The sequence below is a fragment of the Calypte anna genome, chromosome 1, assembly GCF_003957555.1.
Source record: "Calypte anna isolate BGI_N300 chromosome 1, bCalAnn1_v1.p, whole genome shotgun sequence".
Taxonomy (NCBI): Eukaryota; Metazoa; Chordata; class Aves; order Apodiformes; family Trochilidae; genus Calypte; species Calypte anna.
The window spans coordinates 75,207,698-75,268,645 of NC_044244.1; the positions used below are offsets into that span (position 1 = coordinate 75,207,698).

The following is a 60,948-nucleotide window of genomic DNA, read 5'->3' on the forward strand; positions in this document are numbered from 1 at the left end:
GCTTCAGACACACTACAGAGTAAGTCCCTTGAGGGACGGATTGTTCTCAGGCTTTGACCTTAAAGGGCTACTTGCCAAAAACCACACCTGACTTTGAAATGCTGTTGTAGTGTACATAGTAAATGATTTTGTGACTTCCTTTCTGACAACATATGAAACCTTGTTTCAGGTTCTGAGACACTTTTTAATAGGAATCAAAGCTTTTTCCCAGGGGACCTGAATTTGTGTGCCCAGGCCACAGTGCCACTGAAACACACGTTTTCCCCTTTGTCATTTGACAGCAAGAAAAGAGAAGAGAAGAGAAGAGAAGAGAAGAGAAGAGAAGAGAAGAGAAGAGAAGAGAAGAGAAGAGAAGAGAAGAGAAGAGAAGAGAAGAAAAGAAAAGAAAAGAAAAGAAAAGAAAAGAAAAGAAAAGAAAAGAAAAGAAAAGAAAAGAAAAGAAAAGAAAAGAAAAGAAAAGAAAAGAAAAGAAAAGAAAAGAAAAGAAAAGAAAAGAAGAAAATCTGGAAATCTCACATTAAAAAACCCAAAAAAACAACCCAACACCTGGCAGATTTCTTTTGATTACTAGGTATTTTTTTCACTTAATGTCATCTGTTTTCGTGATAGAGCCATAGACTACTATGACCATAATAAACAATTCCATAGATCTCCCTTCCCTCCTGTTTTTGTTTTTGTCACTGACATTCAAATCGTTCTGCTTGTTGAAGAGGAATTAAAAGGTCCAGTGTCCTTTGTATCTTGAAGATTCCCCCTTTATTACAAATTTGGCTGATATTACAAATTTGGCTGATTCTCTCTGACTTCTTCCAGTTTAGAAAGGATCCACTGTGTAAAGGAAAAGGAAAAAATAAAAATGTTTCCTTGGTAAAAATCACACTAATCAGCTGAAAATTAGGTTGAGCTGGCCAGACACTGAACTACCCATTCTCTTCCTAGCCAGAGTTCTAACACAGTGCTCAAAATTCTACTGTAGGTTATAAAACCCTGTTATTCTCACATGAAAACAGAGGCATGTAAGTGGAAATAACTAACATTGAATATCACACCCCATTAAACTGCTTAGGTTGATATAGAAGAGGGGACATGGGAAAAAATCTATTCTGTTAAATACCACACAGGGAAGACTCAAAAAAATTCATAAAACTAACAGGACCCTAAGGTTCAATGAAGTTACAGAAACTTGTGTACACCCTAAGTGACATTTGCTTGTAAAGGAAGAATTATCACATTTAATGTTAAGGTTGGTTAGGTTTTAAAGCATAAATGATAGTACTGCTCAACATTACAATGGGTACTAACCCATACAAAAATCTCCAAGTCTGCCAGCAATAAGTACAGACTCCTACGGTTGTTACATACCTTTTTTCATGTACTTCTCCATTTGTTTAACTCACATTTATTACACACCAAAACATATGTATGGGCAGCCCTTGATGGTGATTTTATCATGGCTGTGATTTAAGGGCCCTTTAAATTTTTTCCCTCAAGTATACAGAAGTTGCTCTGTCTATTAAAAAGTTGCTCTTAAAAGGCCTTCATCCTGCATGGGTTTTTTAGAATTGTATATATTCTGATTAAGTGTTACTGAATCTCATTTCTAACTGAAAGTTTCCTGGTAATTATAGATACTGATCAGAGGTTTTAATATCTTCAATTTTAAACCATTGTAGCAATTCAGAGCAAGGTGATGATATTCTTAGTGCCTTTGAGGTGAGCTGTGTGAAATACCATGTTGAGAAGCATGGGTTTGGTATATACAGTACATTTCGCAAGGTCTGGAAAACAGTATTGGTGTCCTTAACCCCAAATATTCCCTCTCATCTGTTAGCTGATGAATGATGACAAAGCTCATCTTCTATGTTGGCAATATTATTACGGTGATTGAATCAATTCAGAAATAATGGTTCTTGGATTTGGCAATAGCCTCTTACACCATGAAATTGCAGGTCAGGCTTTTGACAAGAGGACTAATTACCTTGCTCCTATGAAGGTTTGTTTACGGTTTTTTCATTAGAATAATTCCCAAGCTATTTTTCAGCTCCCAGTACCTTACTACAATATTTTATTCAGAACAAGGAGTGATTTTTCTTGAATTAGATTTTCTCACATTGCTTTAAGCATCAAAAAGACAGATCCTCTTTTACTTCAGATATCTGAAAATTCCATCCCCCTGTATGTCTTCAAAGATTAAAGGGGAGGAGGGAAAAGTCAACTAAATAAATAGTTTTATCTTGGATAGAGGCCAGGCCTCTAGCACCACAGATTTCATTCCCGAAAGGGATCAGAATGTTAATGTATATACAATTGGGAAAATAATATTATGGTGTTATAGCTGCCATAATTCAACTTGCCCAAAATTTCTGTGTTGTGCTAGAAAAAAATAGAATGTCAGAGAGCAGTAAACAAAGTTGTATCTTAATACAGGTCTAAATTATAAGGCTCAGCATGAGTAATGTTTGTAGATAAACTAGCTGGGATAAAAACTTATCACTGCTGTCAGTCCTCATACTTCAGGATGTACATTGATCACTCAAAAAATATTCACAGCACATTCCTCCTCCTTTCACTACAAATCTGTTGAGTATGAGAGTTCTGATTGTTTGCGTCCTGGTTTATTTGCTTGTCCCTGTGGTTGACTCCTGCTGATGATCACATGAAATATTAGTTTAAAATGATAAAATAATTCCTGTTCACATTTGCAGGAAGCAGTGGTGAGCATCTGTATGACCATATGTGAATGATTACCATTTTATTTGTTTTCTGATTTCCTGGAAAAGAGGTGTGTCACATCTCAGTCTTCAGAAGATTAACTTGTCATTAAACTAAGTGATGAAGATAAAGTGTGTATCAGTCAATAAGCTGTTAATTGAAAACTTTTTTTTTATATGCCAACCAGAGAAAGGTAAAAGCAGCCAGTTTTACCTACATTTTTTCTACAAAAACTGTAAGCAATTGCACAAGAAAATAGTGCTTTAAAGATAGAGGTCACTTTCTTAAAAATTTGGCCCTAAAATCAGAATTGTCAACAAGAATGTTTTACCATGGAGGTATGTTCCCCAGAAAGGCTGTTTAACCTTGTGTCTTGGGTTCCAGTAACTTATTCTATGATAGCAGTGGGTTTCTGTGGTAGTTTTATGATATCTTTCTAGACAGATGAATCTTTGTGCTGCTAAACAGGCATGAGGCAGCTCTCTCTCCCTGTGGTCCTGCTCAGCTACAGGCAGTGGTACAGTACACAGTCCAGAAAGGTCCATGCAACATCTACTCTATGTACTCCAGGCAAAGAGATGTAAGTCACATCTGCAGCAAACCATAATGGAACTCAACAGCTTTTAAAAAAGAAACACATTGTGCAGCATGACACAGGAGACATCCCAGGGAATGACTTCAGACTGTGAAGGCATTCCACATACGTGCTGCTAAGCTACAAATACCTCCAGCTTAGCTGTTCCCTTTATAATTTTGCAGGCACCCCTTCCCAATCTAGAGGAAAGCATCTGTTTGGTGAACCATGGATGCTGTTGCAACCAATGGGAAGGACAGGACAGTGATACAGAAATACAGGTATCTGTGTGAGGAATTTTTTTTAAAGCACCAAAGCTGTTGCATGAAAACAAATCGTACAAAAAATTGACACAGAAATGATCCTAAAATTCCTGCTGCTTTAAAAAAAAAAAAAAAAAAGTAAAGAAAAAAATCTAAAACTGGTTTCTTACAATATTGTATTATCATTGAGGATTGAAAGCCACTGTGTATCAAATATGAATTTAAGAAGTTGTTTGTAAAAGACTATGCTGTGACAAAAAATGTACCATGGAAGAAGAGCTCTAGCATGAATGGGTTTTCAATGTCTTAAAACCAGTAATACTCTTAACACGCTGACTGAGCCCTCCAAATCTGGCTTGGGATATCATTTGCCTTAATTACTTGTGGATCATCTGTCTTAAAGTGCTGACTTGTTCTTGACAACATAATGTTGGTAATGCAGTGAAAGTCAACCTGCAGACCTGCTAGATATGTTAAATTAATACTCCTTTACAACTAGTTACACAAATATAAACAACCTAGAATATCAAACCTTCTAAACAGTAGGTTTGTCCTTCCCTTTCTCTCTCCCTCTTCCCCTCTGAAAGTAAAAAAAATTGAGGAGAGGGGAGGAGAGGAGAGGAGAGGAGAGAGGAGAGGAGAGGAGAGGAGAGGAGGAGAGGAGAGGAGAGGAGAGGAGAGGAGAGGAGAGGAGAGGAGAGGAGAGGAGAGGAGAGGAGAGGAGAGGAGAGGAGAGGAGAGGAGAGGAGAGGAGAGGAGAGGAGAGGAGAGGAGAGGAGAGGAGAGGAGAGGAGGAGGAGAGAGGAGAGGAGAGGAGAGGAGAGGAGAGGAGAGGAGAGGATGCACTGATACCTTACAGTATCATGACATTTATGGTGTGTTAACTTTCAGAAATGGAAATTTGATAGCCATAGGCTAATGTACAAAACTATAAAGGAACAGATAAAAGTAATTTCCTGAAAATACTGTGAATTGAAAGCCACAGAATCAAGAGGGTAAAGAATAAGCATAACTCAATCAAACAAATCTTAGTAGATTTTAGTAGGTTATTTTCATTAATTTGTTGTCATGTTTCACTGCAGCACAAAATGGGCCTTCTTGAGTACAAAGAGTATTAAAATAATTCCTAATGTTATTTTTAATTGAACAAAAGAAATCTTCAACAATTTATGGCCACTTTGGTGGAGAAAATGAAGGACTTTGTATGAATGAAGGCTGTTTCTACAATAGCAGTATGGATACATAGCAGGCTTACATTAAGGATTTTCAGTCAATTAAAGAGCGGAATACTCCAAAGCTGACTGAAAGCAAAATTATGTCCTTCCACTAAACTAAATGTTCATAAAGTTTTGAGTGCTTATAGCATATATCCATTTAGGAGTGATATTACAGGAAGCTGTTTAGGTTGCAGTCCTTTTGGTCAAGATGAACCATAGGTGTGTTGCTTTAACTTACATTTTGTTCTTTCTTTTTCCTGCAAATAAGTGTCTATATGCAAAGAAAGTCATTGTTAAGAGGCAGAACATGTGATGGAGCTGGAATATGTCATTATACCTGGCCTGAGACTACAGGTCTTACCACCTCCTGTTCCAAATGAAATTGCCTGCAAGCTGTTTCCTCTCTGTAATAGGTCAATGCAAGCAATGTGCAAGCTAAAGTTGAATCCACACACAGTATTTAGTGCTGCCAAGCCAATTACCTCATGTGAGTGTAGAGAAATAAGATAAATCAGGTGCCTCGAATTGCCAGTGAGTGGGTGTGAGTCCACCTGTGCCTGATTAGGACAGGCCCCTATTGGGCATGAGCAAGACCAGGGGGCCAATAAAGGTGGGACACACACCCACAGAGAAAAGCTCAGCTCACTGTGGTGCGAGGCATGGAGAGGCCAGCAGCTCGTCGAGTCCCTGGAGCAGGAAAGGCTCTTCCCACCACACTTCTACCCTGGAAGCGCTGTGTGGTGGCTGGAGTCCTGGAAGAGACCAGCAGCTCGTCGAGCACCAGGAGCAAGAATGGCTCCTCCCGCTACATCTGGTGGAGAATGCGGGCAACATAAAGAAGCAGCAGTGTGAGGAGCTGGCAACAGGAACATTATCCCCGATTTGAAAAAATGCCTGGGCTAACACTCTCCCTGAAAGGTATGACCAGCAAGCTCTTTGGTTTGGAAACCCCTGAACAGAGGGAAGCCAAGATAAGGATTCTCTCTTTGGAAGCCCCTGAGCAGAAGGAAGCCAGGAGGATGGAATCCCATGCTATGGAATCCCACAGAGGAACCAGAAGAAAAAAAAATAAATTAATTAAAGTAAAGTATAAAGTATGGAATCCCACGGAGGAACCAGAAACCCATGAGGAACCAGAAATCTCTTTGGAAACCCCTGAGCAAAGGGAAGCCAAGATAAGGATTCTCTCTTTGGAAGCCCCTGAGCAGAGGAAGCCAAGAGAAGAGCAGATACAGGAGGGAGAAAGAACAGAGACTTTGTGAAAAAGTGCCTGGGCTGACATTGAACGGTTGCCTAAGCTAGGGTTAAATCCCGTAAGTCGTAAGTGTATTTTTGTGTAAAAAAAAAAAAAAAATTTTTGTAAAGGTTAGTAAAAATCGTGTTAAATTGTGTTAAAATGTTTGTAAAATGTTTGTGTAAAAAATCCTGTGTGTCAGTAGAAAAAAAAATATGTATGTTTAAAAATCCTGTGCAAAAATCCTGTATGTTTGTTAAAATGTCTGTAAGCTAGGGCAAACCGGGAAAGCTTTAAAAAAAAAAAAAAAAAAAAAAAAAAAGGGGGAAATGTAGAGAAATAAGATAAATCAGGTGCCTCGAATTGCCAGTGAGTGGGTGTGAGTCCACCTGTGCCTGATTAGGACAGGCCCCTACTGGGCATGAGCAAGACCAGGGGGCCAATAAAGGTGGGACACACACCCACAGGGCAGAGCTCAGCTCAGTCTGGTGTGAGGCATGGAGAGGCCAGCAGCTCGTCGAGTCCCTGGAGCAGGAAAGGCTCTTCCCACCACACTTCTACCCTGGAAGCGCTGTGTGGTGGCTGGAGTCCTGGAAGAGACCAGCAGCTCGTCGAGCACCAGGAGCAAGAATGGCTCCTCCCGCTACATGTGAGGCCACTTTTTTTGTTACATTGAAATTTCTATTTTATTGACCAGGAATCCACCACGATAATTCTACCTACTCTGTCATTTGATCCTACCCTGCCTTTAATTATTGCTTAGATACTATTCTGGTCACCTTATAAAAGATGAATAGCTATTATGCCCATGCAAATGAAATATTAACTTTTTAAAATTACTGCATAATTCTCTCCAGGTATGCCACCCACTACAATCCTTATCTTTTCTGATTCTTTGTGGTTTTCTTTTAGCCCGTATGCCATTGTCTCAATCTGTTTATAAGACATACACATGTATGATCCAGTTGTTTGTTTTGTTGATTATTTTATGCTTTTCTGTGATAGAAAAGATTTAACCGTCTCGTGTTCCCTCAGTAGCTTTTGTTCATCTTAACCCTACTTTCTTTGTTTAGCACAATCTTTCTCCCATTTTTGCTTCAAGCCATGTAAACTCTGGCATTTTCGCAGAATAAAATATAGTAATTTTTTTTACTACTAGGCTCGGGCTCTTTGTTTGTAAAATCTGGCCTGGTTCTTCTTAAGTTGCTGAGTATCTGCCAATTTTACCTGCACTGAAGATCAGCCATTTAATCTGCCAGATGGTATAGTGCAGGATAGGTTTGATGGATAGTTTGCAGAACACTTATTATCCCTCTTTCTGGGGTAGTTGAAATCTCTGATAATCATGCATTATACTATGCTCTGCCTCATTTTTATGTGTTCAGATAAGTAGTTCATTATTTTTAGCACTTCTCATCATGCCTGGATGGTGACAATAATAGCTTCAGTATTGCTTTCTATTTGTGGGAATATGATGCTTAGAACCAGAGTAAGTTACATCTGTCTTGATCTTTTCTTTCCTTAGAAAGCATCATGTTGCTTTCTTTCCTCATCTCTTTAATCAACTGTCTTGTCATTAACTGTGTCAACACACTTCAGGGAAATGGCATAGATGAGGCTTATCTAAGCAGACTTGAGAATTTACTGTGGCCAAAGAGATGAACAAGAGCACTTAATGCTCTTGCTGTTCCTTTTGCTGTCCCCTTCTTGATTCATTAACAACGCCCTGCACGTCAGGTGCAATTTGTTTTCTTATGTCTTTATTAATTCTGTGGGGCTGGTTTTTTTTAGTTGTTTGCTTTGGGTTTCCCCTCCCCCATAAGCTAGGAGCTTGCCAGTGTCCCTTTGTGAACTAAGAATTATTGACTTTCCCTGCCTTCTATGAGGGGCATCTAGACCTGTGATTAACTTTTGTGGCTAGTCTGACTTGATTATGGGTAATAATCAGCTTGCTTTTACCACAAAGAATGATATAGGCACTTCTAAAAACATTTTTCCAGGGCATTTATAATGATAAGTGACAGTACACATGGATGGAAAATAATCAATGCCAATGACTTTGTGAAAAAGCCTCTACTATTCTCAGACAGTAACTCCTATCACCTCTATAATGAAGGCCTGCTACTAGATCTGTTTCAAATCCCTGTTCTTCTGAAATTTATAACAGTTCTCAAAGTATTCTCCAAGACAAAGATTAGTATAAAAAACATAATATCCAGTAACAAATATGAAATTACCCACTCACTTTTCAGTAGGCAATAAAACAGGGCAGCTGAAGTGGTTACATGCTATACAGGAGTGACAGAAAATTGTAGGTTAGTGCAAATCTGGTCAAAGTAGAGATTCAGTTTCTTCCCCCATAAAAGAGCTTGTATCCAGCTGAGTGCTTTCCCTGCAAAACTAGTCTTGCTTCTTCTTCTTTTTGGACTTTGCACATAGACTGGCAAAACAAGGGAAGAGGCTTGCCTGACATTGCTTTGGGTTGCTGGGTGGGAGGTTTGGGCTGTTTCATTCAGCTTTTGACAGCAGCTGTTAACAAGGTTCTTCCAGTAGCATCAGCTCAACCACTTCTCTTAAGGGTCTGCATTGCTGTTTATGATGTTATGAGGTCAGGACATAAATATATTTAAGATAATTACGTCAGTCAAAGAGCTTGCAAAAAAATGAAATCTTTTTCACCAGCTCTAGTAAAATGCTTTCTGGGTGCACACGTAATTCTTTGTTCTATATTGTGGAGAGCAACTGGGTGCCCACCAGCCACTTGCTCACACAACCACCCACCTCCATCCCCCAGGAGCTGGGGGAGAGAATGGGAAGAGTAAAAGTGAGAAAAAAATATGGTTCACGATTAAGACAGTTTCATAAGCTGTTTCATAATAATAATGAGCTTGTGCTGAAAATGGATTGAAGTGGAAAAGAACTAGCAAGGAAATATGTATAGCTCAGCTCTGCCATTTTAAACCCATTGACATCAGTGGACTTTTTTCTGATGAAAATAAAAGCAGAGGTAAAGTAGGATGCAATTATACCTGATGAACCAACAGGATCTGCCTCTTGTTAGCTACGTCCATGTTTTTATCAAAAGTTTGGTAGATTAACACATAGGAAACTTGACTTTATTATAAGTGACATTTTAAAAACTTATTCAAGATGAGACTGAAGACTTACTTCAGCGTGAGCAAAGTTAAGAAAAGGGAAAAACATTCTACTCTGAGCTTTAATTTGCATTCATAAGATTTTTTTTATTGCTTTTGAGTGTTTATATAACAGGACTATAAACTTTATTTGCTTGTATGTCACACAAAATAGCAACTAAGTAATCTGAATGCCATCTGCCTGTTACAGATTACTTACTTGAAGGAAAAGTCACCCTAAAGAGCCTTTTGTTCTGCTTTCACTAAACTAAGAGGAATATGACTCTTCCATGTAAGCTTTTAAAGAAATTATATTTTTAAAATAACAAGTATGTACATCCTTACTAGAGGCAGGCATGCTTAAGAGTTTTATAAAAGTACCATTTTCAAATAATTCAGCTGGTGTCTTGGCCAAGTCTGTAGGTATTTCAGAGAAACAGAAGTGTTATGCTGTACAAAAAAAGTATTTATTTTATGGAGAAGAAAAAGTGAGTAGCTTATTTCTTCTAAACCAGACAGGTAAGAAAAGTAACCATAATATTTGGAAAGCTGCAGCTAATGATACAACCCATAACATAGTCTGTTCTTCATTAAGGAGTGGGTTAGAAACCGAGGGTAATGATCCCCTCAGATTTCAGAGATGGGATTTTCTAGAGAATTATGTCTGATGTCTTGTATTGGGGTTGTTTGGGTTGGGTTTTTTTGTCAAACCACCAAAAAAGTCAAGGTTTGAGGTTAAAAGTCCATTTGAACAGCTCTGTGATTCTGTAACTTACTGTAATTTAACAGCTTTCATTAGTAAAGACGTGGTGGCAGGTTGCGCAGGGAAGTTGTGGCTGCCCCTTCCCTGGCAGTGTTCTAAGGCCAGGTTGGATGGGGATCTGAGCAACCTGGTCTGGTGGGAGGTGTCCCTGCCCATGGCAGGGGAGTTGGAAGCAGATGATCTTTAAGGTCCTTTCCAATCCAAACCATTCTATGATTCTATGATTTAAAAAAACGTTTCAGACTGGAGGTTTGTTTTCATTTGACAGGTACACTGGTAAATTGGGATGCTATCTCATTTACAAAATATAAGTATTATCTGAGAATTACATGACCAGGAATATCCTCCTGAGACAGTTTCCTACTTCCTCATCCCAGAGCCAACTCATACACCAATTAAGATCCATCTTTTAGTGCTGCAAATGATCAGCATCCTCTCCTTTTACCAAAAGTAACACAAACAGTTTATGATAGCAACATTTTCCTAGATTGGAATATGACCATATTTGAGTCTTATGTATGGAATTTTTACTTCTATATCCATTGAAATTGGTATTTTATTTTTAAGAGATTTAAATCATAATGACAGTCAATTTTGAGAAACTTACAATAATTTTACCTGCATCATTTTCCTGCAGAGAAATGCCTCTTCATGTAAAATGTATCTATAGAATTCTTGTTTATTCTAATTCTTCTTCATTTCCTGGTATTTTATTTGATAAATACAGGGTTAATACAATAAACCTGACTATCTAGGTGAAAACACAGCCTTAATTCTTTCCAGAACGAAGACTTCAGGAACAGCAAATAAACTATTATTCCCTAAACTGCCAAAAAATATAAAGAATTATTCTAAGACTCTGTTGTTCAGCAAGTATATTAAAGTCAAGGATTTGTCCAAGGTTTCAGATCTGTTAATCACCCTTAGCTTCAGTTTATTCTAATGAACGTTTCATGGAGTTAGACCAATGTAATTACTACTTTATGCAGCTGTGAGAAAATACATGTACCACTGTAGATGCTTAACTCCAGCCTGCCAAATGCAACATGTAGTCTTGTAAGGCTTGGAGCAACATCTGCTCTCATAAATTTGCTATCATAACACTCCCTAGGCTGGAGCTGTTGGATGTCTGACCCTAGTCCTTTCAGGAGGGTTAAATGCAATTCAGCATTAAATGCAAAACAGCATTCAGCCGGCTGTCTTGACATTGTTGGATGAATGAGTTTAAAGACATGTAGAGTGCTGCCCAGCAGGGGCAATATAAATGGAAAACAGCCTTCAGTAACACTAACACAGTGTTGCAATAATCAGAATAAGGTAGAATCTAAACAAATATTTTTTTCTCAATCATTTATCTTTATGTGTTATATTGGATGTTGCTGCATGCAGTCTCAATTTCTGCACTTTACAATATGTTTCGAAACGGAGAATTATTGCTCTGAATTTTCTCATGCGCTTCTCTTAAAACTCAGTGAAAGGAAGCCCACTGAATAAAGCTTTATTTTTTGCAGATTTCTCAATCTAATTTATTTTTTGTGGAGAGGGCAACAGTCAGAATATTGGCTCATCAGTACTGAAATGATAGCAACTTTAGTGCAAAATATCCAATATTTTAAAATATACAAAATACGTAACTCAGCTCTTTCTTAAAAGATTTAGTCTGTTTCCCATTTTCCTTATTTCTTTACAAACATACCTACTCACACATTACTTGTCTGATTTTATATCTTTAAGCTAATCAAGGTACAAGGTTTCACACCAACAAGCTCTTTAGTAAAGTTTACCACTCTAATTCACTTGTCTTCCTACTATAAAAGTACCTGTCTACTGCTGGATGGAAGAATATGTTGAAGGATACTTCAACATCCAGCCTTGTCTTCATCCTTGTCTGGTATTATGGAACTCCAGCTGACAAAATAGTTGATTGAATCAGTATTTTCCTGGTTTAACTGCACGTATCACTCTCTACCCTGCACAGCCAGGCTGTCAAGAAGACCATACTTTTCCAAGCAAGCCATACTCTTGTTCACAAAGCAAAAGCAGATGTTTAATGCTTCAGCTGCTTTTACTCCAGTTCTTCCCACTTCTTTTTGAGGACGCGCAACTCCTCTTACTGTGAAACATCAGTGCTGTCATACTTTGGAAGGGCTCAGACCTACCTGATCCCATTTGGAAGCCCCTTCTGTCAGCCCTTTTGCTTTCACTTTGCTCTTGAAACTCTAAAGACACTTATTCTGTGCCCTGGACGAAGAGGCTGGGTATCCATCCCATACTCCTTGTGTTCATGACCAAGTGGACATTAGAACCATGTTGCAGGGTTGGAGAACAACTGGAATTCTCCAGTTCAGCCCCTTGTGACTGGGGCCTTTGGCCCAGGGGAGGTTTCACCTGCTTCCACAGACTTTTACTCAAACGTAAAGATGGAGTGGTCTCACTGATTTCAGGTTTTAGTTTGGCACTTACTGTGGCAGCTTCAACATGTTAACTGACAAGAAAGTGATAGAAAGGCTATCTCTGACTTTCTTCAAGTTTATTCTATCCTCCACTTATTTAGTGTACTGAAGAAGTCTGCGCTATTAGGTGGGAAAATGATTTTTTCATCCGATCTTGCCTCTGTGTGTGGAGTGGGGCATGGGAATTGCCAGCCTCTCATTTACAGTAAGATTTTCTAGGGCAAATACCTGCACAGTCCTACTGTGCTCATCTTGCAGGCAGGCAGGTTTGAATCCTGTTTCAGTCTGTCCTTCACAGCCACATGCAGGAATATAAACAAAGTCTGAGCACTGTACAAAATACCCCAAACATAATAAACATCTGCTTAGCCTTAACCTGTCCAGGACAGTGCTCTGCAGTTTTACTCTAAGCAGAAATTCTCAGGTACGCACAGATGAGCTGGAAGTGTGTTCTTGTAAGGCTGTGTGTGGGTGAGAGTTACAGTTTTGAGGACTTGTCTTCTCTGTGTTGTTTGTTCATGTTGGAGCAATGCAATCCAGCTGCATGGGCAGTGATTTTAATAATGAAGGGAACTGTGAGATGTTTTCCCTTTGCAAGCTGAATTCCCATTTTATAACATTATATAACTCTAATCCTGGTTTCAGCACTTCAGCAGGATAAAAGTGGCAGGTATTTGGCTGTTCTCCTGTCACATCACCATAGTGTAATGGTGGATTTAGCAGGGTGAAATGAGGATTTTCATCTCTTACTACCTCTTATGTCTCCCTCTGAAGCCAGTAATAGCCATGCTCCCTGTGGGTGGCCAGGACTGGTTTTGGGGAATAAAAGGCTGCTCCCTCTTCTGGACAGTGAATGGAATTAAGGGTGAAGCTGAAATTAGTTCATCCTTGGAAGAGGGAGGAAAACTTTGGTTTAGTGCTAAACTTGGTGGTCAGGAAATTGCTTAAAACGAGTAAGTAAGGTTTTGGCAGATGTTGTGTGTCTATCAGGTTTGCTGGAAGAATGAGGGTTTGGAAATAGATCCTTGAAACACCAAGCTCAGAATTTGAACTAGATACGTTGTGTCAGCAGTGCTACTCATACCCACTTTACAAGTCTTTCCTGCTTATTACTACCTTCTTAATCTGGTTCATCATATACTATATGTTTCACATAAAGAGTAAAATACAAAACTGATTCACTTGCAGATTTGGATCCTGAGACTGTCTCCTCTGTAGCAAAAATTTAAAAATCGAAAAGAAAAAAGAAGAAAAACAAAGAATAATAAAGAAATGTGTTACATCAGGTTCTGAAGACAGAATCAAAAAGTTTTAGATATTTTCAGACCACTTACCTTCTGAAAAAAAAAAAAAAAGAAAAAAGATATTCTAAGCCAACAATAGAATTAGGGACAAATTCCATAGTCCTGTGTTATTGATCATTAAAACTAAGAAGCTCTAGCTCAGGTATAAAGAATTCCTGACCCCACAGAAGCCTTCTGCTCCAACAGAGCATTTTAAACTGAACAGCCTTCAGATAACCATACCTTAGTAGATTCTTCTTAAATTAAAGGATATGATGTAGTCAGGAACTAAGATTAAATTGACAAAACTTAACCAGACTTCCTATTTAAGGATTATCAACTTGTGAAGCAAAAAACAGATAAAGAAGGTTTCAAGACATTTGTTAGCAAAATGATGACACTTCTGTTTGAGTGAGTATAGTTGATGTGGCCAGATATGTCACTAAGACTCAATATATCTGAGAGGAGAAAAACAATTTGTAAGTTAGAAGAAATGTTAAAATCCCTCAAAATACATAATAATTTTGACAGAAGAAAATCTGCTGCGTTGTCTTTTGTTATTCTTTGACTTACTGTATTTTGCAAAAGATCATAAACACGCTGCAGTTGAACAGTCAGTTTTTAGTTACTGCATTAAACACTCATCACGTGTGTTATAAGCATGATATAGCAGCCTTATCATTATTATGTGCCTGAAACTGAGCAGATGTCCATTAAAATTGCCAAAGTACCAGCGTTCCCTAAGGAGACTTGCCTGCCAATAGGGAAAAATTATTATTACTTTCAACTCTGTTATGTGGGAAAGCACAGCTGCCTTAATGCCAGAACAGGCATCTGAAATGCCAGCACTGTCAGACTTTTTGCAGGTAAAAGAAGCCAACTTCCTGCACTCTGTAAGTACAGTGGCACAGTAATTGAATGTGCAAGGTAAGGTCTCACACAAGCTTGCAGTACAGTTTCTGGGAGTGCTAAGCCCCTGTTTGGGATTGGGGCTGCATTTCATGTATTGAAATAGCAGCTGCAATTGATTTGCATCCATGTAAGTCACTCAGTAATTCAAGCAGGGTTAGCAGGCAATGCAGACTAGGCAACATGACTTTCTGTCTGAAAAAAAAGATCCTCCTTCCATCCCCTTTATTCTGTTGCTACTCTTACCTTAGCAAACTCACAGCCACTGAGCACACACCTGGAGATATGAGTAAATACACTGTACATTGCTCAACACAAGCTGTCACATCTCCACAGCAGAAAGCAGCTCTTCTGCACCTCTTCCAAGGACTGAGTGAGTGTGTGGGAGGGAGCTTCATCCCTGAGATGCCAAGTGACCAAGTCAGGTGTTAGATCTGCATGCACTATTTCTGACCCCAGCGCAGTTTCACTGCAGCTCTGAGACAAAACTTCTTGTGCTGCAGCTTCTCATCTGAAATACTCATGTTATGAGTAAAGTACTTGTAATGTACTCATACTATACTTTGATTTTGTAAAACAATATGTACAAGGAAAATGCTTGTGAAAGTATTTTGAAAAACATGCACTTTTCTCTTTGTTGTTGTAAAATTAAAACAGCTTTCTGTTCTTCTGCTGGCACTTTGTGGAAGACATATTGATGGCATCAAATAACGCAGACACATAGTGAAGACACATTGGATAACAAAAAACATTGCCCTTTAATTTTAAACACAGTAAGTCACATACTGTGGCTGCCAGATGGTTTAGAATCATCTTATATATCTGGTTGAAAAAACATAATTAATATTCATAAAATCAAAACTATTTCTGGTACTTAAAAGTGTACTAAATTGGAAACTGCCCATCAAGTAAGTTTTCTGATAGCTTTTCTAGTGGGATGGTGTGCACGGAAGCATCCTTTGCCTGTATGATTCTAACCTTTCTCCATAAACCACTTTCTTGATGTTTCCTTATTCTAAATAGGGGGAATATCCTGCTCTCTTAAGTGCTACTGATGTGATGCTGGAGGCACATTTCCTGTTTCAGCAGAAACCACAGTGACTGACATGTAGCCACGTGACAATGCTACAGCATTGGTCTCAAGATGTGTGCTGGCATGCTTTTTCCAATGATTTTTGCAAAGGAAATGATTTGCCTCTCCTGATTTACAGTACACCAGTGTCTGCTTCTGTCCCCATCCTTAGCTGCACTGAAATGTTGTTTGAAGCAATATACAGGGTGCAGGTGGCATCCCAGATCTGCAGGGACCTCTGTGAGGAGAGGCAGAAAGGAGTTGTCACAGACTGACCATAGCCCCCACCCAGTGCTCCACCTGGGGGGAAGAGGGCAAAGGGTCAGGAATGAGAGAATGAAGTTGAGCACGGAAAAAAAGGACGGGTGTGGGGAAGGTGGTGTTCTTCTTTGTCTTTCTTTCTCGGCATGGTATTCTCTTTTAATTGGTAATTAATCAAATTAATTTTCTCCAAGTCAGCTCTGTTTTGCTCATACAGAGCAAACTGGTAAGTGATCTCCTTGTCTTTATCTTAATCTGTGAACTTTTTAATCTTATTTTCTCCCTCATTCACCTGAGGAGATGGAACTAGAGTGTGGGCATTTGGCAGCCAGCCATAGTCAACACCACAATCATTTCCAAGAGAAATTGGTACATTTTAGGTGTCCCTCTTGGTAAGTACAGCTGCTCAGCTCCACTATTTTTACCAGTCTGTGCTACGTGTGTTTAGTTGCTATATTTTGTCTTTGTGGACAAATTGTTACCTGCTTGTTTCTGAAACTTCACAGATGTAGAGTGAACTCAGAGGACAGAACTACAGTACTGTTCAGAGAAGCTGCAGTTCACCCCACCGTGTTAATAAGCTGTTTTCCTCTGGCTTTCCCATTCTGTTAATCCAATTTAAAAAGGAAACAGCTTCCAGACATCTCTAAGGTAAAAGTCACAGATATTTTCCTCCAAAGTTTGATTTGTGTCCCCATTAAGGACCAAAAACACCACACAGATTTCTTTTCAAGGATCTTTTTATATTTTGCCCTATGCTGTCCCACAGCATAAGCAAAGTTTACTACCTATGCATGTTTAGTAGGGGCTTGTGTTATTGCAAGATTCCAGTAGCTGGAAAGCATCAGAGGGATTATTTATTAGCTGTCCTGGCCCTCTTTTTCTCCAGTACTGCACACTTACTGTTTGTAAATATTCTAATATCATCTTTAAGGTATAGGAAGATAACTCAGCTGGGAAAATGTCATTATTCACCAGCTGATGGTAAAGAGCTTGTTTGCTCATCTATGGAGGCTTCCATACCCACCTGAGCTTAATTGGGGCTCTCTCCTTTTTCTGTCTGCTGTTGGTTAAGCTGTTGTTCCTTTACAAACTTCTCCTGGCTTCTTCTATATGGGCACATAATACTCACCTCTTGAATGTAAATACAAATTATTTCTCCTTCTAAACATGAACAACCAGAGATTCTGCCTGAATAATTAGAGAAGTCTGAATCATGCTGCATCCAGGTAAAAAATATCTAAAATTCATTTGTATTCTGTGGCTGTGTGCCATTAGATAGGAGTAATTATTTTTGTGGATGCTACTTTCCAAGGAAAAGGGCATTCTTTGATTCATATGCTTGACTTTATTGACAGAAGTATGTTTAATACTCTAGAGAGTCCTATTATGACATGTGAAGTAGACAGAAAGGTTAAGCCTAATTCAGAAAACCTGAGCTTGGCTTTAGCTTTCAGTTATTGTTGCAAAATATTATGGCAGTCAAGACTATTAAAAGATTAATGGAGAAAAAAACCAGTTCACTTGAACTTAATTCAGTTTTGTAACATTTTGGGGAGATGGTGAATACATTAATTTCTCTGATAACAGACCAGCAAATTTGTCCTCAAACTGATTAGTATAAAACCAGGGTGGTTTTCTTTGAGTAAATACTACAAATTTAGAGGAATTGCTCTAGGAGGTTTATCTCATGTCTTAGGCAAATCACATCAATGTGATGATTTAGGTTTGTCTTGCACTTTAAAAACTGTGAGAGAAGCAATATAATTAGTCTACTAAAGGTCAGTTTTCTAGGCTCATGCAAACAGTACTTGCTGTCAGGAACAGTTCATGTATTTCACTGTGATGTGCTTGTCAAGGATGAGGCTTGTTTTGGTATGTAAATGAGTTTGAAGTACTTAAAATCTCTTTCATCTTTTGTTTCTACTGTGGAAAAGAATTTGATAACATCTTCATGATTGGTGTTGCATGCAAAACGTGATTTTTAAGGAATGAGAATTTTTTTTCCTGTTATCCCTTTATCATGGACTTTCTAGCAGTTCAGCGGGTTTTGTTATGCTTTAAGAAAAAGGAAATTTGAAATAGATTAGAGACTTTCTTAAAATATCAGCTCAAGAACTTGCAAGATTGGTTGAGGTCTCTATTTCCACCTATGGCTGAGAGCAACCTACTTGGTTTCACAAACAGATCAAACCCCTACTTATTAAGATAGACAGCCCTTTCCTGTTCATGAAATTACACCTTAAAAAAGCTTTGGAATCCAAATCAATTTTTTTCCTTTTTTTGCTTCATTTCTTTTCAAATTTTGATTGTAAGTCTGAATCCAATTTTTCAGATCTTAGAATTTAAGTGCTTTACTCTTAACAGTGAATGATGATATGCTGACATACTACAGGATGATGAAAATACTTTAAAAATGCAAAAAATCTGTAATACGTCAGCAAAATTGCCTGCAAACAGTGAATTTTACTTTCTAAAGTCTACCAGATTTCCTCTGCCTTTATTTTAATTGCATGTGCTGATTAAACATGGACATTCTGCTTGTAAAAGCACTGGAGTTGTGCCTTTCTTCTTATGGAGTGCAACTTCTTAGTGAAGAGTAAGTTCTCTAATGTACTTTTATCAGCTCTTCAGACTGAGAGAGAAATGCTCTTTGTCAATACTCAGTGGAAAAAAACCCAACACACAGTTGAATAAATCTTGTGCCTACCAATATTTTTTTTTTCAGGTCTTTAAAATTTGTCAAGAATCACAGCAGTCAGATTGCTGTGGCAGTGTGAGGCAACTTTGCAGCACAGCCAGTATTGCATAGCACAGTGGCAATGAAATATCTCTTGAGGAATATAAAGTATAAAAGGTTGAAAGATTTTCCTGCATCTTTCTTCTAAATTAAATCTCATGCTGGTTTTATTTTTCTGTGCTGCCTCTCAGAATGCTGATAGTATGATAAAAAGCACCAGTTTCCTTTTTGTTTTCTTCGTCTTGTCCCATTAACAGATCTTGCTTTTGGACAGAGAAACAGGGGGAAGAAAACAAAATTTAATACTTTAAAAAGGTCTTTGCTAGCATTAGAAAATGTTATTTTACCAACAGTTTAGAAACAACATACAAAATTGACTTGAATAGGCATCTATAAAGTGCACTAGAAACAGTGCAAATTAATTAATAGCAATAATTATAAAAACAATAGAAGAGAAAGAATTACAAGTTAATTCCAGCCTAGTTAACTCCCCAGCATATCATAGAATCACAGAATGGTTGGGTTGGAAGGGACCTTAAAGATCATATAGTGCCAAGGCCCCTGCCATGGACAGGAACACCTCCCACTAGACCAGGGTGTTCAAACCCCCATCCAACATGGCCTTGAACACCTCAAGGGATAAGGAATCATCTTCCTGGACAATCTGTAGCAGTCTCACCACCCTCACACTAAAGAATTTCTTCCTAATGTCCAACCTAAATCTACTCTCTTTCAGTTTAAAGGCCGTTCCCCCTTGTCCTGTCGCTACCTGCCCTTCTGAAAACCCCTCCCCAGCTTTTCTGTAGGCCTCCTTCAGGTGCTGGAAGGCTGCTAGGAGGTCTTTCCAGAGCCTTCACTTCTCCAGGCTGAATAATGCCAACTTTCTCCATGGAGAGGTTCACCACCCCCTTTATCTTCATGGTCCTCCTCCTTCATAGACTCACTCTCACAACCCCATGTCCATATGTTTGGGGCTCTAGAACTGGACATAGAGCAGAGGGGGAGAATCACCTCCCTTGGACTTTTTGGCCATTCTTCTTTTGATGCAGGCCCAGAAATGGTTGCCTTTCTGGGCTGCAAACACACCTTGTTGGTTCATGTTGAGCTTCTCATCAACAACCTCCTCCAAGTCCTTTTCCTCAGGGCTGCTCTCAATCCATTCTCTGCTGGGCCCAGTACTGGGCCTTGAGGAATGCCACTCATCACTGGTCTCCACTTGGACATTGAGCTGTTGACCACAACTTTTGAGTACAATCATCCAGCCATTTCCATATCCACTGAGTGCTCCATGCAGCAAATCCTTGTCTTTCCAGTTTAAAGACCAAGATGTCATGCAGGACTGTGTCAAACAGTTTGCACAGTTCCAGGTAGATGACATCAGTTTCCCCCTCCTTGTCAACTGACTCTGTGAGGCCATCATAATAAAAGGTCGCCAAATTTGTCAGGCATGATTTGCTCTTGGTAAAGCCATGCTGGTTGCCACCAACCACCTCTATGTTTTCCATGTGGAGGAAAATACCTACTTAGGCAGCAGACAGATGTATCATTTGTCACTTATGAAAACATATAGGGCATAAAACAATAATAAACCACTAATTTACAGGCTTATTACTCTGTCTTTTCTAATCTTGGTCTTTTCATATACGAGCAAACTGAGAACCTTATGGGCAAATTAAAACAGAAAGGGTCCTACTAAGAAAGCACTCAGCCTGTGTGAAAAAACGATGGGAAGATGCAAACAGGAACTGTTTGCAGTTTGCAGAAAAAGTAATTTACACCCATGCTTTATGGGAAATGTGAAAATTACAAATTAAATGGTTTTGCCTGCATTGTTCACAGACATCCAAACAGGACCTTCAAAATAGCATAATTTTTTCCCAAATTATTGTTCTGCATTTATTCCACTTGCTCATCATCTGGATAAGGGTAAGCCTATTAAACACTCTTTGGATCATGTCTGGCATATAAAAATACCCTAACTTCACCAATGAGGTCAAAAGTACTTCTCGTTCACTCTCCTATCTTTGGCAATGGCCAAGAACATGTGCTCGGGAAACAAGTACCCCTCAGTCACGTTCTCTGCTTCCAACAGCCTGTGCTTGATAAATGGAATTAATGAGCTTTTCCTCCATGAAATTATCTAATTGTTTTTTTTAATTCATATTTACCTTTTAGCCTCCATACTACATTGTGGTAACCAGTTCTGCAGTATAATTACACGAACATTATATTTTCTTTCTAAAAGAAATTTGAGTGATCCCCCCTCAAATTATTTTGCAGGAGTATTTCAAAGATTTCCAGAAAGTTTGTCTTAAGGTTGAAGGGAAAGAATACTTTTCAGTTCAGTGAACAGTGATTTATTTATTTATGCCTGTAGTTGAGGTCATTGGCTCTCACTGGATCATATAAAAAGTCTACATGGTGCTGTCTTCCTACATCCTTAAAGTCTAAGCATCCTGTTCCTGTGGGTTGCAGAGACTGATGGTGCTAATCTTTAACACTGAGGCTTAGTGAAAATTTTGCTACGTGGGAAAAAGCTTGGTTGGAGTTTAGTTTCTTGAAGCTTCTGCATAAGAAAGCTGTTGATTTATCTATTGATATCATTGTCCTCATTGTCTGCAATTTTTATGTTTCAAATATTACATTTTACCCTACATTACATAGCATCATGCATGTGGAACTCTAAATTTCCTAGATACATTTTATCAAAGGAGACTCTAGGGCCTTTATAACCTGTGTTAGCAGCTTTGAGTCACTTCCATTCCATATGAAGGTCTAAGTGCAGGTGCCATCTGATACAGTGCTGAGAGGCTCCAGGTGACCTGGCTTTTTTGTCCACTCACATTCAGAGGAAACTCATCACATGGTATATATTTTATACAGCCGTACTCAGGCAATAGGTTTCTGTGTACAGCTTTTAATGCTGGATTTAAGTCTCTGGAATTGAATTCCAGATTTCACTCTGCACAAGTTCTGCTTCTTCTTTTCAGGCTTCACACTTCTTTTATGGCAGAATTTTCTCTCTCTCTCTCTCCCCTCTCTCTCTCTCTCTCTCTCTTTTTTTTTTTCCCCTCCAAACTTTCTTGAAGTGCCCTACATTCTAAAAGTCCTGTCAGCCTCTCTGCTATGTGTTTCCTTCCTTCTACTAGCTGCTTCCCCTCCCTTTTATATGCAATTCCTTCACTACTTCTGCATTCTCCCTCATTCTGTTTCTGGACTTTGTTTGCAGTCATTCCCATGAAGAAATGCTCTTCCCAACTAACCTGGATATCCATACATGATATGTCTGGAAAAAAATGTGCTTTAACTAGAGAACTATCTTTCCCTCAAAGTGAAAGTGAGGATAGTATTAAATTGCTAAAAAGAGCAGTGGTGCCAGCCTAGCCCTTCTAATCTGCATGCACTTCACCACTCTAATCCCCCGGTAAAGTTATCCTAATAGGAACATGTCCTGCAAGTTCCTTTAAAAGCAATTTCTTCCCCTACTAGTGCAAAATTCTAGTTTCCATATTTCCATTGCACTGCTTTTTCAGGTCATCTGGGTGTTCACTCCTCTCTTCTTTAATTATTAACTTTGCTGATAAATGTTATGCTTGTTTATGTGCTTATTTTGTCAAATGCTGCAGTGTAAAATTTAAGGGTTTGTTCAGATTTTTCAAATAGATAATTTAGAACAGCTCGATGGTTATCTTGAAGAATTACCTGAAGAAAATGTGGTTTTCCCTGGCATTTTAACTAAGAAAAAATTGTTTTCCCTAAAGACAAACACAACATAGTTAGGAGATTATTCCATGCCATATGGAAGAAATGTGCCTCTTCTCAAGAACTGAGAAATCTACGTGTTTTCAAGAACTGAGATGACAGTCTTTTATACTCACATTTATGCTGTCACTTTTTTTCAGAAGTACAGCTGAAAATGAAAAGGAGATTGTAGACTCGTGTGTCTACAGAAAGCTTAACTGTCTATGGTTGAAACCGTCAGTGTTTTTTTCTTTGAGTACTACTGTTATTTCTGAAGGAAAAAGAAAAAAATCTGAGAAACATTTGAGTTTTACACTTCTTGTTGAACAAGAAATTTAGTAGATTATACACTTGGAAAATTCTGTGTTGGCAGATCCAGTTACTAGCTATTGAAAATTTAGACTTATTAACACATATGAGACTGAAGATTGCCACTTCAAGCTACATTTCTTTTGCTTCCTCTTGTTGGTTATTACAAATGTGGCATTCTTTTCCTGCTAGTGATATTTTTGGAGCATTTCTACATACAATTTCTGAAATGCAATGTTTCAGATTTATTCTGGTTTTATTCAGTACTTTACATAGGTAATCCCTGTTGTGTCTTCTTATTGAAGGCCTTGATCTAATGACTGCATATTAGCTAATAGCTATTTTTGTGCTGGAGAAACTATTGAAAGTGTTGCAAGGAAAGACTAGAGATTAGTAAAATCGCATTTTAATGATAGTTACAATTTATGTTGCTATTTAAGTCCTCCAGGTATCCAGGTGCACTTTTTATCCCCTTCTCTCCCTCCTTAGCAGAACTGTCCTGGCAGGCAGGTCAGGCTCTAGGTTATGCAACGTAGTTATAAATACGTCCTGAAAGCCTATTGCAGTCACAGCCCAGCTTGTCCCAACTCTATCACCTTTTGCAGTGAAAGCTTGGACCTATTTCTGAGAAATATTTTGCAATTCTAATCTTATGTGATTAGTGCATCACAGCTCTTTAGTTGCCTAAAGAATTGAACAGAATTATCAAAATGCTGGATGTTTACAAGTACATGTGTGCTGTGACGCAGAGCCTGCTCTTAACTTTCTGATGCTGGGCAGCTTGCTTGGGTTTGGTTACATCTCACAATCGATGCAGCAACATTAATTCTTTGTACCTCCTGAAAACCACATTTTATGATGTCTCTGACTGTAGCATTAAGTTTCTTTGCAGCTTTGAGACTGAGTTTGTCTCTGATGGCTGTCAATACCATTTTGGCAACTGAACCAGCCTGAACCTGGGCCTAGAGTAAAATTCAGCTCATGCAGCTCTACAGTGGTCCATGGCCAGCCAGACAGCAACCTGCTCTGCAGAGTGAAGTAGAAATACTGCTCAGGTTGTGCTCACCTTTCTTCTTGGGGGACACCACCAGAGTGCCATGAGTGAGACAACACCTTTAGGGTACTCTCAAGTGTAGCAATTGTATTATTACAGTCTACCAGTTTAATCTTTCACTCCTGTGTGCCATAGCATAGGCTGTAAGGCTTAAATACTATAAAACATAAACTGCTATGTACCACTATACAGCACAGATATTATGCCACACTACAAACTTCCACAAAGTAGGAAGTTCCACAAAGCAATTCCACAAAACAATCAATAAAAGAAGCAGTCCTGCACACCCTTTACTGCTGGCCATGCTTTTCCATCCCTGCTTAATCTATTCACTTGCAAAACCCAATGTTTTGTGAGAACAGGCATTGCAAAATTTAAATAATGTTGTCTAAAGTTAAACATAGCTACAAGTACTTGATTTTATTACAAGCTTTTGCCTGGATCTGTTCTTACAGTTGTTCCCAAGTCCACCACAGACTTAAGTGCTGGCCTAAGGGAAGGGAAAACATAGGTGTGAGTGAGCAGTGGCAGTAGGGGAGTCATTTTTAGGATGACACAAGACACAACACAAGACTGATGCTTGTAGAAATTCTTTGCGAAGACAATGCCAAGGGTTTTTGTGCTTAGTAGTTAGCTGCTCTCCTTTTTTGCAGTTTATCCAAGTCAAATCATGTTGCAGTCCTGGCCTATAAGGTAAGATTTGGACCACAGTAAATACAAAAGAAATGAAAATGAAAAGTCAGTTGCTACAAGGCAGCAGCACAAAAAGTATCCATGTATTAAAATGAGGTTGAAGGTTTAGTTTAAACCTTGTGAATTATAAAAACAAAGGTTTTTACTGCCCTCAGAATACCTGAGTGTTGCTTATTCAAAATTCATACAGTTCACATAGCTTTAACACCAGAGATGCCAGCAAAGGATGAGAATCAGCATCATCCTCATCATGCCCTGCTGAGGCTCTGCAGCCTGACTGTGCACAAAGACCATAATCAGCTGCTAAAACCATGGTGCACTAAAATTGGGTGCCAGTAATCTTGCTTGGGTGCTATATTTACTTAGTCTATATCAGTAGTGATCTGTAAGAGGTTTAAAGTAGCTCTCAAAGACAGAGTTGATATTTGAACAATCATTCTTGGGGAGCAAGGGTGAACATTTGGATGAATAAGTATTGAAAAAGGTTACCTGGTATGTTTGATACTATGGGTGCTGCTGGATCAGCGGATGACATTAATGCTATGGAAATTCACCACTGGTACACAAAATTCATGAGGGAGTGCCCATCTGGACAACTTTGTATGCATGAATTTAAACATGTCCTGGATCTACACGGACTTACTCCAGAAGCTAACAGCTATGTTGAACAAGTGTTTCACACATTTGACATGAATAAGGTAAGAATTTCTTAATTTCTTAACTTCCTGGCTTTCTTACAGCTGTATCATTTGATGCATTCAGCAACAGGCCTCAGAGGGCTGGCGATACTGACTATTCAGAGGTAATAGAAGTGATTCAGAGGTGATTCAGTAGAGAATTATATGCCAATAAATATGAGTGACAGGCAAAAGGAAATGTTCCCTGTACATTTTGCAATATTGAAAATTGCCTACAGTCATTCTAATACATGTTGAACAGCTTCACAACTTCGAAATAGGTATTTTGATTTTTATTTTCAGTGTGTGTTAGTATTTGGAAGCTTTATAACAGCTTGAAGAATCTTTTTTCAAAGCAGAGAATATTTAGCTGGATCCATAGGTATTAATGCTTTGAGAATATGCAACATAGACACAACATGATTCCTTCTGTCAGCAGATTAATTCCAAGCTCCTTCTGTGGCTTATTTGGGTATCAGTCAATTTACATCTTCCAAAGACTCATCTGTCTAATTTTCATCCATCATCCTAATTATATTGCTTAACACTCTTGGTCATCCCAAAAGCTTTCAGGGGCTGTTGGTTCCATTGCTGTCTTACATTCCTCCAGTTCTGTGTTCATACAGGTTCCTTCTATTCAGAAGACTGTGCCCTATTTTCCCCTTAAACCAAAATAACACTTCGTATCTAATGCTCCACTTCCTACAAGTGTTTGTTCTTGTCTGAAATAAAGGTTAGCCTGAACTGTCAATACTACAGAATCAAAATCTGCTTCCAGCTAATTGAACAGATGGGCCCACCATGGTATAAAAATGTATTTTAAATATTAATAATTTTTTAGAAAAGAAAAAGCATTAGTGCTCTCTACCCACATCATAGATTTCAATGAATTCAGATACGTAATGAAAAATGGATGACTTTAGTGGCAGGTTAAAAATGGTCCAAATTACAGCCAAAACTACTTCAGAAAATTTCCATTTCCAGAGATGGTCTTTCTATTCTTTACTATCAGATTAACTAGATTTGTTTCAGAAAATGCCAAGAGCTTAAGGTAACTTGTGTGTATTCTCACATCCAGTGTTCTATTTGCTGTATGGTGCTCAGTAGGCTAAGAATTCCTGGCTTCAGTATTTGTGTTGCACCTTTTGCATGTTATGTATGTCTCCAATTCATTTTGGGTTTGGGGATTATGTAATTCTTTCTTACATAACCTTCAAGTACTGCTCCTGATAAATCAAGCTTATCATGTGCTCTTCCCTCTACCAATTAGCAGAACATTAAGTATACTGGGATTTGATTAAGTAACATTACCTAACTCAATAAATGTGCTAATTACAGGTGATGAGTAAAATTCTGGTCCATAAGAGTGGAATTTGTCTGGCAGACATTTGTCACTGTTCTGAATTTCCAATTAATCAATGCAATGTATTCCCCAGTAAAGCTTGACTGGTGTTAACCTGCTTGTGTAACACACATGGACAGTGTCTGAGCTCATCTAAGAGCTTTTTAGTTTAGCTTTACTATATACTGCAAAAGGCTTTTGACATTTCAGTGCTCTTGAAAAATATTTGGAAATATTTCCAAAATTTGTTTTAGACAAATAATTTGAAAGTAATTAGTGACTTGGGGATGTTTCAGAAAATTGAGCCTGCAGCTGGTTTAACTGTTTTTAAGAAAACTGGAACATGAAACAAACACTTCCTGAAAATCTGGCTTCTATCAAGGTGACAACATACCAGTTGTAGGACCAACTGGGAAGCCAACCAGAGGCCACAGGGAAATTTGTATGTTTGCCATGAGATAACTGAGGGACTGGAGAGGCAAGAAGAAAGTACCTTTCAAACAGATCTGTAGCAAAAGAAATGCATAACAGAAGTTGCTAGTACTGCAGATATTGGTCTCTATATATTTGACAATATATAAGAAGTGTGACCAGCAGGTCAAGGGAGGTGATTCTTCTCCTCTGTACTAATTTTGTGAGGCCCCAGCAGGAGCACAGTGTCCAAGTCTGGAACCCCCCAGTGTAAGGAAGACAGGGAGCTGTTGGAGTGAGTCCAGAGGAGGGACATGAAGAGGATCAGGGGACTGGGGCACTTCTATGAAGGCAGGATGAAGGAGTTTGGGTTGTTCAGCCTGGAGAAGAGAAGGCAGCCTCCTAGCAGCCTTCCAGTACCTGAAGGGGCTCTACAGGAAAGCTGGGGAAGGGCTTTTCAGAAGGGCAGGTAGTGATAGGACAAGGGGGAATGGCTTTAAACTGAAAGAGAGTAGATTTAGGTTAGACATTAGGAAGAAATTCTTCACTGTGAGGGTGGCGAGGCTGCTATACATTGTCCAGGTAGGTGATTCCTCATCCCTTGAGGTGTTCAAGGCCATGTTGGATGGGGGTTTGAACACCCTGGTCTAGTGGGAGGTGTCCCTGTCCATGGCAGGGGCCTTGGCACTATATGATCTTTAAGGTCCCTTCCAACCCAAGACATTCTCTGATTCTACTGTACTCTGTAAATGGGATGTGGAGTACAGGCAGAGTTGAGAATAAATTAGATACAAACTTTCAGAGCACAGCTGATCTTTATCACCTACACTCATTCAGCTTTCTCTACTATTTGTAGTCTTTCTAACCATATGTATAATCAAAACTATAACATTTTTCTTAATTTCTTTTTCTTTTAGTGTTATGAATGTGCATGAAAGAACTGATATTTCCTTTCTATATATTTCAGGCATTACAATCCAACATGTTATAGTTGTGAAGTGTACTTTTCTGCATCTAGGTTATGTAAAGTACCTTTCTGTCAGAAAAAACTGTTTTACAAATGTAACTTCAGTCACTCTATATAAAGATAAGCCTTAGGTGAACCTGGGATCTGTCTAAATGGGCAAAGAGCTCCAAACCAAAAAAGGTGGGGACCTTTTCAGTTTGGATTTTTGTGTGTGTGTAGTAGGCAAGGGGGAGTGTGTGGGTTTTTTTGGTGGGCTGGGTTTTTTTCACAAGTTACTAACATCAGAGCCTCCAACCCAGTATAAATACCTTAGCACCCAGGAAGGAGCTTGCTCAAGTTGGCTGATGAACATTAAGACATAACTCTTAAACTTGTCAGGTTACCCACACATCAGAGTTTGACTGTTATATAGTCCTAACAATAATTTTCTGGTCCCCTTCCCCTGTTTTCCCATGACTTTTTAATTAACTGGCATATTTTAATGAAATTTCAAAGAGCAGGCATTTCAGCTAATTAGTTGGTAATGTCTTGATAAAAATTGTCAGCTGGGTTGCAGGGACACACCCCTAATGAATGCTCTACTCATGCAGAATTGAGCTATTATTCATTGTTTTAGGCAACAGCTGGCTGTCAAAACAACCAGGCACTTGTTTCTTTTTCCCTGGTGAGGATACAGGGTGGAGCTGGGGTAGCAGAATGCAGAGATTTAGGGCAAAAAAACCTAGTCTATACAACTCTAGGCTTTTGTTTTGCTGTTCCCAGAAGGGCTTGTTTAATTAACCTTCTGTGATAAATAGAAAAAGACGTTTCAATGTTTTATCCATTTGGAATTCTTCTCCCCATTTTAGTGAAATTAAACAATGACTTGGCCTTTAGGGCTTCATAAAAACCACTATAAACCTGTTTATGCTAGGCTTAAGACTTCATGATTTAATAAGGAGCTCCCACTAAAGATCAGATATTCTTTTCCAGTTCTACAAGAACCATAACAATTCTGTAGCACTCCTCCTTCAGCTACTGTAATCTGAGGCATAGATTTTATTGTAGCTTTTCTTAATTGAGCTGTTTCAGCAACAGGCCCAGGAAACTTACTTAGAAGAACATTTAGAATAGTCACATACCTGGGATTGTACAGTCAGTATCCTTTTGCAGCTGGAAATAATATGATGAATGTGGCATCTACTCCCAGATAAAAGGCTGGCAGGTTTTTCTCCTCATCCAAACTGGTTTTTATAATTTAGTGGCTAGAAAGGTTTAAACACTTCCAAGAATTCATCAAATGAACCAAATTGTTTTGCCTCAGTTTTACTTTTTCCTTTTCAATAACAAAATACCCTCTTTTTGAGGAAATAGCAAAGGTTCAGATATGACACATAGTATCTAGGTAAGCTGTAGCTCAGTTTTATTTTTTTCTTACCTTGAACAAAGCCTTGTAAGCGCCTCACTGAAAAACCTGTGGCAAAGGAGGACCAGTACTTCAAGCCATACACTAGGATTTCATAAGCTTCCCCTCTGGGATTCACACAATGTCTGTTTAGTTTGATACGATGTGTATATTTATCTGCTGTAATACATGTTTCCTGTGAAGTCATTCTGTGGGGCTTCAGGCTGGCTTGGCAAATGAAATTTCATGAGAAGATTGAGCTGTTGGCAAACCAGCTTGCCAAGAGTAATGCATATGGGATTTTTATGGCTTGGCATGGGCTTTCTGAATAATAGTATCCTCACACTGTTCTCAATCATTCTGACTACATCAATACTTTTCTAACAAGAGCATGACTTATGTGTAGTACAATCAAAATAAATTTGTCTTCTGAATTCTGGTCTTAAAACAGAAATTAGGCCCAAGACTCCTTTTTATGCATAGCAGAGCCAAAGGATGATTCAGCTCTTTACACGTTAGAGGAATCAAGTGTCTCTGCCCTCCCTTACACTTCCATGGAATAACAACCTACCTGATTTGGTCAGCTGAAGCTGTTTAACTCTTTGTTAACAGAATAAGCAGAATTGGGGTTTTTAATTGGTTTGTGAAAGAAACTACACATAAGTCAAGGTTCTAAAATGACCTAACATTTAGAGATGAAAAAAGTCATTACTGTTGCAATTATTTCTGCTAGCTGAAAAGTGCATTGTTAGTTTTCTTTTCTTTCTTTTTTTTTTCTTTTTCCTCTCTATTATTTTTCCTCTGTTAGAGGATCAGATTTTTGTCTACTGCTGGTAAAAATCACTGCCAAATCTTTGATTCCACTGGGTAAGGAAAAGATTTTGGGGTCTAATTTCTTGCAGCATAGATTCGGCATTTAGGAAGTGAGATTCCAAGCAAAGATTGCCTGAACCTGAAATTGTTGAAGGTACCTCTACCAGCTTCCAGTTTCTATGGTACTGAAAGTGCCATGCATTAAATATTCAGATTTCTATCACTGTATTATCTGAAAATCCATCACTGAGACTGTGTGAACAGAATGTGTGTTAAGTGGATTATGCAAATGAAGCCATATGATTACTTCTAGGTGCCTGCCCACTCTTCTCCTGTTTCAGAATTATATAAATAAGGACATCTTACTAGTTCTTTTTACCTTAAGATTATATGAAAAGTGTTTATTACATACTTGCTTTACATGGAATGTTAAGTCAAATTCAAAGTATGTACTTTTAATTGGAGAGCCATGAGGAGTCTGCCTTCAGTTAAAAAGTCCCCTTCCTGAATTTCAGCTCACGTTATCCTCTCTTCAGGTTCTGGTGTGTGTGTTTCACCAGTTTTTCTATTTTAATAAACTGATTATCAGTATATATTAGTTTTCTATCATTGTGTTATGATGCTGTGCAGTCTGTTTATCTAATATCTTCCTTCCACTGGATGAGCACTTACTGATACACACCCAAGTCACCATAAACATCATTAGTATTTTGCAGAGTTTATGATTCTCCCTGTTTTCCAAAGAGCTGAGGCAAAGCCCTCCAAACAAAGCACAGCAACATTATTCCACAGTTTGGGTAGCGTTCAAAGTCATCTTAGACGCTGTGCTTTTAGTGCAAAGCACTTTAGACTTAGCAAGAGTACCAAGACTGCAAACCTGACACAGGGTCTTGCACAATGTGAGCACAAATTTCCTGTTTTGTCTTCAAGAGCCCCTGCAGAAGCAGATTGAGCCCTAGGAAAACACTGAGCTGATGAGAGAGCTCCAGCCAGAGAGGGACCCACCTACTGCCAAGCCTGTTTGAGTTCAAACGGGTTCTCAGGACCTCAGGAAGATCCTGTGGAGTTTCTATTTTTACCTTGTTCAGATCTGCAGGGATCTCTAAGAGGTTTATGGTCATTTTACAGCTTCTGGCTTGTGGTTGAAGTCTGGCTGGATGTGAGCCAGGAAGCACACAAGCAAGCAGTGTGGTTGTGGATGGAGAGGAAGGGCAGAGAGTGCTGTGGGTGCTGGGGAGGCAGCTGATGGTTTTCATGCAGCAGAAAAGAGTCAGTAGTACCATAAATTCATGAACCAATGTCCCTCTGGGCAACTTACCCAGCATGAGTTTAAGAAAACACTGGGCTAAAGTGCTTTGAACCCTCAGGCAATTTGACAAGAAGCCGGTAAGACTATTTATGTCATGAAACGTGTGGATCAGCATGAACAGTAGAGGACTTTGGCCTAGTGATATATCATATAAGAAGCAAGGTAACCAGGAACTAGTTGGGCTTTTTTCCCATTAATTTCCAGCAACTGTGCAGCAGTACTTCAACAGGAATTTGGATTTGTTGGATTTTTGGATTTGCTCTTTTCAATGTCACTTAGGTTGTTTAAGAGAAGAGATCTTTAAAAATCTACTCAAGTTAGATTCCTTGTAGGTAGGCCTGGATGAGAGTCTTAAAACTCTCACATTCCATTCTTTCATGAGTGGGAGGTTGTGTTAATATTTGTCTTCTCTCTTTTCTTAAAAAACTGTTTTTCCCACCATTTCAAAGCAAAGGCTCTTCAGATCTACTGAGCTGCATTTTCAGGCAGCTACAATGAATGTAACTTTTTTTCTTTTTTATAACCATTTTTATTCTTATTTGGAAAATCCGTGGAAGAGTAATACAGCTGTTTCACTTCCTTAGCCACCCCTGAAAAAAAGCAAATTTTAAAGCTGAGCTGGGGAAGGAAGGTAGACTTGAATTATTGCATAGATCAGAAATCAGAAGACCATGCTACTTCTGAAAGATGAATGAAAATAAGAAATCCTGTAGAAAATGTATACTCAAGCAACAGGAATAGACAGGAATAAGATAAGCAGATATCAGCTTTCCAGGAGGGGGGAAAATTAAGCAAAATATAAACAAACAAATTAACAAACTTGAGGCACAAGTATAAAAAGATGAAAATAAACAGTCAAAAAGCAGAAGGAGGAAATAGAGTTTCATCCTTTTTTTTTTTATATGTTATTTGAAACCCTTGTGGAACTGAAATGCAAGCTGTGGAGAAAGTGTTGACAGGTAGTTAAAATCTTAGTGAGAGAGGAATTTTCCATCCCAAAGAGGGCTCAGAAAAAAGCAACACATGGGAATAAATGTGGTCATTTGCTCAGCTGCAGTAGGAGGGAGATGAAGAGGCATCTGCAAGCCCCAGTCCCTTGGGGTCCCTCTCAGCAGGGGTTGCTTCTCCCAGGGGCTGAGCAAAGCACTTGGATAGGGATTACTAGACAGAAATCCTGCCTAGATCTTTAGCAGCTGCAACAAACTCCTGCCTGGCTAATCGGAGCCACCAGGAGAGGCAAGTTACTCACTGTCTGCTCAGTTTGGGAAAGACTTCAGACACCAAGAGCATCTCCAGTCAGAACAAGAGAAGACAGCTTCTATATTTACTTATCTCTTTGTTGGCTCAGTTTTCCCTCTTTCAAAAGAAACGCTTAACTTGGTGAATTTTATAGCTGGTGAGACAGGGGGGAAAAAAATTTTTAAAAAAATTTAAAATAATAATAATAATAATTTTTTAAAAAGCTTTAATATCCAAAGTTATTCCAGTGGAAAAATCCAGCTTGTAAAAACTGAAATCCTTCGTTAAACAGTCCATGCCCATCAAAATGGCTTTGGGGTGGGGCTTAATTCAGAGGATTAACACAAACAGTGACACAAAGGGGGTTTTTGTAATCTTGAAACAATAGTATAGTAAATTGCTTTCTATAAATTTGAGCTAATGGTAGATACAGATGTTTGAAAATCAAGTAGTGTAAAAATTTTTAGAAGTGCTTTTGGGTTTTTTGGATTATTTTTTTTCCCTACCTTCCTGTTCATACTATCAGCATGCAAAAGTTCAGGGGCTTCTCTTTATTTTATTTCTCCCAGTTGGAGTCAGGATATTTTTTTGGCCTCTTCAGTGGACTCTTTCCTTTCACTTCTAAAAAGATCACTTAACAGCAATGGTTTAACACTTATTACCCTGCCTGTCTGTCCTTAACCAGCCTCTGCCTGTCCCACTTACAGTTCTCCGATGCCCACAGCACCAGGCACAGCAAACGCTCTTGCCAACCCCAAATTCAGAAAAGTTTCAGTGAATTTGCAACAGCTACAAAAAGATCTACCTTAAGACACCTAAATGGGCTGTGAAGCTGGCTGGAGATGAGGAGTATCATGTGGAGAACTGGCACAGAAGAGATGGCAGGATAGTGAGAAGGAAATTAAGCTTTTAGATCAGCTGGTTTGGCTGGGACACTGGAATGGTTCCTGAAATGAGTGTGGCCCTGATATGAGCAGTGGCAGAGCTCTGTGTGTGCACTCAGCATCGGGAGGACCCAACACCTGGTAGCAGTGGTGTGCAGCAAGAAAGGGGATGGAGGAGGATGAGAGTTTTTGGTTTTCATTTAGTAGTTGACTGTGGTGTTAGTCAGAGGTTAGACTGGATGATCCTGGAGGTTTTTTCCAACCTAAACATCCTGTGATTCTGAGGGAGAGATGGTGAAGCCCAGGACGAGCTGAATCATGCAGGAGACAGAAATGGCAGAAATGGCATGTGTCAGAGCAAAAGTCAGGCAGAAATAGCTGAGTAAGGAAAAAGGGGTGGGGCTGGAGTGAGCTGGAGTGCATTAAAAAATCATGAGTAAAAGGCCAAGTTAATTGGCAAAAATAACACAACAAAATTCTTTTGTTTGAATGCATTCAAAATATGGTATATGCTGGTTCATGCACCAGTAGTTTTTGGGGTTTTTTTCTACTGCAAGCAGGTAGCATTTAGTTGAATCCATCAGAAGGGAGAAATGTGTGACCCCCTTGTTTCACAGCACATTTAGTATCAGCCGCCTACAGCCAAGTTTCCACTGCTTTCATAATACTCAAAAGAAGGAGAATGTCAACTTAATTTTTTTACATTTCTGCCATTTTTTTATATCAAAGTAGTTCTTGATCTCCATGCTGTAAAGGTGTATTTTTTATTATTAAAAAAGAAAAGTAACTGCTCTTTTCAAACTCTGTCAGAAGGCTACTTTTTCCCCTGCAAAGGAATCTAGATAACATCATCCTTTCCAAACCCAATGATATTTTATAGCATTTTCAAAGCAGAATTAATTAATCTGGTTAATCTAGCTTTTTTTTTCTCTCTTTTTGTCATGTTTCCCCACAGAGACAGTTTTACTTTACACGAAGTGTGGATTTTATGTGTGCTCCATGCTCTTGTAGTTTAGTAATGGCCTGTCCTAGAACCAGCAATCTTCTTTATTACTGAACTGTCCTTTTCAGTGTAAGTCTGCCATCTCAGTGCCAGTTCCCCTGTTGTCTATATTTTTTTCTAAATTTCTGGAGTATTTTACAGACTTCCAAAAGCTTCCTGTCATCTCTAGTGTAGATGTCATGAGGTACTGTAATTTTATCTTCATCTTCTAGCATCAGTTCTGTTTGCTAAGACAGCTCATTTGGACTTGCTTCACTGGGCTTCCTGTGTGTAAATTAGTCTCTGTACACATTGTTTTAATGTTATTTGAAATTGCTTGGTTATGTTAGTTTCATCAGTTCAGTTCCACATTGTAATGAATTTCTCTATTTATATTTACAGAAGTAGGTATGTTCCATTGCAGTTGGCTTCAGGAATAGGTAGTTTCTGTAGAATTTGTACTATCTCAGCACAAGTTAAGTGCAGTTAAACTATGCAGCAGATTATAAACTGAGACTTTTTGTGTTTCATAGAACTTGCATTCTTTTGCTTGTCATGTAGTATCAGCTATTACATACTATTCCAGTCCCCTACTACGAGTGAGGGATGCTGTGTGACTGTGGTTTAAATCAGATTACCCTTTCCCCAGGCACTTTACAGTTCTTTTAGTTATTTTCAGGGTCCCTTTAATTTAATAACAATAAGTATTCAATTAAATCACTGAATCATAGAATGTCAGGTTGGAAGGGGCCTCAAGGATCATCTGGTCCAACCTTTCTAGTAGGAACAGTGTTTAGGTGCAATAAAGCAGCACCTTTGTCATGCTGAGAAATATAGCTATGACTTTAAAGTAACATTATCTTTTGTAAGATTTTTTTGCCAGAATCTGACAAAAATCTGACTCCTAAGGACTCATCTTTAAGAGCAGTGGTCTCTCATGTGCCTCAGTCATCAAAGGTATAATTCCTCAAGACTGTTTGGAAGCAAGTAGTAGATTTTTGAGAAGGAAAAAATAGGAAAGAGGGAAGAGTAGCTGTGAGCCCCTATGCCTAAAAAGGGATTCTGTGAGCAGGACTTGCATTAAGGTCATGTGAAGAGATACAAGAAAGTTATTGTCCAAGAGGAAGGGATACAAAAGGAAGGATGAGTAGCACTGTGTGAGTTACTGATGGACAATCCTTACCTGGTCAGATCCTGCCTAAGTCCTGTGGCTGGCGCACTTTCCCTGGTGTTTGACACCATGACCAGTCATTGCTTTAACAGCAGGGTACGATGGCTGAAGAAAAATGTTCAGGATTTTATCAGACTGTGCATACTCAAAAGATTTGTCTGCTTATTTCCTCACACCTCCCTTGTCCTCACATCCTTTCCCCTCAGCCCCACTGCTCCAGCTGTCACACACCTGCAGATGAGATGACTGAACAAGATGTGACCCCTCTCTCCCTCAGTCACTGGGATCACAAAGAAGCTCTGGGGCTCAGAGATGGTCTCTGAGGGAAGGACACACACCAAGTAGCCAATTTGCTGGGTTTTCTTTGCCTACTGAACCAGTTTTGGGTGAACTGAAGGCAATTTCTGTGTCTACCTGTCTGATGTTCGAAAGTTCATGGGCACATGAGGAGTGTTCAAGCTTTCTTAGTCATATGCCACATGCGAAGTTTACAGTGTTAAACTTAACAGTGCCCTTGCGGAGTGACCTGTAGCATGAGCCTCTTAAGATTATGAGAGTCTTCTAAAAAAAAATTACCTGATTCTATAGGGTATTGATTGCTCTCTGGCATAAGTTGGGCTGGAGGGAGGTTGCTGTTTTTCATGAGGCACCCAGGACCTCACAGGACAGTGTTCTTCAACTCCACCATGTGATTATGAATGAAAAGGATAAGTAACTGGCAGTCTCTTCTTTCTGTGTCTCTCCCACCCTATAATTTTACACCAGTATTTATAGTTCAAAAAATGTCTGTGCTATAGGAGTGCTCCTGAGCCACTCATCCCCTTGCATAGAGGTAGTACTGATACCCAACCCATTCCCTGACCTCTTGAAAGCTATATAATATAAAGCAGGGCTACAGCACTGAGCAGCAGCAAGGACTTTGCATTTAATTCACTTATCAGACCAAATCACTGTAAAAGATACCTCTTCCACTCAGCTTCTGTCATGAGGCTGGCGACTAAAATTGTGTTTTATCCTGGGACCCTTGCTGAGATGGAGGAAATAGGGTGTAATTGCACACAAATACAGGATGCCACAGAGCGTATTTATGATAATAAAAGCCTCAAGGAGGAGTCTATTTAGAAAAGCTTAATCCATCTACAACAGAGAGAATGTAATAACAGGCATGTGTGTTTGCACTCCCAAGCTTTCTTTTCCTTATCTAATATTCATGCTTGTAGTCAGTGGTAGAGTCTAGATTTTCATGAATGATAATTTGAGTATGGCTCTCTTTACTTCTGCTTTATCCTCATTCTGAAATGCCCTCTGGTTTAGAAATGGACATTAAAAGTAATCTCACATGAGTACAGATACTCACTAAACAAATATAGAAACTTACAGTGTGAGACATGCAGTAGCCATTTAAATGCAGTTCTTCAGTTGCAGTCATGAATGAGACTCTGGAAATGAAAGATATAAATATGAATAGAAAAATAAAGAAGGGACACTGTCTGCATAAGAACGTGGGTGCCAACGAATCATTATCAGGTGATGGCACTGCCTCAGAGACACACCATTATAACAACAAGTTTCTGAGAGAATGCTCACAAATTCAAGAAATTCCTGGGTCTGCAAGGGCTGGAGACTCAGGGAGATATTTATATTAAACAGTTGTTTGATATCTTTGATCTGAATCAGCTAAAGTTTTTTGTATTATTATTACTTTGACCTCATACATTGCTTTATTTGTGAGTTGTAGCCTGCAGGCTTTTCTTTGTGCTCCGCTCACATAACTGCTGTTGTGGGCAGGGTTGCCATTATGGTGTGCTAGAAGTGAAGAAGTAAAATTGTGCTTCAAGGGCTTTGAGTAGGGCTCTTATTAGTACTTTCCAAGAGCACTTAAATATGTCAATAAACAATTCTGAAAATTAGGTGTAATTTGCAGTTCACTGGTTAGTCTTCTATCCTTTGCTAATCCTGCACTTGCATAAAAGCCTACAAAAATACTGGTATGCTTAAATACAGATAGAGTTTAACAGTTTTTAAAATAACATTAGACCAAAATAGGGTCTGCACTTAGCCTATGAAGTGCAACACAAGGTAGATAAACAAATTTGCTGTATCAAACCTGTGACAGAGAGGAAAATGTAATTCATATGAGGAGATCACACATGGTGCCCAAGTTACAGCAGCAAACAAACCACCTAATGCTGAAGTAGTTATAAGTAAGTATATAAGTAGTGATAAGTAGTTTCTCCAGGCAATATTTCTTATTTATCCTCCCTGCTACTGCAATAACACCTTGTGGTTCCATTCAGCTCCTTGTACCATAGCTGGTGCTCAGAGAGAAAATCTCTCTTTTCCTTAGGTGTGTAGACAAGGCCAAAGCCATGGTTATCTGGTACTTGTGTGCAGTATGTTTCATTAGGTGTAGAAAAGCATGTGATTGTGGAGGGAGAAGGCAAAAGAGATCAGAGGATCTAATGACTTGCAGACAAGTGTGGGCTCTTTTCTAGGTTTGTCTTCAGCATTGCCTTATGCTGGTAAGGCCCTGAAGCTGGACACCTCTAGCCCTCCACCCACTGCGATGCTGGAGTGTCCCAGGGCACTCCCTGTCCTGAAACTGTGAAACCCTCAGATTTCTGAGACCTTCAGATTCTGGATTAATGTAAATGTGGGGAGAGTAGAGCGACAGCAGGTTTCAGGAAAAGTATCTGCTTGCCCTTAATTGCTGTAGCAGTGGCCAAACACACTTAAAACTAAATGGGAACCCTAATTACTCACTCTCATATGAAGCAGTCAAGCTGTCAGATAGCAAAGCAACTTTTCCTGTAAGAAGTAGAGGGCAGGGGGAGGACAGAGAGCCAGGAGGAGCCTGATAGGAAGCCAGGATTGTCAACTGGAGAACATGTTGTCTTTTCAGTATGGCTTTCAGGATCACTGTCCTGAAAGATATCAGCTGCTTCATCTCTGTGACTGTACTCCCTCTTTTACTAGGCACTTTCTTGCTGCATCTTTCTGAACCTTTCCTTTTCGTCTTCATCCTCATCTTCCTCAGATGAACCAGGATAAACAGAGGAATGATTAGAAATTAAATCTCACTGAGAAAATGTTTCATCACCCATCGTTGCTAAGCATCACACCTTTCAGGAACATGCCTTTGGGGTATGGCTGTGTAGCCAAGGGAAATCATTTCCCCTGCTGTCTTCTCCCACGTCTCTGTTTTGTAACGCTTGGGGTCACATACCAGACCAGTGAGGGATGGCCTACCTGCTGACAGCAAACTGGAGGGTTGGGGACAGCAGTCCCTCCACCAGAGAGGATCATGTGTTTCCAGCATCGGCACATCCTGTGCCTAACACAGACTGGGCTACTCAAGTACAACAAATCTATGCATTTGCCAGCCTTCACAGCTGAGGGCATTTCCAAACTATCACATACATTGACACTGACAGAGACTGTGAGCCCTCAGCACCTCCTAGAAGGTCTTAGCACAGTGCCTCTTCTAATTCTAGCAGATAGCCCTTTCTTTTCAGGTGTTTCATATCTAGCTTTGAAAATTTCAGATCTGTTTTATGTTTGTGAAGTTGAGCTGCGATTATATAGCAAGGAGATCCCAATCTTAAATTTAGCTTCCAAGTAAGAAGAAAAAAGATGAAAAAAAGCCCCAAACAAAGAAAAAAATAAACTATAGAAATGGGTACTAAACAATACAGCACCTGGGACTCAAGTCAGAGTTCAGAAAGCTCAGAAATCCATGCTGATCACTAGCCTGAGAGCAACTGTGAAGGTATGTTAGGCATTGAGAGGATCAGCCTAGCTAGAGAAGGATGTCAGGCAAGAAAAACTAAATCTGACACATTTGAGTTCAGCAGTGATTATTATTCAGAAGGAATATGGAAAGGGAGAATTTAAGACGTCAGATTTGTATTCTGACCCCACAACAACTTTTTACAGAGCATTACAGATTCGTCATATTTTAATCTCTATTCAGTATAAGGATTGCATTTCTGTTACCACACAGCTTTTGTTTCTCTTTCTAGCATTGTTAACAGCACTTTGTTTTCATAAGGTTATTTATTTTTTTTTCCTTTATTACCAAGAATAATGACCACTTTTTTTAAGGTATGCTTTTAGAAATAACAAGCATCAATCAGTTTTCAAGTACATGGCAATAACCCTTTTTATGTGCTTTAACTGGGAATAAAGTGGCAACAAACCAGCCTCTCAGGGCAGGATAAAGGAACACTGTTATTAAGTAAGTAAAATAAGTGGATCTCCTTATTCCACACACTCACTTCTTGTCCTATATAATTTCTACAGCTTTTTCTCCTCCCCACGTTTTTTTTAACAGCAATATAGGCTTTAATCCTGAAAAGTGCTTGTAGTTAAGAACAGATGTGTGAAAAGCAGTGAGTGGATGGCTGACTGGCAGTATCACACTGTGTGCTCTGAAGTGGCAGCTATGATTGCACAAATAAGGGGTCATTAACCTTCCACGACATTATAGAATCTTTAGGCACTGTGCAATATCAAACATATGATAATCTTTCACCACCAAGCCACAGAAGTTAATGGATACAAGTGGCTGCAAGCATAAGGCACAAATTCAGAAAAAATTTCGACATTTGTTTTTGCTTGCACTCAGTTTCCTTCAATACCATAATAACTTCTCATGATTTGTATATAAAAATTTCCTTTCCTTTGCTATTGTGTTTTTGTTTTGTTGCTTTCTAATACAGGGGCCATTATCCCAGTAAGTAGTGAAGTATACAAAACTTCTTGATACAAATAATTTCTCTTAATAGTACCCTTTATATAGAAGTGCTGTTCAGCCATACAGCTATCAACTTGAACCTTTTTCCATGTTTCTGCCAACTGACTTTTATAGATATATGTCCAGATTTTTTCCTAACCATCTGACCTTTGTGGCCAGAAAATACCATTGTTCAATAGCAGCAATTTTAGAGCTTACAAATGTATGGCTTCTATTGCTGAAGCTTACACATGAATGCATATAGTTTGGGGAATGGTTTACAGTTGATGTAAATCTAAAGAAACTTATTTGGACCATAAGTCATTTAATATCTTCTACTCTTAGAATAAAATCTGTTGTTCTCATGTGGGCTTCTGCTTCCTCACAAATAGGAATCTGATCAGATTTAGCTGTGCTAAAGTGCTAGGCCTGAGATTAATCTGAAATTCCAATTACAGCAGTCCAATGCTCCTTGTGTTAAATTGGGGCCATCCCTGCCTGCATTTATTATCATAGAATAAGATGATAAAACACTCTTGAAAGGTTCATAGACTTTTTCCTCTGTCTTTCAAGTATGCCTAATTTAAAATCTCTAGCAGGTCAGGTGTAGCTTATAAACCTCCATGGGCACTTGGAGGGCTGGGGGTCAGTGCCAGTAATTGTAGCTGTGAATTGCATTTTACCTCCCTGTTAGTCTTGCTGCTTCCAGATTAAGTCTCTTAGAGACATCCTTCTCCTACTTAGGATCTTCATTTAAAAAAAAGCAAACAAACAGAAAACCCCAAAAAGCAACAACTTGTTAGTAAACTTGAAACAGTTAAAAGGGACCTATAGATGGAAGATCTAGATAAAACCTGATTCACTCAAGTCACCTGTACAAATACCAATGGGATTTCAGTAGCAAGCCAGACCTTATCATTCTACAGATTTCTTTAGGCTGGAGATAAAAAGTAGTTCAGCTCCTCACTCGTGGCAATGACTGTGGTCAGTGGATGTATAACAGGGTGGGGGTACGTGGTGACAGCACAACTCAGTGTCACTTAGAGACTGAGGTTACCTCTGGTCTTGGCTGTGGGCAGACCATGTGAACTTAGAGTATTGCATTAACAGTGCTTACTTTATTTTTTATTAATTATGTATAATTAGTATGCATTAACATAACGTGAACATATACATCCTCTGTGGCTGTATGGCGTGTATATATCTTGCATGTTTATATGTGACAGAGCATGGTACCATTACAGGTACCCATACCCATGGCTCGACAGAATACACCTGTTCAATATGTACCAGATGTTTCCAGTCAGAGTTGGAGATTAGTAACAGATAACATGGCCTAAAAGCTTTTTTTCTCAGGAACATACTAAATAAATATTAACCATTTCTGATCTGTCTCCTGTGGAGACCACCAGCCGTTTCATAATGAAAGTACCTCATACACCAAGCATGCTGATGTCTTTAATTCTTGCCCACTTCTTAAAAACAAGGGTTCTGCATCAAGACTTTTAATTCCTTCCTTGACCTCTGTGGGCTGATTTGCTAATAATTAAATAAACAAACAAATATATATAACTGCTAGTGAAGTCTGAAAGGTTTTTTTTCATCGTTCTTAGTTCCAGTGAAAAATAAAAATGCTGAAAGTTCAGAACTGTACTTGCAAAGTCAACTTTCCTTCAGATTATCACAAGGAATGCAGGAGGTAGCATTGAAGCAAACATTTTATTCATGACTCATACATTAATTCTTGTAAGCTTTATTTATACAATGGCATTGGCAGTATATGAAGTAGCAGACTTATCTTTTGCCACAGCTTTCCAATGAAAATTTTCAAAAATAATATTTTCATTAAACTACAGGTGCAACAGAGTTCATTTTTTAAAGGATTCTCTTTATTAGATCATTTTAGGCAGAAATATCTCAGTATTCTTCACCCTTAAGCTGTTTGTAATAAAAAAATCCAAAAGCTGTAACCACATACAAGGAAGCTGAATGTCTGCTTTTTCATTCCTTCTGCACTTCAGTCCAAGCACAACTGTTACGCGGTCCTAGTTTGTGCAGTCTACTGACAGTTTTTAGTGAGGAAACAGTTATTTATCTAAAATACTTCAGTAGTTTCGAACAATATTGATGAATATTTGGTTCTCTGTGAGGATACAGCACATTTCAGAGAGGTTATATCCTTCAAAACGAGGTTATGCCATTTATTGGAGAGCGTACCTAGAAAAATGTCTGGTGTACCTATAACTTCTACAGAATTAAGAAAACATTCTATAATTAGCACTGCTATCATCTAACACTTATTCTAAAAAATCTTCTTCCTTTAAATCAGAAACTTAGATCATAGAATCATAGAATCATAGAATTAGCCGGGTTGGAAGGGACCTCAGAGATCATCTAGTCCAACCCTTGACCCACCGGAGCAGTTGCTAGACCATGGCACTGAGTGCCACGTCCAGTCTTTTTTTAAATGTCTCCAGGGACGGAGAATCTACCACCTCTCCGGGCAGTCCATTCCATAGCCTAATCACCCTCTCCGTGAAGAAATTCTTTCTAATATCTAACCTAAACCTCCCCTGGCACAACTTAAGACTGTGTCCTCTTGTCTTGTTGAAGGTCGTCTGTGAAAAGAGTCCAGTTCCCACCTCGCTACAGCCTCCTTTCAGGTAGTTGTAGACAGCAATGAGGTCTCCCCTGAGCCTCCTCTTCTTCAGGCTGAACAGCCCCAGCTCTCTCAGCCTCTCCTCATAGGGCCTGTGCTCGAGTCCCTTCACCAGCCTGGTTGCCCTCCTTTGGACCTGTTCCAGGACCTCTACATCCTTCTTAAACTGAGGGGCCCAGAACTGGACACAGTACTCGAGGTGTGGCCTCACCAGCGCTGAGTACAGGGGAAGAATCACCTCCCTGGACCTGCTGGTGACGGTGTTCCTGATACAGGCCAGGATGCCATTGGCTTTCTTGGCCACCTGGGCACACTGCTGGCTCATGTTCAGTTTCTTGTCGATGCAGACTCCCAGGTCCCTTTCTGCCTGGCTGCTCTCCAGCCACTCTGTGCCCAGCCTGTAGCGCTGCATGGGGTTGTATACTTCCACTGGCTTGCAGATAGTTTTTGCCACACCTAAAAATATAAATTGAACCCTCTAAGAACTGATTGATTGTGCAGTTATGACCTGTCTATCTAAGCTATCTCTCATGAGAAGCAGTGTATTGAAAATGAGATGCTGCTATTGTAGTTCTCTTCCTGCTTAATTTGGTATTAATTGAAGCTAGCTACAGTATCTCTTGCGCTGGTAAGAAAATTGGATTGTAAGAGGCAGGATATACTGTGAAAAGTAAAGAAAGAAGATTAATAGGTATGTCAGACAGAAGGAAAATTATGCAAGTTCAAGTATTTTCTGCTAATATTTATAAAGCATCGTACAGTCCTTGACAGAGAGAAATATTTTCTGCTGCACTTAATATGCAGAGATAAGCTGGTGGATGCAGAAAAATGAACACTCCACAACAGAGCTCAAGAAATCTTTATGTAAGGAACCACCAACAGATGTAAATCTTTAACGATCTTTGTAGTTTGCATGCTTTCATTTAAAATTGAAGTAGTTCAGTAATGAGCTAGAGTTCATCATTATGCATATTAGTACTATAGAAAAGATTTTAAAAGGATTCCATTTTAAAATCTAAAGGAGAAAGTTAAAATGGGCTCTTTGATGTAGAATGCATTACTTACAGATGTTGGAAGGCAGATCACCGTTCCCTTTTTCCTCATCCTAGCTCTTTCCTTGCTGCCCTGCTATGTCTTTATAGTTCTAATTTACAGGTAGAATTTTCACCATCTGATTCTGTGTTTTGGCTATAAATAGAAGTTATCCTCTCCAGTTATAGGGACAGGAATGGGAGTGTATCTGCCTTCTCAGGTATTGTAGTAGAAGGAAATGCAAATCATTTAGTCATATCCAGTAATTGCACCTAGTATTCAAAAATAAGCATGCAAAGTTGCCTAAGGAAGCTGTGGCTGCCCCCTCCCTGGCAGTGTTCAAGGCCAGGTTGGATGGGGCCTTGAGCAACCTGGTCTGGTGGGAGGTGTCACTGCCTATGCAGGGGGGTTGGAACTAAATGATGTTTAAGGTTCCTTCCAACCCAAACCATTCTATGATGATTCTATGAAATGTTCACAGAAAGATGTAATATTTTTCAGAGGTGTTTTGACAATTAATCTAACTCATTATTCATTTGACTTTCAGTTGTTTTCTCTTTCCACTTTTAACCCCCTTCTTAAGAATTGTAAAAGACAGAAGAATATTATTTCCATTGATACAAGGCAATTAGTTGCTAGAGATTCTATAAAAGACATAATTTTGATAAGGATTGACATGACCCTGCTAGATAACAATTACCTATCCCTGTGTGACACATTCTTATTGAAGGTATGAAGAGCCCTTACAAGATTAAAGAAAATTACTGCTAGTGAGGAATACTTCAAAGACCACCTAGAGCCTAAATATTAAGTGTTTCCATCTCCTGTGGGATAAAATGAAGATACCTTAAGGCATCTTCACCAAGCCTCCTTTGCTGGAAAATTTGATCTTCAGTTAGGTTTCTTTTTCAGATAGCTTTGTTCTCATATGTCCTGAGGACCAGGAATAGCTGCTGTGATATGAATGATCAGGATGCCTAAGGAACTATCTGGACTGTTGCATCCTTAAATATTCAGTCATTACCAAAGGTGGCGCTTAAGTGCAATAGTTAGTAGTTACTCAGAACAGGGAGAGAGAGGAATTTTATTATAGAAATATTTTCTCAAACATCCTGAACATCTTTCCTCTTTTGTATTCTAAGTCTTCAAATATTTGTGCAAGCATAAGTTCAGCTGAATGCGGAATTTTAGGGCTCTCTCAGGCTGAAATGACTCTGGACAAGTACACCTTTAGCTTGCTCTAAGCAGCAATTTTAACCAAGGAGTGAGGTTGCAGCAGCATAACCTGCATTACACACACTATGAGGCAAAGAGACGTAGAATCTGGTATTGTGTTTGTGGCAAGGTGTGCTACATGTGATGTTATTTCTTTTTTGTGGCTCTTGCATTGGCCCAGCACATATGGATAGCACCTCCACTTTGCCCAAAGGAATCTAACTCCCATGTTTTCTGCTTTTGAAATCTTTTTCACTTTCACAAAGGCCTTTAATGTGTCTCCACAAGATATGAATATCATGAAAAGAAAGTTTTCTAGTGTAACCATCACATTGTAGAGTCAGCAGTAAAAGGCTGTGTGTCGAAAAATTCATCAGCTTCTAAACCAAGGGCTAGAAGAAAATACGAATCAAGATAACTCATGGCCAGAGAGAATCCTCCTGTCAGAAGTAACAATAACCTACAGCTCTTACCTTCTGAAATACTCTGCTTTTTGGAGTTAACATATACATGTACAGATCTTTTTCCCATTAGTTGCAAACAAAATCCAACAACCTCTCCATCCACAAAAAAAAAACCAAACAAACAATAAAACCAAACCAACAAACCCAGACCATTTGCTTCTCCTTAATTTGTGGTAGTTTTCTTGCATAAAATTATCCCAGATGTAACGTAACTAGTCTGATTACTATAAATAAGGAGGAGGTTAAATTATGCTTTGCTGTATTCAAGGCAGTGTAGTTTTATCATTCTTGTCAGCATGCTTAAGTGCTTTTGAAAGATACTGTAATCTTATAAAAAAAAAATCCATGGAATAGAAACTATGTTCTATGAATATTTCAGTGGTTCCATGATACACTATTTATAGACCATCTTAAAGAATTCCATTGTTCTATTTCTTAAGTGCCTCCAGGTTTTTTTTTACAGCCAGTTTTATATATTGATTCCAAAAAGAAATCTATTACTTTGTAAGGAATTCCTACAGTCATTGGTGCAATTTCACAATCTTGTTTTCCAGTGGGTTGGTACAGGACTTACTACTGTGATAGTGTTAGTTTATGTTATAATAATGTGTCATTCCCAGCTGAAAGCCTAGGTTAACCTCATTTAAATCATCACTTGCTTAAAAGTAAAGCTGAATTCTTGACTGTAGGAATTGATGCACAATTTATGATCTAAAAGTTTTAGAGCTGAGGTAATTCCCCTGTAGTGGCACAGCACCATCAAGTGCAGAAGGCTGGTTCTTTACATGGGATATTACAGTGAGATCTTTCTCAAATTTTTATTACAACACTGTAGTATTCATTGGAAGGGGTTTTTTGCATTTCAAAAAGAATGATACAAATTTCTAAGAAATTTTCTTTCAATAATTTCAAAATATTAACTCAGGCAAGTGCTGCTAGTATTCCACTTGAATTTTCTTTGCAACATAATCTTGACGATTGGCTGGGATTAAGCTATGTGATGGATGGAGGAGCAGTGTTCTCAGTGCACACCACGGTGTGTCCCCAGCTCACTACATAGCCCTTTCCTTGCTATCTGTGCACATCGTGTCCAGGCTCACTGCTTTTGCAATAGAGACTTGCTGCACTTAGGCAGAAGGTCAGTATAGGAAGGCAGGAATATAAAGAGTGATGAGGTTCAGTTTTATTTTAAAATGTCAACCATCTACACAGTGTCCCCTTGAGTTCCTACAGTCCCTGATTGCATTAGAGAAAAAGAGCTGTAGAACCATTTCCTCTGCAGATACTCGGTGACCAATATTACACATTAAACTGAAAGGGTTAAACTCTCCAACAACATGTGTAGGGTTTTTTTTAAGATTTCATTTACCTGTAAGCAAATCAGGTTCTACTCTGCAGCTTTCACTGAGTTTAAAAAGTTCTTGTAGCATGCTACTACTATTACCAGCTGTAACGTATCATGTAATGTATCACATTACATGAATACACAATGAAGATTAACTTGTACATTTAATCATAATTAATTTTAAATATTACTTGTTAAACTATGATGCAGATAAATGGGAAAGTAATTTTCATGAGAAGCTGAGGAATTTGTTTCTTTTACTTAAAGAAATTTTAAATATATTTCAAAAGTGCAACTGTCTGTCTATTTAGTTCCTTAATAATTATGAATAGAGCAGCTAAAAGCTACTCCAGGTCTACATTTTCTTATTTTCCCCTTTGAATTTTAAGCGTTGTTTTGAAACATCTGAAACTGTGCAACCATGATTCAACACATTTGTTGGTGTGAATGATGCTGGTGAAACTAAGAGTGGTGACAATGTTGTTGGTGAACCACACTGCACAGCAGAAATTGGATGATCTGTTTTAACTAACTTGGCTGAAAACTCATGCAATGACAACATATCAGTATAACCTGTAATCTTCCATTTTTAACAGAAATGAAAAATTCTTTCTAGGTAAAGAATGTGGGGTACTGAGGTCCTTTACCTTGAGCACACGCTTTTTCTTCAGTACTTCACCACTTTTGTCTTTGGTGCCTCCTGAGTACAGGCATCAGCCTGATGCCTTGGTCATTTTCGTCTTACTGCTTCTCCAGGAATAGTAACAGAAAACGATGAGTGAGCAGGGTGGTGGTGGGGGGTGTAGTTATTAATTTTAAAGAAATAAAATTGTCATCTTAACATTTTGGACTTCACCTGGTTTTACCAGGGTACTCTACAAGACTAAGTGCCTGGACACAGAGCTGGCTCTGCATTTCCTACTCCTCTAGCACAAAGGTCTTAGTATTTTCTAAGTCCTCAGATCTCACAGGTCCTTGATATCTGGTCAAAGCAGAACCTTGTGTGACAGTCTGGTCAATGTAACTTTATCTCCACATGTGAGTATGCAACTCTTAACAAAACCACTTAACATTCTGCAGCTCCCAATCTACTGCTTCATTTCATCCTTATCAGGTAACAGCTGTCTCCTGCCAAGATATTCTCCCTAATGAAAAATGACAACTTTGTTTGCTTAAAAAATTGGTGATTCTAGCCACAGCCCATCTAAGGTCCAGAGCTCTCTCCAGGCCCCAAACTCCACTATCAGACCTTTGGGATATGTCAAATAGAGTCACAGTAGCTCTGTAGTTCCTCAGTAATGTGTATGCAGTCCTTGAGGAACAGTTAAAAGTCTTCAGAAATAGAAAGCAGGCAAGGAAATGGAGGAAGATCAAACAGAACTAAATGAATCCTCCTTTAGGTTTCTGAGGATGGAGAAGGCAGTGCTATACTTGAAAAGGGGGCTAGAGAGAAACAGAAGCACACAGGATTAGCTATAAATTTTAGAGTTATTTTGAGTTTTGCCTCCTCCTCCCTCTGCCTTATGAGGTTTAAGTAGTGTTGTGAAAGACAAGGTTGAGAAGGTGGCTTTAATGTCCTAAGCCCTAGGTTTGAAATACCTTGACCATCTATATTTGCACGTTTGTTAATCCTGATAAAGCCTGTTGAGCTACTCTCCTGGTGTCAGGTTGAGTTCAGAGATTTTTCAGGAGCAAATCTGAAAACAAAGACACTGCTTATTGTGTAGAGACTCTATTAGTAGGGTCCTTAGAACTATTCTGGGACCAAAGGGTAATGGCCTCCTACAGAGTCAGGGCTGGGGTATTATTTGCTCTTGTGTAACTCTGGGCTCCCACAGTGCCAGGCTTTGCCCTCATCCCTGGCCTTACCAAACAAAAGTGAGCAGCCTCCAGCAACTGCACATAGGCTGACATTCTGTAGCAAAAAAGAAAAGTCTCTTATAAAAAGAGAAAATTGAATTGCTTTCTCTTCAGGAGATGCAGCAGCTAATGAACAAACTAAATGGGCCCTGGGCAGAGGCAGTCAGGGCTGGTTGTGTCTTCAGGACCCTGAGGATCAGTTTTCTATCATCAGCAAATTCTCCTTACAGTTCTGGAGCCTCCCTTTCCCTTTCTTTTGTGAATCTAAGTGTGCCAAGACGCTTAAAAAATCACTCATCAGTGAAAACTACACAAGTTACAAAAAAAACAGCAGCAAAGGGCACAAACGCACAGATGTAATGTGTCCTCAAGCATCTAATTTATGTAGTCAACCTGATGGGAGATTAAAAAAAAAAAAGCAGTTTATATTTGTATTAAGTTTACTATGTGAAGCAGAAGGTCCAGAAAACTTTGGGACGTGTAAAAGAAGTTTTGAACTCATTTTTTTTGGTGTCTCTCCAGCCCAGGAGTTTTCTGTCCCACTGTGTCAGTCCATGCCCAGGGCTCATCCCAGATGGCTCTTCACATATAGGCAGGGAGGGGAGCAGGGCTTCACCCCAATTCCAGGAACCCATGGGATCCCAGTGCTGCAGCCAAGGAAGGCAGTGTCATCAAAACACAGGAAAATAAGCCTTCACACACAAGAAATGCATCCATCACACAGATTTGTCCCTTATCCTACGCTGCCAAATAAGCAGGTTTCACCAACGTTAACTCAATAAAAATATCCGAAATTTGCCCTTTGGAATAACAGAGTAAAGCACCAGAAGTAACTTATTCATGTTTTCACAATACCAGCTCTGCTTATTACATTGTTTGGTGTTTTTAAATATTTTTATAGGTTTTATTATTTGTACAGAAACCCTTTTTTGTGAATTACTGACTTCCTAACAAGCTTCCAGATACTGACTTCCTAACTTGCTTCCAGACACTTTTCTGAGTATGCTCTATAGATTGAAGTTTTACAGAGCCCAGAGATGTGTTAGGACCTACCTAGATACTTGTACCATGAATGGTTATAAGCAGCAGAAGGTTAAATTAGCACAGCAATACTTTTTAGTAACACCATAACACGTTTATTGTATTATTTGTTGTACTCATAGAAACACAGGATGATCTTCATAGGTTACTGTTACTATTTCTGTCATTATTTAATGTACTATTCTGAGGCTCTTGGATGCTACTGTAAAAAGCACAGTATTTTTCTTTGTCTGAGAAAGGTCTGTGTATGCTTAACAAGATCACTATAGCCTTCTGTATCTCATAAATGTTTTATTTTCTACCTATGATGTATGTTCTTGGTACAGAAAGGAAAAACAGTACAATTCTCATCAGTGATTTTTATGAAATGCTTCTGGTTCCACATCATGTAGATAAACATGTCAGCCTTTTCAGTATTTCTCTTCCTGGTGCACCAGCTGCTGAGCTGAACGTGTCCCCTTGTGGGCTTTGCATGGCTTCAGAATGTGGCTGGGGTCTTCCTGCCAACTCCAACTTCTCTCAGGTGATTTCTGAGGTGGGACTTCTTTGACTGTGGCCTTGGATCCATTCCTGGTTGGGACAGACCAAACGATCAGAATGACATACCCAAACACATTGAGCTGATGATTACATTGTCCAGATTTCTGGCATCTCATCAGGGCAACAACAGCAACACCAAGATACAGGTAGAAAGTAAAAAAAATACTGTTTTCCAAAATCTAAAGTGAAATGTAAGGGAGAAAGAAGAAAATCTGATCATGGCCACCCAGCAGGCCTAAAATTTGTAGTTTCAATAACTAGTATGAAATGCAATAAAAACGCAATGTGAAATGCATCTGACCACATTCTTAATAGATCTATCAAATCAGATGGTAGGAACATAATCGGAAAGATAAACCTTGCCCTCCAGGAAAATACTTGTTGAGATGCTTCTTGAAATAATACTTTCAAAACTGAAATTCCAGCTGCTGTGCCAAAAAGAAGCATTAAGTTTGTGATATGTGATGTGTCATTTTTTGGTAAAGCATCTGCTATTAATACTGGGCCTAACCTTGTTTGAAAACTACATGCAGTTACTGCCAAATTTCATTTCAGCCCAGTGGCTGAATGGTCTCTTTGCTACTGCTGCATTTGCTGTCATTGCAGGGTAAATCCAGCAACCACACAGAACCTGCACGGAACACCTGTGAAGCAGTGTCCAGTCTCCACAATTTATGCACCCATCATTTCTCTGTGTACATTGAATCCAGTGTGTCTGAAAGATTGGATTCATCTCTTAGGTGCCACTCTGCCAAACATCCTTGCACAGAAATCAAAACAAGAACCAAAAGTACAGCAATGAGCCAACCTGCACCTTTATAAGACATCCTTTCCTTTAGGCTAGTCCAGCCTCAAGGACATATCAGTTCCAGTTGATTGCAAAACCTCAACAGACAAGACTTTTCTTGATACATGACAGTAAAAATAAGTAACATACTAAACCTACTAGATATTCATCCAGCCCTCTCAATCACAGGCCATCTGAAGCTGATGGCAGTATTTCCAAGGTTTTATAAGCAACTGGATTCTGACCAAAGTAAAGACCATGACATTTAATTTACCAGATGTTAACTCTTTTTATATGCACATGAGAAACAGCTGGAGCAAGTATTCTCTAAATTCAGCAACTGTTTCTTCCATCCTCACCACAGTTTTACAGCATCACAGGCTTGGACCACCTGACCATGGAGGTCTGTCCCTGACAGGTTTCCATCATCAGCTTCAGAGAAAGAAGCAAAAAATATCGAATTAAATTGACCTGAAAGGGCCTTTCCCTATGAATATCATCACAAACGTCTCTATTTAGAAACTAGTTTATGACTTGAAGACTTTCTTTCTTATGCAAATGCATTCATCAGAGAGACAGGATGTTTATGTAGGTAAACCACAGTACCTGGGGTTCATGCCAGGTTATTGGTTACCATGTGTAACACTTACTACATGATCTATCAGATGAGTAACACCTGGAGCAGCTCTGTTGCACTGGAAGTCATCCATAGTTCTGCAGTACCCATAGGAATATAAGCAACTCTGCTGTAGAACATCTCTTTAATACCAATTCAGATCTCCCAGACTTACCTTTTTCACATGTGGAAGTCTACCAAAAAAAATTGTTTATTCCCTGCCCCCAGCTTTTAGGGGAGAAAAAAACCTGCCTGTGCTAACCTCCTTTTCTACAGTGCTACCAGCTGAGTGCATCCTTTTTAAACACCACAGAAGATTTCTGTTAATGTTCTTGACAAATCAGTGTGCATCATAGTGAATTTGATGAGCCATAGCTGTGAAATTGCTAGAATGAACAGAAAAGCAATGTTGTTAAAAAGGTTGTTGGTTTTTTTTCATTTTTTCTCTTTTTCTCTCTCTTAGGATGGATTTATAGACTTCTTAGAGTTCATAGCTGCAATAAACTTGGTTATACGAGGGAAAATTGACCAAAAATTGAAATGGTATTTTAAGCTATATGATGCTGATGGAAATGGATGTATCGACAAAAAAGAACTATTAAGCATATTCTCGGTAAGCAAGTTATGACCAATATCTATAGCATCTGATATAGTGCACTGCCCCTGAAACAGTGGTGTATCATGTGTTGTAAATGAATAATCTGTATTTTACCCGATGTCTTACAATTGTAAAACTAGAACTGTTTTTGCTAGTGACATTCCTGCTGTTAGTTTCTTGCCCGTTGAAGTAAAGTAGTGTTTTTCTTTAAAGCATTATTCTACAGATATAATGCTTTACTGAAAATGAAAACCTGGAGAAACAGTAGAAACATTACTGTGATAAACTAGACTATAAGGGAGGGTGTCACTGAAGCAGCATAATGAACAAAAGAGCTGGATTACATGTGTCTGTGCCAGTCCATTATGGAAAACTGGCTTCTCAAGGTGAACAATACAGATGTCAACAAAATATTCCAGTATTTTAATTTTTTTAATGCTTTTTTATTTGTTTACTACAAATGCCATTGTCCCTATTTTAAAATTAAGTTGGGGAAATTTGCCATTAAACCATGCAGTAACATTTGGATAGAAATATTTCACAGACTTTTGCAGAAAATGGGTATATTTCAAACCCATAAAACCAAAGCAGTGCAATTCATTCTTTAAAATTATTTCTGTATTTTTCAAATTGCTCTAGTAACATATTTTGCACTTCAGCAGCTGCTCTCATCTAAAAGGTATTAGAGGGTTCCTTGAAAATATGAATGACTTCAACTGCTCCCCTAAATGTGTGAGACTCATTACAGAGCAAGGTTTTGCTGCAGGGAGCATAAAATCTAAATAGGTATTTAATGTCATAATAAACAAGGAATGGATTTTACCTGGATTCTGTATTACTGCTGATTAGTAGCTGTAAGAAACCTTGAAGAGCTGCTGCCCAAATTAAAAGGAATTGGAGCCAGATGGAGCCACAGGGTCAGACAACTAAAGTTGATATATCACCTTCTAAAGAGCAGCTTGCTAAAGGTAGAAGAGGCTGCATCTTGTAGATTTCTCCTCAATTAAGACTGAAGACATCTTTCTTTTGCAGATATTCTCCATAATTTTTCACCCAGAGGCCATGAGATGACTGTGTTTGTACTTGGGCTTTAACTGAAAAGTGAATTAAAATCCTTCTAATGTAAAGAAGAATTCCTTTTCATCTTACCTGGTTTTAAAACCAGTTTAAACCTCTGTGTGCTTTCTTCTCTTACAAAGTACAAGAACTCTAATTTAAGCCTGCTTAAGTCATTTGACCTAGTCTAGATTAAAATCAGTAGGCTCTCAACAAAAAGAAAAATATAGGCTCACTATGGGCCCTTCTTACACAAAGCACTAGTAAATAAGAAATGTTTTACTAATAAATAAAAGTATTTACTAGTAAATAAGTAAATGTTTCATATCTGAAACTTTTAAACCACAGAAGTCCTATTAAAACTTCATCTGTCCCCACAGCTATGCAAACTTTGGACCAGCAGATTATTATCACCCATCAAAATTGCTTCCAGACAACCATCTCAATGGCTTTTGACAGTCCAGTTATTGTTATTATTTAAGGTGATTTTGTAGCAGTCAGTGATTCACGTACTTCAGGGCTGATTACTTTAGTCTTACCACAACAAATCTAACTGCAGTAGAGCTATAAGTGTCTTCTGAAGATTGCATCAGGGTCAGACATATAAACAACCAAAAGTATCTAAAGTATGAATTAGTAATGCAAACAAGTTTATGTACCTATTTTTGTAATATTCTGTCTGCTTTTTGCAGCTAGTTTGTACAAAGTAAAATGAAGTCAGTGATCATCAAGAATTCCACATCAGTGCTGAATAGGCTTAACTTACACTGTATTAAAATACAATGAGTTCTAATATTATATCAGGAATACTCAAAGAAACAGCTGGCAAGTATGGTGAATTATCTTATACAATATTGTTCATTTCAAGGTGCATAAAAACAAATTCTATGCTATACCCATTGTGGAACATATATTCATATGCATTTACAAATAGATATGCACCCATCTCAGTCACTAACTGGGATTTTGAGCTTGAATTCAACTCTGTAAATATATGCTTGTTACTTCTGAACCACTGGCTGTTGACATATAGGCTTATATTGATCCTGAAGGATCACCATAATGCAAAAGTTACTATCTCAGTGGATGCAATACCATTTTGCAAAAAATATTAACTTATACCTTTACTCCAGATATTAGGTCCCTTTTCCACAGGAAAAAGTAAAAGGAAGACTTCTGGTTTTCCATGGAGGACAAGCAAATTCTGCCAACTGCTGGTCTGACTTTATTTGTTATTACTAAGTTAAACATGTTCTAGTAGAACAGTTATTTAGGAATTCTCCTCATGTGCTTTCAGCTGTGAAAAACAATACTATATTTAAAGCACACAGACTATAGGGCACTCTTGGAAGACACAGAGCTCTCAAGGGCCAGATAAAAATGCTGATGTGAAATCTGAAGAGTATTGCAGAGCAGAGGTGCCACAAGGTTTCAGAAGACCTTCAGAGATATGGAAATTAGTCTGTAATCTTCAAGCTGTGTTATGTTAATTAAATTTCCAGTCCTCATTACTGAAGATTTACTTGAAGTAGCTATTTATTTAGCAGTTTTTAAAGGGCTTGTGAACCTAAGGGCTGCCTTGCAACTGCTGCAGTTGCCAGTGTACTGTTTTCACAACTTGATGGAAAAAAGTCTGAAAGAACTTTCTATATTTCTATCTCCAGGCTATCCAGGCTATAAATGGCTACTCCAGCATGAGTGCTGAAGAGTTCACAAACATTATATTTCAGAAGATAGATGTGAACAATGACGGTAAGAATCCAGGGGGTTTTTGGCACTGGCAGGGATTTTCCTCCATAAGGAAGTGTGGGATCAAGATGGGAGCTGAGCACACTACTGAAGATCTGACTGGTTTAGATTAACTGGAATCCTGAATCTGTTCTTCTTTACCCAAGTTACTCCATTTTTACAGTGAAATCAACTGATTCTGTTAAGCTGACATAAGAATTACAGCAGGGACTAAAACCTAGAGGTCTTGCACTGTTCATCCAAAAAAAAAAGGTTGCACAACAAAAGGAAAGCGAAATAGAGAGGGGTTGGCTTAATCCACCTAAAATGGATAAGAAAACCAGCTAAGACACATGGTTGCACATGCTCTGGAATGTTCTAAAGATTGGACAGCATATTGGGCGTCCCTCAAAGGCTGATTGTTAACACATAGAATCATAGAATTGGCTGGGTTGGAAGGGACCTCAGAGATCAAGTCCAACCCTTGAACCACTGTTGTGGTTGCTAGACTATGGCACTGAGTGCCACATCCAGTCTCTTTTTAAATATCTCCAGGGATGGAGAATCCACTACTTCCCTGGGCAGCCCATTCCAATGCCTGATCACCCTCTCAGTAAAGAAATTCTTTCTAATGTCCAACCTAAACTTCCCCTGGCACAACTTAAGACCATGTTCTCTTGTCTTGCTGAGAGTTGCCTGGGAAAAGAGACCAACCCCCCCCCCCTGGCTACACCCTCCTTTCAGGGAGTTGTAGAGAGTGATTAGGTCTCCCCTGGGCCTTCTCTTCTCCAGGCTGAACACCCCCAGCTCCCTCAGCCTCTCCTCATAGGGTCTGTGCTTAAGTCCCTTCACCAGCCTGGTTGCCCTCCTTTGGACCCGCTCCAGGACCTCAATCTCCTTCCTGAACTGAGAGGCCCAGAACTGGACACAGTACTCGAGGTGTGGCCTCACCAGGGCTGAGTACAGGGGCAGAATCCCTTCCCTGGACCTGCTGGCGACGCTGTTCCTGATACAGGCCAGGATGCCATTGGTCTTCTTGGCCACCTGGGCACACTGCTGGCTCATGTTCAGCTTCCTGTCAATCCAGACTCCCAGGTCCCTTTCTGCCTGGCTGCTCTCAGCCCAGCCTGGAGCTCCCCATGGGGTTGTTGTGGCCAAAGTGCAGGACCTGGCACTTGGCCATGTTGAACCTCATCCCGTTGGAATCAGCCCAACTCTCCAGTCTGTCCAGGTCCCTCTGCAGAGCCCTCCTGCCTTCCAGCTGATCCACACTCCCCCCCAGCTTAGTGTCATCTGCAAATTTGCTGATGATGGACTCAATCCCCTCATCTAGATCATCAATGAAGATATTGAACAGAACTGGGCCCAACACTGATCCCTGGGGGACACCACTAGTGACCGGCTGCCAACTGGATGCAGCCCCATTCAGCACCACTCTCTGGGCCCGGCCCTCCAGCCAGGACAGGCCCAGGATGGTGCCGAGGCCCTGCTGGGCGATGAGGCCCTGCCGGACCATGGGGCCCTGTTGGGCCATGGCCTGCCTGCTGCTTGCCTGCCGCCTGCCCGCCTCCGAGCCCGTGGTGGTGATGTCGGTGGACGTGAGCAGCGAGTCGATGAAGATGGCCATCATCAAGCCTGGTGTGCCTATGGAGATCGTCCTCAACAAGGAGTCACGAAGGAAAACATGATAAGAAACATGCTACTGTTTATTCTCAGGATATGTGGATTAAGCTAATTGGGCTTGAATTTGGAAACAAAAACTTTAATTCATTGATTCAGAGTTGTTTCTAATGGAAAACTTGCCACATATGAATGTCTTCCCTCATACTTCTAATCATAAAGATCCTCCTTCCACTGGGGATTACCTTTTAAATCAATTACTCCAATCTTTGGTAAATGAGGAATATTAGGAAAGCATTGCAAGCAAAATCAGATCTTGGACAGAGACAGATCTCTTTTTTTTTTTTTTTTTTTTTGTTCATTTTTTTTGTTCTTACTAGCAGTATCAAGGTTACTTTTTAAAAATAGCTGATTTTGATATATAATCAGAGTATAAGCAATAATCTTCTGATGCATGTGAATAACTTGTAGACAATTTTTCCCCCACTTGCTTGGCCCATCTTTTGGGTGAAGGAAAATTACCAAAGGATTCCAAATAACATATAGTAACATTCTAGAATCAAATCAAAATTTTATGATTATTTGTACTTTGATCCCTGCTTTGACCATATTGGCCATGACCATATGCAGTCTAGCATCTCAGCTAGATTATCAGCTGAAAAAATTACTTTTGTCTCTTATGTTTTAGCAGTGAAATGCCAGAACATTAATTATTCAGAATTATCTTCATAAAATAACCATTTCAACTCCTTTCCATAGCTAGTTTTTTTGAAAATAGCTTCAAAGAAGCAGGACTAGCTTCACATCAGGGACAGGTCAAATTTCACCAAGTTTACCTTAAACTATCCCTGTAGCTTCTAATTAAATGGAAGAGCAAATAGGCAAATAAGTTGCAATGTCCTTCTTCACATTAAAATACAAGAAACAATCCTGTGATTATAAGGAGCAATTCTTAAACCAAATCTCCTGATGGCTTTGCAATTTATTCTCATTAGCTCAAAGAAATCTGAGACCCATCACAGTCGCAGCAAGTCTGGGCATATCACATCTCACTGGTAACTGCAGTGGGGTTTGTATGCTTCCAACCTGATATTGGTAGCTTTGAAATATACAGGCTGGGATCAAGAGGAGAAAAAGACCAGCTGACATGGTAAAAACAGGAAAATGATGCAGCGTGTCCATCTGACAAGTCCAGGAACATCATCCAACCAAGGCTAAGGCAATACAAAGGGAAGGAGATGGAAAATAAGAAGAGTGGCTGGGATAGAAGGAGAGATTGGAGGAAGTGAGAGGACACAGACCAGCATACAAAGTCAGCTTGCTCTGTCTCTGCTCCCTGGATGATTTTATAAATGTCCCTGGGGTTGAAAGAGGAGACACAAACATCCTCAGGGCACTGCACACCAGCTCCTGGAGTGGGTCTTACTCCTCTCACTGAAGCCTAAGCTTCTGCCAAATAGCATCTTTGCATAGTCTGTATATGAGCCTGTTCACCAGTGCAGTGAGGAGCCATATGACTAAAGAGGAAGCAGCCTTTACTGCCTATAGGTAGAAAGTGGGTTTTGCATCTTTCATGTGATGATTATTTTCCTTTTTCACATCAGAGGGGGTTTCCAAGGTTGCCACAAAGAAAAAACAAAACACAAAAAACCTCCAGGGAGCACTTAAGTACAAAAATAGCCAGCGTTGTATAGCTAAGCATTCACCAGAAGTGCACAAAACTTGAATTGCTGCTCCCCTGCAACCTGAGGCATCCAGTCATCCAACTATCTTCTTCTTTGCAAGGCTTCTTGTCATTTCTTATTTCAGTGAGAAATCTTTCGTTGTTGTGATTTTAACAAGAAACTTCACTATCAGAGGAAACAATCAAGCTATTCCTATTAGAATAAGTTCTGTTTTCCCTTCCAGAGAAAAACAGTATAACTGGAATAACTTGTAACCAGAGAATTGTGTACCCTCCTCTGTACCATGCAAGCAGACATGTGTCTGGGACTGGCCTTTGCTTTTGCTGATAGGGAAGAGAGGAGGAAAAGAGGAAGAATACTATTGCTCCTCCGAAAAAAAAAATAAATAAATTAACTGTCTCACAACTTGCAAGGTTTTACCTGACTTTGATGTAAGCCCCAAAAAATCATGCTCTAAATGACCATTTCTATTCCTCGGAAGAATTTTTCTAGTTGAACTACTTAACTGATTTTTTTTTTTTACTACATCTTATCATGACTCAAAATGATGCTAGTAGTCAACAAAGGAAGTATGCCTGGTAATCCTCAGCAAACTATACCTTAATCTCTGTTAAAACCAGCTGTAAGATAAATTCCAGTCAGCTCAGTGAAAAGTGGTTCTCACATCTGAATTTAGCCTTGATACAGGTTTCATCAGTGCCCTTTCTTATATATTTCCGTCACCACAGACATGAAAACTTACAGTTGTTTTAGACTGCTGTGAAAGGTGTGCTTGATCTCTTTTAAGAGAAAAAAGCAAGTCTGAGTTCTAGAATCCGATGCTAAGAGGGAAAACATTAGAAAATATTCTGCCTTTATTTGTCCATCAGCAGAGATGAACCTTCCTGAAGGGTTCAACCTGGCATGAATGGTCTTGCATTGGGCTGAGAGCGATTGCTGGTTTCCCTGGTTCCTAAGGAGTATCTGATTTCCTTTCAGGGGAACTGACTTTAGAAGAATTTATGAATGGTGTGGAAAGTGATGACTACCTAATGGAATTGATTACACAAAGTTTTGACCTTTCCAACGTGCTCAAAGTGATACAGAACGGCAGGAGGCACAGCGTTTGAAGCAATGGATGTGTCATTTGTGTCGTCGTTTCAAGGAAGATAATATTGAACACATTCAGAGAGCTTGATGTCATCAAAGCCTGCCCAGGCAATACTGAGCAGCCTGCTGCTTCAGGAGTGACAATTTCCAACGTTGACTCCGTACCTGGTTTTCTTTATCCTTTCTCCTGTTAATAACTGTGGCAGCCACAGAACACAAACCTTTGTCCACATGACAGAAAAGCTACTTGATGCAGTAAAAATAACTTTCTTCTCTACGAACGCTGTTCAGAGTAATCAATAAAACAATGAAAATACTAAAGAATGCAACCTTTCTAGAAGACACAGAGTTTATTAATAAATTTCTTCCTTTAAATATGGGCTCTTCAACCTGCTATCTAAAATGTGGACATAAACTTGTGGACTGGATTCCACCTGGATCAATTAAGAACGAAGACTGGTTTGCATTAACTTAACACTTGCTCTAATAGGCACTCAAAATTGCAATAGGTTCTCTCAGAAACACCTCAGTAAATTTAATATTCCTGAGATGTGCATCCTTTTTGACAGGCTGTCTACCATTCTTGGTTTTATTATATCTGTAAATTAAGATGATGTGATGTTTTGATGGTTTTGGCAGGGTTCAGCTACTATTCTTTCAAATTAACCTTTTATAGGAGTGCTGGACTGAAATTTTATTATCACTGTGGAGTAAAAATCGAAGTTCAAAAAATAGCTAAAACCAAATAATTTTGTAAGCAGTCTGTTTTCCCAGAGATTCGTGTCCTTTGACTTGTATGTTCTCCTTTTGGGAAACAATTTGTTTTCACTGAGCTCTTTGCCACAGCTCCATTAGACAAAAGGTAAGAGGTATTGTGACTTGTCCCTGGCTGATGGGACTGCTGGCTTCTGCCAAACACACTGTTTAACAGCTGAAGTCCTCCGGACTTTTCCTGACAGGGAGTCATAATTTAGGTATCTTTGGCCTGCCCAGATACCTGAATGAAAACTTTTGTTAATTTAATCTCCTTGCGACTTCTGCAGTCTTTTAAACTGGGCTGCAGTTGTCTCTGAATGTTGTAGATGTCAGGAGTGCAGGGAGGGCATTCACCAATGGCATGATCACATATGCCTCATTTTTTTTAAGGAAACCAGGCTAGCAACAACTCAACCTTACTTTATAAATAACAAGATTAATTCTGTGAGCTGAAGTGGAACTGCATGAACTGTCTGCAAAGGGAAAATTATAGTTGTCTCTGACTCTGTTGGGATTGATTCTCTCTCAAGT

General features: G+C 39.1%; 1 protein-coding gene across 1 annotated transcript; it reads left to right on the forward strand.

The window, feature by feature from the left end:
- The first annotated feature begins 24,918 nt into the window (after positions 1–24,918).
- GUCA1C (guanylate cyclase activator 1C) lies at positions 24,919–59,681 on the forward strand. Its single transcript, XM_030461325.1, has 4 exons — positions 24,919–25,110; positions 52,349–52,498; positions 55,204–55,291; positions 59,551–59,681. Exons 1-4 carry the CDS (start codon positions 24,919–24,921, stop codon positions 59,679–59,681), a joined length of 561 nt encoding a protein of 186 aa, XP_030317185.1.
- Positions 59,682–60,948: the final 1,267 nt, after the last annotated feature.

Coding starts and splice junctions, on each gene's coding strand:
- GUCA1C (XM_030461325.1), top strand. CDS start 24,919: ATGGGTGCTGCTGGATCAGCGGATGACATTAATGCTATGGAAATTCAC. Junction 52,499..55,203: donor AACTATTAAGCATATTCTCG/GTAAGCAAGTTA, acceptor TTCTATCTCCAG/GCTATCCAGGCTATAAATGG. Junction 55,292..59,550: donor GATAGATGTGAACAATGACG/GTAAGAATCCAG, acceptor ATTTCCTTTCAG/GGGAACTGACTTTAGAAGAA.